The following is a 60,948-nucleotide window of genomic DNA, read 5'->3' as shown; positions in this document are numbered from 1 at the left end:
TTTTCCTATCTTGCCTGCCTGTCTCTGTGTGTGTCTGTGTGTCTCTATCACCCATTAGCAATATTTTCTCTGTGTTTTCGATGAATACGTAACATGCACACCAGGGATTTGATGAGGGGGGGAATCAATTTTCCCTGATTCATATCTGCTTTGAAGTTACACACAGTAACAGCCCTCCCTTCCACCTTTCCATATCCTCACATGATTAATGCCGGAGGCTGCCTAACCTAGCAGCGTTCCCTCTGTAAGGCGAGAGGTGAGGAGAGGTAGCCTCAGTGTTATAGGAAGTCTATTAATGAACAGTGAGGCCACTCTGGATGCTGGATTTAGAAGAGGATGATAAGGACTGGGGGCCGAGCAGAGCTGATAGAGCCTTGTAAATATTTTAGTGTCTATAATGTAATGTTTTCTCACTTTCTCCGTAGAGCTGCAGCTGAGAACAGACGGCCCGGCCTCTCATCTCTATCGCACTTTTACTCTCTCAGTGGATGAGGGATAGATTGTACTTCTTAAAGGAAGTGGAGAAAACACCAACCAAAGAGAACTCATGGATGACTTAAGCTCCAAAAGCAGCCTTTCACCCATCCAATGTGCCCTGTTTTTCTTTGCACTAGTCTTCCTAGATTCACAGGCGGTGGGACGCTGTTCCTCCTACAGAATGGAAACAACTTGGGGATAGAACTTCCCGAGCAACCTTTGAACAACAATGTGCTATCACTTTCATCCTAAGAAGTTTTTCCACCAACTTTACCATACTGCCATTTTTCCCCCCGCTTTTCTCTTATGTCTGAAAGGTGTTGCAGGTACATTTTTATTTACGCCTAATGATATAGGAATCACTGTGGTAAACTGCCTATGGCTTAGTATGAAACGTAGCCGTAATGCTAAAGGTGACATCGGCACGCACACTCTAACTATTGATGGTTGCTAGGCAGTGGTAGTTAACCATTCTCCAGCAAGTTCTGAACTTTGCAAGGCATGTCACTTCTCAAATCTCTTCGCAATGGCCACCACTAAGCATGCGCTGTTTTCTTAACCACAATTGGAAGGATCCATAAAGAATTACAGTGGGAATAAATATCACAAAATTATGAAAATATTGGAATCAAGTATGCTAATGGAATTGATGGCATGTATCAAATTGTTTGAAGCAATAGCCTACCCGTGTGTGGTCAACTAGATGATAATTTCAGCACTGGTTTGATTGGGATAGCACCATCGCTCTCGAGTGGCGCAGCGGGTGGCTCCCGAGTGGTGCAGCGGTCTAAGGCACTGCATCTCAGTGCAAGAGGCGTCACTACAGTCCTTGGTTCAAATCCAGGCTGTATCACATCCGGCCGTGATTGTGAGTCCCAAATGGCTGAGCACAATTGGCCCAGCATCGTCCGGGTTTGGCTGGGCTACTCCGTCATTGTAAATAAGAGTTTGTTCCTTACTGACTTGCCGAGTTAAATAAAGGTTACCTAAAAAAAGATGTAAATGGCGCTGCTTTGAGACAAGCGTGGGGAATTGTCTTAATCAATCAATGCCAGATTTTCGTTTTCACTGAATATTAGTTAGGCTCAGTGGCGGCGCATGGGTACAATTACTGGGGATTTCATCTTGCCTTGTTGGCTAATTTATTAGATCACTTTGACAGCATGTTAACAAGTGGATTATTTTGCTCTTCACTCGCAATCGTTTACTATCCTAGGTCTATTCCTGACCAAAAGCCTTTGACTTCAGTGACTTCAGTGACTTCAGTGACTTCAGTGACTTGTGGAGTGGTGAGTGTGCAACATCTGTAACATCAATGGGAAAGACAGTAAAAAAAAAAACATATTACTTACAACCTGTTGTGATATTTGCTCTATAACTCATTCGTTCATACGCCAGCATGATATACAACAATAAGGGGCGCAATAAATTCAAATACACATGCGTTTGTTTCATCACAAAACCGGAGAGCAACATCTGTCCATTGAAGTCCACGAAGCTATTGCATGTCCCAAACAGTTTTATGACCTGCAGCATGGTCAAGCAAGTCAATGTTTCCGACAGTTTACGAAACAACTACTGATTTAGAAGCATGGAGATATCGCAAGTCAGCACAAAGACAACAGGCACTGCCTCTGCTCTTCCTGCACCATTTCAACTTTAAACATTTACATATCATAAAATCAAGAAGGCTGTAGATCCTGAACAAAAATGTAAACACAACACGTGACAATTTCAGTGATTTTTAACGAGTTACAGTTCATATGAGGAAATCAGTCAATTGAAATAAATTCATTTGGCCCTAATCTATGGATTTGACATGACTGGGAATACAAATATGCATCTGTTGGTCACAGATGGGCCTCACAATGGGTCTCAGGGTCTCATTGCGGTATTTTTATTTTTAACTTTATTGGTCACATACAGTACACATGGTCAGCAGATGTTAATGCGAGTGTAGCGAAATGCTTGTGCTTCTGGTTACGACAGTGCAGTAATATCTAACAAGCAATCTAACGATTCCCCAACTACCTAAAACACACGAATCTAAAGGGGTAAATGAGAATAAGTACATATAAGTATATGGATGAGCGATGGCCGAGCGGCATAGGCAAGGTGCAATAGATGGTATAAAATACAGTATATACATATGATATGAGACATGTAAACATTATTCAAGTTGCATTATTTAAAGGTGGACAATTCTCGATACACAAAGAAAACTGTTAAGCGTCAAAAACCCAGCAGCATTACAGTTCTTGACACACTGAAACCGGTGCACCTGGCACCTACTACCATACCCCGTTCAAAGGGACTTAAATATTTTCACCATCTGAATGGCACACATACATTTTATTTTTATTTTTATTTTTATTTAACCTTTATTTAACCTTTATTTATTTAACCTTTATTTAACTAGGCAAGTGTAAATTCTTATTTACAATGACGGCCTTCCGGGGAACAGTGGGTTATAACTGCCTTGTTCAGGGGCAGAATGACCTTGTCAGCTCGGGGATCCAGTCAAACAATCCATGTCTCAATTGCACACCACTACTACCCCTTATATAAAAGGCGTATGCAGACAAGAACTTGGTACAAATGGGCCTCTGTAAGGGGGTCATATAAACACTGGCAATTCCTTTTTTTATTAGGCAAAATACCGTAAATCCTATGGGAAAGCATTGTAATGTAGCAGGGGCATGGTCTGACATATGCAACGCTATGCAGCACTAGGATTTGAGTCCCTGTGTGCATCCCAAATGGCAAACAGCATCCTATTTCCTACATTGACCAGACTCATAGTGCACTATATAGAGAATAGGATGCAATTTGAGACAATTTGAGTTCTCTTCGCGGGACTGACACAGAGTTGAAAGCTAAGAACAGGAAGCATCCTGTAATCAATATCCCCATTGTTGAGCACTCACCTCTCTCTCGCTCTTCCGCCGCAATCCAGACATGTTAAACTGCTAGTGAATAGATTTAGATTGGTTTTGCATCGTACAGCTACAACCCTGACAGACTGAAAGAGGCCTCTCTTGGATAACGTGCGGGTTACATTGACATGAAAGCGAAGCATCGGTTTATTCTTAGAGCTCTCTTTTTGACAGTGATCAGGAATGTCCAGGATACATATCCAAGCCCAGGATACATATCCAAGCCCGTCTTCGGTGAAGAAATGTTTATGTTCACATGAGGTCGAATCAGGGGATATTGAAATGGGGTTGATGTGAGTGCATATCTTCCAGGTGACACTATCAGATCATATCCAGCAAGAGACAGTAAGTGGGCTGGTCCATCTGTTACTCTAAGCAAGATTTTACTGATTTATATTTTCTGTGCTGGATGGATAATCCAAAAATCCTGATTGAATTTTATCTCAGGAAAAACGTTCGTAAGTGTTTTTCTGTTCAACCACTAAAATACCACCTGTTATTATATTAATAGCGGGGTCAAAAACATTGCTACAGTCAGTGTCATGGCAACCAACGGGCTCCCGAATAGAATGGACAAACAAACTCACTGCCGTGGCAGTAGACTCTAGGATCTATGCAGGCTGCACAACACAATCTCCCTGGGTATTGCTGTTCTGGTCACCATGAAACACTAGACTTTAGCCATTATTCCCCAATTCCTTCTACACCCTCCCTCCCACTTCCCCTCCTTGGCCTGGCCCTGGAGACTGGAAGTAACGCCTGTGTAGACTCCCCTCACTCCTTCCTCACCCTTCATATACAGTACCTCCCCCTTACCTCTCACCCTACTTTGTGCTGATGTTTACTAATGCCACTCTGCTTCCTGCTCCCTCCCCTCATGTCCACTGTCACCCCTGGAATACAGACGGCCCCTGCTAAATTGATCACCAAGTGCCCAGTCTATACACATCAAAACCAGTAGATAGTGATAGCGCTGACATCATCCACGTTTTCCTATGGAAAACTCCCAATGGCGCATGAAGTTGGTCGTATTTGAATTTGAAGCACGCCATATTGCTGAATTGGGTTGAATGGCACCAAAAAAAAATCGCTACGGTACGTGGTGAAAGATCATGGTGAAAGTGGCTGTAACTACCTTTAGGATCATGGTCAATGTAGTTTTCATCTTGTCTGAGAGGGTCAACCTAAATGTCTACGGAGCCTCTAGTCGTCACTAGTTAACATAGCCACAAAGACATAAAACCTGACTATAGTTTAGTTTAGTTTTCATGAATTTTTACGATATTGTCAATTATTGACTTTGTAGCTGTGCTATATAGTGGCCCTTCTGCCCGATCGCAATTTACATATGCTTTCTATGCCAGACCATGTCTTTTGGCACCGCTAGTTTGCTACACAGTAGCCGACCAGCAGAGCTTGTGACTTCACGCGTCAGATGCGACACTGTGTGCCTGGTCGTGTCATGACACCCGCTCGTCACCCCTTCCACCCTCTCACAATGCAGTGGTGTTAAATTACCTTGACCCTTCAATCAGCCCACCCCAAATTGACTCTGAGGAGTGAGCTGGATAGTGGCGACGGATAGAGTTCAGTTTCCATAGTTTTTTCTTGTGGGAGAGGTGAAATCGGGGCGTGGTTAGAGCGTTGGACTAGTAACCGGAAGGTTGCAAGTTCAAACCCCTGAGCTGACAATGTACAAATCTGTCGTTCTGCCCCTGAACAAGCAGTTAACCCACTGTTCCTACGCCGTCATTGAAAATAAGAATTTGTTCTTAACTGACTTGCCTAGTTAAATAAAGGTAAAATAAAATAGCCAATGTGTTAGCTTGCGGTTGCTGCTCTATGGTTGGCTGGCCTCAGAGGATCTAGCATTAGCCTAGTGTTAGCCTGCTGTTGCTTTATGGTGGTCTTTCACATTCAAACCTCCTTCCACCAAGAAGAGAGAACCAGACCTCAAGCTGAGCCTTGAAATTGAATTACTTTTAAGACATATTACAAATGTAATTTCCTCTCCTTTATTTATTTATTTTGCTCTCCCCACATTGGTTGTGCTCGTTTCGGTCACTGCGGGGGTCTGTCTCGCTGTGGGGTGCTATTCTCTCACTCCTGCGATTCATTAATGTGACCTTCACTGCACCGCTGTGACAATGGCCTTTTGGAAAAAATATTTATTAGAAACCAATGCCCCTGTTGTGATGTCTTAGAACTGCTACCACTATCCCGAAGAGCTATTACATTTACTTTAAAGAGTCTATTACATTCCTTAAGAGTCTATCGATGAACCCATGTGTCAATCTAAGTAACATAATAAAATAATCCCGATCAAAATATATATTTTTTGCATGGGCTGCGTCTCAATATAACGCATCCGCATATGTCGGCCTTTCACATCTGCAGTGGAAGGTGGCCGAGCTCCAACGGTGTTTGTCAGACCATGAAACATCCGGAAAATCGGTATTCTCACAAAAACATCTGTAGCGTACAAACGGTTTGGCCAACAAAGTATTTTGAAAAGGGGAGCCTCTCACGAACAAGATGGTGTTCTCCGTTTTGCTCTACAACCCCCCCAAGCCCCACAGAACTCGTCTGATTTTGGTAACGTTGATGTGCCATTGTTTGACTGTAGCGTCCAAACCTTTTTGTTCTACAAACTAACATGACGACACTGTAGAAAGGGGAGACTCTCACGAAAACAATGGTGTTCTATGCTTTCCTCTACAACCCCCACAAGTGCCACAGGACTTGTCTGATGGTAACCCATATACAAACGAATGAAGGTCGTTTTGTGGAAAGAAAAACAAGGGGTTAAATATGTATATAAAAATATATATGTATATTTCCTGAGCGTTCTTATATTGCTTTCTTATATATCCTAGATATAGGACTGACAATTCAAAACCTTTTTTTTTGCCATTTGTGAATGTGTTATTTAATGTGTTTCCATCGGCTATATTTGTAAATTCAACAGCTTACCTTTTTATCAGTTCTATGGTTTGGGTTTGTCATGCCTTTTTCATATGTATTTGGTCACTTCATCCGTAGGGTTTTACAAATTCATACGGAGAGAGAGAGAGAGAGAGAGAGAGAGAGAGAGAGAGATACAAAGTTAGGTAGGGATAGATATATAGGGAGGGATAGAAGCATTGACAACAACTACAGTATGTTAGGGATTCAACGAAGCCCCCTCTAAAAATATCCCCCTATACTTTCTCCTTCTTTCACTCCTCTCCCCTGCGTTTCTCTCCCACCATCCATCCCTCCCTCCCTTCAGGGCGGGTAACACTGAACTTTGAGGGACAGCTGCATTTTAATATCCCCTGGCGGGGGCAAGGGGTTGGATTGTACCGATGGAGAAAGGGGTGACGAAAGGAAGGAAGGAAGGAGAAGAAGATAAATTCTTTCCAAATGAGCAGAGGCCAGTTTGTGAGAGAGGTCAGCAGGTCAATACCCAGCCACGTCACAAGCCACAAGAACACACTGATGTGTTGGTGCTTGCTTGAGTAAAAACACTCAATGACTACTACTAGGGGCGACCTATAGTGAGTCAGTTTGGGATGGGAACTTGGGTTCCATGACCATGAGCATGTTGGGTAACAGGAAAGGAGCAACCTTTGAGTCAGAAGGTGGTTGTTTCACTCTCACTAACCCACCATCCGGCTATTGTGATGGTGCTGGAGGAGATGGCTGCTGTTTTACGGGCTCCTAACCAATTGTGCTATTGTGTGTTTTTTTTGCGTTATTTGTAATTTATTTACAACTTTATGTTTCTACCAACGTCTCTTATTACCAAAAATAACTTCTGGATATTAGGACAGCGATTACTCACCTCGTACAGGATAAATATTTTTTTTAACGAGTCGGAAGCTAAGGATTTACTTCAGACACCCCATAAGGCCCAAATCCCTGTTCTTCGCATAAAGAAGAGGCAGAGATATCGGGGACGTAGGTCGGGGAGCCTACCATCAGTCCTATTAGCCAATGCGCAATCATTGGATAACAAAATGGATGAGCTCCGATCAAGACTATCCTACCAACGGGACATTAAAAACTGTAATACACAACCGGTCAAAAGTTTTAGAACACCTACCTAGGGGTTTCCTTAATTTTTAAGAAGGCAAGTTGAGATACTGCAAAGGATGGCTATTTGTAAAAAATATATATATATATATATTTTTTATTTGTTTATCAATTGTTTGGTTACCACATGATTCCAAATGTGTTTTTTCATAGTTTTAGATGTCTTCACTATTATTCTACAATGTATACAATAGTAAATATAAAGAAAAACCTTTGATTGAGTAGGTGTTCTAAAACTTTTGACTGGTAGTGTGTCTTATGTTTCACCGTGTCGTGGCTGAACGACGACATGGATAACATACAGCTGGCTGGGTTTTCGGTCCATCGGCAAGATAGAACAGCTGCCTTCGGTAAGACAAGGGGTGACGGCCTGTGTTTATTTGTAAATAACAGCTGGTGCATGAAATCTAATATAAAGGAAGTGTTGAGGTTTTTCCTCGCCTGAGGTAGAGTATCTCATGTAAGCTGTAGACCACACTATTTATCAAGATATTTTTAATCTATATTTTTCATAGATGTCTATTTACCACCACAAACCGATGTTGGCACTAAGATGGCACTCAATGAGCTGCATAAGGCTATAAGCAAACAAGAAAATGCTCATCCAGAAGCGGAACTCCTAGTGGCCGGGAACGTTAATGCAGGGAAACTTAAATCCGTTTGATCAAATTTCGACCAGCATGCTAAATGTGCAACCAGAGGAAACAAAACTCTAGACCACCTTTACTCAACACACAGAGACACATACCAAGCTCTCCCACGCCCTCCATTTGGCAAATCTGACCATAACTCTATCCTCCTGCTTCCTGCTTGCAAGCAAAAACTAATGCAGGAAGTACCAGTGACTCGCTCACTCAATAAGGAAGTGGTCAGATGATGCAGATGCATCAGCTACAAGACAATTTTGCTAGCACAGACTGGAATGTGTTCCCGGATTCATCCTATGGCATTGAGGAGTACACCACATCAGTCACTGGCTTCATCAATAAGTGCATGGATGACGTCGTCCCCACAGTGACCGTACGTACATACCCCAACCAGAAGCCATGGATAACAGGAAAGATCCGCACTGAGCTAAAGGGTAGAGGTTTTTCTTTCAAGTAGCAGGACTCTAACCCAGACGCATATAAGAAATCCCGCTTTGCACCCCAACGAACCATCAAACAGGCAAAGCATCAATACAGGACTAAGATTGAATTGTACTACACCAGCTCTGATATTCGTCAGATGTGTCAGGGCTTGCAAACTATTATGGACTACCAAGGGAAGTACAGCCACAAGCTGCCCAGTGACACGAGCCTACCAGACGAGCTAAATAACTGCTATGCTCACTTCAAGGCAAGTAACACTGAAGCATGCGTGAGAGCATCAGCTGTTCCGGATGACTGTGTGATTACACTCTCCGTAGCCGATGTGAGTAATAGCTTTACACAGGTCAACATTCACAAGGCCGCAGTGCCAGACGGATTTCCAGGATGTGTACTCAGAGCATGCGCTGACCAACTGGCAAGTGTCACTGACATTTTCAACGTGTCCCTGACCGAGTCTATAATACCAACATGTTTCAAGCAAACCACCATAGTCCCTGTGCCCAAAAACACCAAGGTAACCTGCCTAAATGACCACTGACCCGTAGCACTCATGTCTGTAGCCATGAAGTGCTTTGAAAGGCTGGTCATAGCTCACATCAACACCATTATCCCAGAAGCCCAAGACCCACTCTAATTTGCATACCACCTCAACAGATCCAAAGATTTCCCTGTTCACCCCTGACTGCATGGCCAAGTGCAGAGGGTAGTGAGTACGGCCCAGCCATCCAGGACCTCTATACCAGGCGGTGTCAGAGGAAGGCCCAAATAATTGCCAAAGACTCCAGCCACCCTAGTCATAGACTTTTCTCTCTGCTACAGCATGGCCAGCGGTACATGAACGCCAAGGCTTCTTAACAGCTTCTACCCCATAGCCATAGGACTCCTGAACAGCTAATCAAATGGCTACCCGGACTATTTGCATTGCCCCCCCTCACTCCCATTTTTCGCTGCTGCTATTCTCTGTTTATTACCCATGCATAGTCATTTTACCTCTACCTACATGTACATATTGCCTCAATTAACTCGACTAACCCCGCACATTGACTCTGTACCGGCATCCCCTGTATATAACCTCGCTACTATTATTTTATTGTTGCTCTTTAATTATTTGTTCTTTTTCTATTTTTCCTATTTATTATTATTTACTTCAGTTTATTATAGTAAACACTATCTTAACAACTTTTTCTTCAAACTGCATTGTGTGGTTAAGACCTGTTGTATTCGGCACGTGACAAATATAATTTGATTTGATTTGATTTGCCGCTACTAGGTCTGTCTAAGCTCTAGCAGCAGGCCATCGATCTGCACAAAGGGTTTATGGGGCCCTGGGGCAGGGTGGACCCATGGAGAATGGAGAGAATTCATGAAAGGAGAAAGAAAGGAGTGAGGGGTAGTAACGGACGAGTACCCCCACCTCTTTTTCAGGGGAAGATTTCACGCTGTCTGAGAAGGGAAGGAGGGAAGAAGGGCGGGGGGTATTGAAAGGTCTTAAATATTTTTGTGAAGGGGTAATGGAGGAGGTGGACGGGGTGAGGCGGTGGTGGGAATAGTGGGGGACAATGTGGGGCAGTAGTCTTTTTTCCATCACCCCCATCTATCTCCTCTCCACCTCCAAGCCTGTTCCCTAGGGGGGGCGTTGCTTTCTCCTACCTATTTGTCCTTCTGTTTTTACGTGATTGTGTATGTTAGGGGGGTTGTAGATAATAGATAGAGGGCTAGAGAGCAGGACAAGGATAGTTAAGTTATGGGGTGATGTGTGTTTAAGCCCAGGAAAGTGGATGTACGGAGGGCTAAGTGGAGCAGAATATAGTGGGTATTAAATGTATTGTAGTGGCCCACCAGGGCTATCATGTCGGGTGCTCATGGGGAAAGTATGGGAGGAGGAGTTGCCCCTAGTTCATCTCTGATGGGCCAATACGTTTGGATTACAGTCGCTACGGTATTTAAGCCTGGTGTAGTGTTTGTTTTCAGAGTTTAGAATTATGTATTTAATTGTCACTCCACATTGACACAATAATACACAATACCAGATTATTTTAATTTGATAAACATTGTGGACCACTCAAATTGATTTATTGAGACACTAAAAAGAATCATGTTCAGACATGGAACAGGCGTCACCTATATTACATAATCTATACACGTATGCATAAACACAAAAAATGTAATACTGTAGGTGAAAGGACAGTTAGACACTTGTAAAGCAACGTCTCCTTAGGACTATAAAGCAACGTCTCCTTAGGACTATAAATTGACAGACTTTGGCCCAGGCATTTACATTATTGATACCTGGTAACATTTCACTCAATTTCTTATTTTCATCTCGACCGTTGATGAAAAAGATCCCGAATGTCGTTGTCTAATCTACAGTAAAGATTTTGCAATAGAGCACCAATGTTGCTTGGATAAAGCTGTACGTACATGGCGGTCTGTCCCAAAAGTGTGTTTAAAAAGGAATAGTTTGTTACTTCAGGGTTTGTTTATCAGTTGGTATAACTCCCTAAAAGTGCTGATGTAAAAGTATTTTGGTCATTTCTAGAATACACTTTTGTCTGTATCTGTGAGCTGATCCATATAGATGCAGTTAAAAATGGCTTTGACATGGCATGGCCATTCATTTGGCATGCTCCAAAAAAACATAGCCACTGGTGTTGCCATAGAATTTTCCAGCCCATATTGCCTTGAATAGCAGCATTTGGCATGCATTTATCCACATTGAGGTAAAATCTGCAGGCACGATATGTGTGTGCGAGCAAACTTGTCTGATTCTGTGTGATTGGGGAACGATGTGGTGGAAAAGTGGGCTGGGCAGCTGTGGAGTGGTCATAAAACGAGGTGGGGGGGTTAGGGGTCAGGGACTTCCTGCAGGATGTAAGGAGTGCGTTTCCTCTCGACCCCATTCACACTGTTGCTGGTGGAACAATGGGGTCACCACCCAGTCAGAGAGGTCACCTTTAATATGACAGACAGAGAGAGAGAGTGGGGGAGAGAGAGTGAGGAAGACAGCGAGAGATGGAGGGAGATGAAAAGAGAAATGTGTCCGGTCAAGTGCAGTATATGCCACAGAGGGGAAAAAGGCCACCTTTTGAAGCTTTTATCTAACCTTTCCTCAACACATGCAGATGCACGCCACACGACACCACGCCACACACAGGTCCAGCAGTCCTGCCCCGAACCCCCCAGGGGTGTTTACATGAACCATGCTCAACCTCAGTTCGCGGATCTACTTTATAACTACTCAGACGGGTATAGCCTCTTCCTCTGTCTGCATTCTTGTCTGGATCAGCTGGACAGGAGAAAGCATTCCCTTGTGTAACACACATGTTCTGGATTCTACACGTTCTACAGATTCGACATATTTTAGAGTCTAGCGTTAGATCGGTGCTACCGTAAAGGTGTCGAAGGAAAACAACAGCAAATAGTAAGGTTGTCCTTTGGACCGAACAAGCCTATCTGGCATGCTACATTCATCAATAATTGGCTCTATATTTCTACACAACTATTATGTACAATTATATTAATCAAATGAGGATGCTTCAATTGTGCATCAGGAAAGAGGCCCAGAAGAAAAGGTAGCTAGGTGAGGCATAGAAAATAATCCTAACTAGAACTACACGTAACAAAGAGCACATGCAATCACACCACCAGCCGTTGGGGTCAGACAGAGGTGGACTGGGACCAGAAATTGTCCCTGGCATTTCTAGCAAACCTGCCCGTTGATGCTCCCACACCGGCCTGTTTTTTCAATCGAAGACCCCCACACCGGTCAAGTATTTTCCATTAGGTCCCCATTATTAGCTGCGATGATCATTTTGTGATCATTTTGTGCAAACAAGAAAAAACAAGTTAGACAGCTTCACAGTAAATAAATCAGGAGGTCAGGGTGCTGCTGGCCTTTATGTCCATGGAGACTTTAGGTTCGTGAGGAGTTGTAATTTTTCAATTATACACTACATGACAAGTATGTGGACACCTGCTTGTCGAACATCTAATTTATTTATAAATATTTTTTTCTTCTTCTTTGTACACCAGTATCTCTATTTGCATATTCATCTTCTGCACATCTATCACTCCAGTGTTTAATTGCTAAATTGTAATTATTTCGCCACTATGGCCTATTTATTGCCATACCTCCTTTATCTTACCTCATTTGCACACACTGTATATATAATTTTTTTTCTATTGTGTTATTGACTGTATGTTTGTTTATTACATGTGTAACTCTGTGTTGTTGTTTGTGTCGCACTGCTTTGCTTTATCTTGGCCAGGTCACAGTTGTAAATGAGAACGTGTTCTCAACTAGCCTACCTTAAATAAAGGTGAAATAAAAATGTGAAAAAATCCAAAATCATGGCCAATAATATGGAGTAGGTCCTCCCTTGCCGCTATAATAGCCTGCACTCTTCTGGGAAGGCTTTCCACTAGATGTTGGAACATTGCTGCGGGGACTTGCTTCCATTCAACCACAAGAGCATTAGTTAGGTCGGTCACTGATGCTATGGCTCGCATTCGATGTTCCGATTAATCTCAAAGGTGTTCAATGGAGTTGAGTTCAGGGCTCTGTGCAGGCCAGTCAAGTTCTTCCACACCGATCTCGACAAACCATTTCTGCATGGACCTCACTTTAGAATCGTCTAGAATGTCATAGTATGCTGTAGCGTTAAGATTTCCCTTCACTGAGACTAAGGGGCCTAGCTCAAACCATGAAAAACCTCCCCAGAACAGTATTCCTCCTTCACAAACTTTACAGTTGGCACTATGCATTGGAGCAGGTAGCGTTTTCCTGGCGTCTGTCAGACTGCCATATGGTGAATTGTGATTCGTCACTTCAGAGAACAGGTTTCCACTGCTCCAGAGTCCAAGGGCGGCGAGCTTTACACCACTCCTGGAAACTCATGGAAACCCACTTCACAATAATAGCACTTTGGCAGGGCAGAAATTTGATGAAATTACTTGATGGAAAGGTGGCATCTTATGACAGTGCCACATTGAAAGTCACTGAGCTCTTCAGTAAGGCCATTCTACTGCCAATGTTGTCCATGAAGGTTGCATGGCTGTGTGATACACTACAGGTGTGGCTAAAATAGCCGAATCCACGAATTTGAAGGGGTGTCCACATACTTTGTATATATGTACTGTAAGTATTTTAGACTCTTAGCTAAGAGACTCAAAATTGAGCTCAGGTGCATCCTGTTTCCTTTTATCATTCTTGAGATGTTTCTTCAACTTTATTGGAGTCCACCTGTGGTAAATTCAATTGATTGGACATTTTTTAAATTTAACTAGGTAAGTCAGTTAAGAACAAATTCTTATTTACAATGACAGCCTACCCTGGCCAATCATGTACAACGCTGGGCCAATTGTGCGCCAGCCCTATGGGACTCCCAATCACGGCCGGATGTGTTACAGCCTGGATTTGAACCAGGGACTGTAGTGACACCTCTTGCACTGAGATGAAGTGCCTTTGACCGCTGCGCCACTCAGGATAGGCACACATCTACATGAAGTCCCACAGTTGAAAGTGCATGTCACAGCAAAAACCAAGTAATGAAGTCAAAATACTTGTCCGTAGAGCTCCGAGACAGGATTGTGTCGAGGCACAGATCTGGGGAAGGGTACCAAAAAAATGTCTGCAGCATTGAAGGTCCCCAAGAACACAGTGGCCTCCATCATTCTTAAATGGAAGAAGTTTGGAACCATCAAGATTCTTTCTAGAGCTGGCCGCCCAGCAGAACTGAGCAATTGGGGGAAAGGGCCTTGTTCAGGGAGGTGACCAAGAACCTGGTCACTCTAAAACAGCTCCAGAGTTGCTCTGTGGAAATGGGAGAACCTTCCAGAAGGACAACCATCTCTATGGTGGAGTGGTCTGACGGAAGCCACTCCTCAGTAAAAGGCACATGACAGCCCGCTTGGAGTTTGCACCTAAAGGAGTCTCCGACCATTAACAAAAAGATTCTCTGGTGGACATGATTGTGGAAAAGGTGGAAAAGGTGGACCGAGCACGCCCCCATTGTCAGTGAAGGGGTTGTAGTGGAGCAGGTTGAGAGCTTCAAGTTCCTTGGTGTCCACATTACCAACAAACTAACATGGTCCAAGCACACCAAGACAGTCGTGAAGAGGGCACGACAAAACCTTTAGGCCCCTCAGGAGGATGAAATTATTTGACATGGGTCCTCAGATCCTCAAAATGTTCTACAGCTGCAACATCGAGAGCATTCTGACTGGTTGCATCACTGCCTGGTATGGCAACTGCTCGGCCTCCGACCGCATGGCACTACAGAGGGTAGTGCGTACCGCCCAGTACATCACTGGGGCCAAGCTTCCTGCCATACAGGACCTCTATACCAGAGGAAGTCCCTAAATAAGGTAAAAGACTCCAGCCACCCAAGTCATAGACTGTTCTTTCTCCTACCACACGGCAAGCGATACCGGAGCACCAAGTCTAGATCTAAGAGGCTTCTAAAACAGCTTCTACCCCCAAGCCATAAGACTCCTGAATATCTAATCAAATGGCTACCCAGACTGCTTGCTTGCCCCCCGCTCTTTTACACTGCTGCTACTTTCTGTTTATGATCTATACATGGTCACTTTAATATCTATACCTACATTTACATATTTCCTCAATTACCTCGACTAACCGTTGCCCCCGCACATTGACTCTGTACCGGTGCCACTTGTGTATGGCCTTCTTATTTATATTTTATTGCTGATTTTTCATTATTTGTTCATTTTATTTCTTATTATCTTCAGATGTAAAAAAAAAACAGTATTGTTGGTTAAGTGTTGTAAGTAATAATTTCACCGTAAGGTCTACTACACCTGTTGTATAGCATGTAATTTATTTTATTTTATTGATGAAACCAATATTGAGCTCCAGGTTTGCTCACGTCTGGAGCAAACCTGGCACCATCCCTACAGTGAAGCATGGTGGTGGCAGCAAAGTACAGAGAGATCCTTGATGAACACCTTCAAAGCGCTCAGAACCTCAGACTGGGACCAAAGTTCTCCTTCCAACAGGACAACAACCCTAAGCCCACAGCCAAGCTAAAACAGGAGTGGCAGGAGTGGCTTCAAGTCTCTGAATGTCCTAAAATGGCCCAGCCAGAGCCCGGACTTGAACCAGATTGAACAGACCTGAAAATAGCTCTGTAGCGACGCATCCCATCCAACCTGACAGAGCTATATAGGATCTGCCAAGAAGAAATGGGAGAAAGTCCCCAAATACAGGTGTGCCAAGCTTGTAGCGTCATACTCAAGAAGACTCGAGGCTGTAATTGCTGCCAAAGGTGCTTCAACAAAGTACTGAGTAAAGGTTCTGAATACTTATGTAAATGTGATATTTCTGTCTAAACATTAATAGATTTGCAAACATTTATGAAAACCTGTTTTTGCAATGTCATTATGAGTTATTGACAAAAAACTATTTTAAATAAGAGAATCCACTGTATGGGTGTACCTAATAAACTGGCCACTGATTGTATAAAAATGTTTCTTGCTTTGAAAAACTTTTAAAGCGCTTTCAAAGTGTTTTGGACATCCTTGAATTGCGTTACAGTGGCTGTGTACCACCCTTCGAAAGAGGCATACATATTTCCTCTCACCCTGTTGCATACATAGCCCAAAAAGAAGACAGATCAGAAGTGATGTAGGCACTAGTGTCTACAGGGGCCCACCTGACCCCATCACGATCTGAAATCTGGAGTCTCAACAAACCGGAGGAATATATATATTTTTACAGACGTTCAGAGAGGAAGTAAGTGAATGAGAGATGGAGGGAGTGAGAGAGGAGGGGTAAAGTAGTGCTGCAGCTGAAGGTAACAACTAGCTGTATCTGTTTACAGCCTGTCACGGCTGATTTCTTCCTCTTCGTCTGAAGAAAAATGCAGCGTGGTAAGTGTCCATAGTAGATTTTAATGAAACAAACGAAACAGTACAAAACAATAAACGAACCGTGAACAAACCGAAACAGTACCGTGTGGTGAAACAAACACAGACACGGAAACAATCACCCACAAAGTACCCACAGAATATGGCTGCCTAAATATGGTTCCCAATCAGAGACAACGATAGACAGCTGCCTCTAATTGAGAACCAATCTAGGCAACCATAGACATACAATATACCTAGAAAGTGGACAGCCCCATAAACATACAAAACCTCTAGACAAGACAATAACACATACATCACCCATGTCACACCCTGACCTAACCAAAATAAAAAGGAAAACAAAGAATACTAAGGTCAGGGTGTGACACAGCCCCTCGTGTAAAAATGAAAGTGGAAGAAGAAGAAGGGCATCTGGGGGGCTAATTGGTTTGGTTAGTGTGTGTGTGTGTTTGGAGGTGCTGTCTCACACGCCTGCCGAGAGGTCAATAAAAGCCAACAGCTAATCAAGGGAAAGGGGAACCAGGAAATCAGGAAGTTTCGCGGCGAGGAAAGCTACGCTGGTGTGCCTCCCGCCTCCCATCACAGCAACACACAGACACACACACCAGACTGCTCACTAGACATAGATTGCGATTTTGGATGTTTGAAAAGGTCCTGAGAACGTTGATATATGCCTTCCTTGGCACTCAAAAAAAAAAAAAAAAGAGTACTGCATGAGCTCTTACTTATGATGCTTGGAGTCAGAACGCACTGCTTAGACCACTGCACTACAGCAGTTCACAATGTTCGGTAGTTCACAATGCTCACAATGAGAATACTGCGAATGCTGATGATACCATAGCGCATTGTTTTTAAATATTTTGTTTTAAGCTTTCCCCAAACAATTGCCATAACCTTAATACTTTACACTCTTGGGAATTGGACAATATGTAGGGCTAAATAGAAATGCTTCGAACAGAAGAAATATTAAAATGCATAAGCAAGGTAGCAATTGATAGGTAACAGATTGGAGATCAATACAACATTTTTAGACCAAAGTTGAGCACGCCTCACACAAGACTGAATCCAAACTTTACACTGTTGAGTTTATGTGCACTTTGCATTTAATGTGCTTTCACACATTTGTTGATAATGAAACCTGAAAACACTCTGGATTCATTAAGTGAGATGATAAGCATATTCCTGGAAAATACAGGATAGGTGCAACATAAGGCTGGTGTCTCCAAATAGCCACACATCTCTCCAAAGTGTGCAGTCATTTCAATGCACGTTTACACTGTAAAAACCAAGTGTTTATGTTCTGAACACATACAGTGCATTCTGAAAGTATTCACACCCCTTGACTTTTTCCACACTTTGTTGTGTTACAGCCTGCATTTAAACCGGCCTACACACATTACCCCATAATGTCAAAGTGGAATTATATGTGTTAAAATGTTTACCAATGTCTTGAGTCAGTATGTATTCAACCCCTTTGTTATGGCAAGCCTAAACAAGTTAAGGACTAAATATTTGCTTAACAAGTCACATAATAGGTTGCATGGACTCACTCTGTGTGCAATAATAGTGTTTAACGTGATTTTTGAATGACTACTTCATCTCTGTATCCCACACATTCAATTATCTGTAAGGTCTCTCAGTCGAGGAGTGAGTTTTAAACACAGATTCAACCACAAAGACCAGGGAGATACAGCAAGTTACCAGCGTCCTTTCTAACTCAGTTGCCTGAGAGGAAAGAAATCGCTCAGGGATTTCACCATGAGGCCAGTGGTGATTTTAAAACAATTACAGAGTTGAATGACTGTGATAGGAGACATGGATCAACAACACTCCACAATACTAACCTAATTGACAGAGTGAAAAGAAGGACACCCTGTACAGAATAAAAATATGACCAAATATGCATCCTGTTCGCAACAAGGCAATAAATTAACACTGCTAAGAAAGTGGCAAAGCAATCAACTTTTTGTCCTGAATACAAAGTGTTTATGTTTCAGGCAAATAAAATACAACACATACTGAGTACCACTCCATAACCTGCTTCAGTCTTCTTTCCCCCAGACACTGGGAGATTAATTCACCTTTCATCAGGACAATAACCGAAAGCATAAGGCCAAATCTACACTGGAGTTGCTTACCAAGAAGACAGTATATGTTACTTAATGGCCGAGTTACAGAATTGACTTGAATTTTTTTTTTTTTTGAAAATGGTTCACTAGCAATGATCAATAACCAATTTGACGGAGCTTGAAGAATTTTGAAAAGAATAATGGGCAAATGTTGCACAATCCAAGTGGGGAAAGATCTTAGAGACTTTCCAAGAAACACTCACAGCTGTAATCACTGCCGAAGGTGTCTAATATATATTGACTCAGGGGGTTGAATACTTAGCGAATCAAGGTTAGTGTTTTATTTTTCAGGATTTTTTTTTTTACCAATTTGAGTTTTTCTTCCACGTTGACATGACAGAGTATTTTTCGCAGATCATTGACAAAATTATTTTTTTTGATCCCACTTTGTAAGTTTTAATCCCACTTTGTAACACAACAAAATATTGAAAGTCATGGGGTGTAAATAATTTCTGAAGGCACTTTTGGTGTTCTCCTGGTTGGAAATTGACTGGAAAAAGCTGACTATCATCTTTAATCTCGCATTCTAAATGCCTGTGTTCAAGATGAGAACACTTATTGCCAAATCTAAATGACTATGTTTAAGTTTTTATCAAATTAAATCAAATTTTATTTGTCACCTGCGCCAAATACAGCAGGTGTAGACTTGACCGTGAAACTCTTACTTTACAAGCCCTTTCCCAAAAATGAGTTAGAAAGTAAGAAATATTAGCAAAAAAGTCAACAGTAACACAATAAATAAATAACAATAGCAAGGCTATTTCCAAGGAGTACCGGTACCAAGTTAATGTGCAGGGATACGAGGTAGTTCAGGTAATTGAGGTAATATGTACATGTACTATGTAGGGGTAAAAGGTCATCTAGATAAATAATAAAACAGAGTAGCAGCAGTGTATGTGAAGAGTGTGAAAGTGTGTCTGTGTATGTATGGCGTCAATATCCATGTGTGTGTCTGTTTTTGTGTGTGTAGTGAGCAGGAATGTGGCGTCATGAAATTTTGTCAGCTGGTGATTGCTAGGCAAATTAACTGCCAGACTGTTAATTAACATAAACACATTTAGCATCTCCTGGCTTCCACGTCTGCAAGCCACTGATGCAGACCTCTATAACCATCTACATTTTAAAAAGTCAAATAAATCCATGTAATATATAGCCTATAACACCACTGTCACGCCCTGGTCTTAGTATTCTGTGTTGTCTTTATTTTTTTGGTTAGGCCAGGGTGTGACATGGGTGATTTATGTGGTTTGTTTTGTCTAGGGGTTTTGTAGTTTATGGGATTGTGTTTAGTTAAGTAGTCTAGGAAAGTCTATGGTTGCCTAGAGTGGTTCTCAATCAGAGGCAGGTGTTTATCGTTGTCTCTGATTGGGAACCATATTTAGGCAGCCATATTCTTTGGGTATTTCTTGGGTGATTGTTCCTGTCTCTGTGTTTGTTGCACCAGACAGGGCTTTTTTGGTTTTTCATGGGTCTTGTTTTGTATATTGTTAATTTTTCATCTTTCATTAACGATGTATAAAGATAACCATGCTACATTTTGGTCCTCCTCTCTTTCACCAGAAGAAAACCGTAATAACCACAATATATACATTATTTATTTTAGACTGGTCTAAAGAAACATGATATGAAGAATATATATATTTCAGAAGAACAGAGTAGCATTCTCTGAGTTGTCCTGATCTGGCTATGCCATATGGCTGTGGGCCACATTAGTTCATATAGCAGACACGATTTATTAAGAATTCCATGGCATTATTTTATATTATAAAGACTTCAATTGAACATAGCTCAATAATATTTCTGAAGGAGTTCGCACATGCGGATATTCTGTGTTGAACGATTAACAAAGAAACACTTGTGCTTAATTTAGAGTGAACTATGCAACACTATTTGTAATACAAACCTTGGGCAATATGTTTAGATTTGTAATACATTTTAAGGCTGCATGATGCGACTCTGAGGCATGACCTCTGCTTTGTTTCGTGCACAGGCTGCACAAACTTCATCAGTCTCTCTTTCACAATTTGAGAAGCACTTGATAATGCCTCGAATATCCCAGCGGCATCCCCCTTGTGTGGTCATAATGGCCCTTAAGAAATCCATGCCTTTTGCAGTCACTGGCCGTCGTGCCCTTGAGCTGAATATAAGAATTATAATTCCCTTCTCCCGGCTGCCAATCACAGTGCTCCGAAGCACCTCTCATTCACATGGCTCTCTCAGATATTATGGGCATTGGCTAATAAGAACTGAGATATCCGAGAGAGAGCCATGTGAATGAGAGGTGCTTCGGAGCACAGTGACCTCAGGCATCTCAGCTCCGAAATATGCTACAAGTGAAGACAAACACATCTGGGACGCAACTGCGTGTGACCTTATCGAATTTCGAGGTGCCTATTGAAAATTTTAGAAATCTATCCACATTTACTTTTCGCCAGCCAACAAGATGAATAGGCTTAGAAACAGAAACAGCACTAGCCTATGTCAATCTACTATCCACGTAGTACAAAAAGTTTAACTATTCTATTGGTCAACTTGTCCTTCTGTGCGAGAAAGAAGAATTCCAAACATAGTCTGGGACAGTTGTGAGATGAAATAGATCCCAAAATAATACAACCACTTGCATTAAAAAAACTAATGTAAACAATGAGGCTGAAGCAACAGATCAGAAAGTTTAGCTTAAAATGTTGATACACTATTAGGCTATTTCTTTACATTATAAGCTCAGTGATGCTATAAGAATGAATCTTCCAAAATGCAATCAATTAGTGGGACAACACCATTCGCAAAAGTGAATGTAAATGCGATTACACATGTAATACTTTATTATAAAGGTGCATTTCTATGGTTAAATTTATCTTTCCCCAAACTTGAAACTGACACACCGCCTATGTATGCCAATTAGGATCTACACCGGTTGTAAAGCAGATTAATGTGCTTCATTTTAAGAAGTTACTTGGCCATTTTAGTTGTGATTACAAACCTTATCAAAACATATAGGTCTATGGGCTAGGCTACATGAGGTGTGCAACTATGATTTTAAAAAGTTGCAAAAAAAGGCATGTGCTGTTTCTTTGCCTTACTGCACACAAGCTGGGAATCATTCACAAGTGATAACACATCATTCACAAGTGATTCATTCATATTCTTCTTTAATCTTCTTGTCTTTACATATAAAAAAATATATATGTGTGTGAAATTAGTTTTGATTTAGAATGGACCATTATCACGCACCTGTCTTAGAACAGGGGCAGGGGAAAAGAATTACACGCCATCTATGCACTTAAATAGCGAAGAGGACACCTTCCCATGGTTAATTTTCATTCCAGACAGTTTGGTTATACTCCTGTTGTATAGCGAAGCAGTGTGCTTAATACCAGGAAAGCTGAGAAATAAATATAGTAGGCCTAGCATATATAAAGTTGATCAGATCCTCCTCTTTTTAACAGAGCCCATGGAAATGTTGTTAAACATGAGCTCATGGGCTCTCATGAAGTGTTCAATTTGATTTCCGATTACATTTGCATTGATGTCAGTGAGAAGAGGGACAATAGAGTGCTGAGTACCAGGCAGTTAGCAAGTTTGGTAGGCTACTAATGACCATCAGCAGCATCAGAGCTTGGAGAAGCTTAGTTACCGTGACTAAACGGTCACATGGAATTTGACTGTGGTCATAACTCGTTGACCGCCGGTGTGGTGGTAATATGGTCACTGTACCTACTGTACCAGCCCTACCTATGTAGTGTGTGTGTGTGTGTGTGTGTGTGTGTGTGTGTGTGTGTGTGTGTGTGTGTGTGTGTGTGTGTAGTATGTGCAAAGAGCCAGTGCAAGATAGTCAGTGTAATAAAAGGGGGTCAATGCAAATAGACAGGGTAGCCATTTGATTGACTGTTCAGCAGTCTTATGGCTTGGGGATAAAAGCTGTTCAGGAGCCTTTTGGCCCAAGACTTGGCGTTCCGGGTACCTCTTGCAGTGCGTTAGCAGAGAGAACAGTCTATGACTTGGGTGGCTGAAGTTTTTAGGGCCTCTGACACCACCACCTGGTATAGAGGTCCTGGATGGGCGGGAGATCGGCCCCAGTGATGTACGTACTGCAATGTATGCACTACCCTTACGCAGACCCGGCGCAAGAATGAATCAGTTTGACGGGAATTTGATTTCCATAGGTGGGCCCATTTCTTCGTGACACCTCCTATGCGTGCATGCGCTTGCACACATGTTTTTACGAGTGTAATAGCAAAAACCATAGGCAGCTAATGAGTTTCAAATTTGGGGAAGTTTACAATTTATCCTACCCTTTCAACCAATCTGTGTACCAGTTATGACTATTTTAATATTTTCTTGGAACAGTTTCATTTCAATAATAAAATTTCAGTTTCTCAAATTCATTGTCACGTGGTTAATCATCAAATTCTGAATTAAAATGACAAAAATCTAAAATGTCAAATTCACCTATGGCGAGAGCACTAGCCTCTGTCATACGGACACATTGATATACTGTGATCCATTGGCGGCTAAAGAAATGAGAGCATAGAACTCAGAGATAGCCTATAGGCCAATGCAGCAGTTGGCCTATAACTTTCATCATCAACTAAGTAAAATACAACAGCTTAAAACCGACAAATTAAAAACAGTAGAAAATATCCTGATGAAAATTAATTCATTTATATTCTTCACCTGTCTGCCATCCTTTGTATCTGTCTTGTCTTGAGCTTAGTGAAATTCAACATTGTATCATATTATCGCAGGGTCCGGCCGAAGCTGTCGCTAACCAACTTGCAACTTGCATTGTATCAACTAGCTTATTCCGGGCCCTCAATGTTTCCTGCACCATTTAGTGACGTTTCCACTGCATATACGGGATCATCAGATCATGATATTTTGTTCTTTCACACCGGGGCTTGGTGATTATTGAGGCCGGAAGTGTTGGAAAGATTTTTCAAATACTGAGGAACAATCATTCGCAGTGGATGTAAAGAAAAACAGACTTTATTGACTTGTGTGAGGTGAAGAAAAAATGTGTGGTGTACGTGGTGAGTTATTAACTGAGTGTTCTATCGCCAACATGACTAAGTTATAATTTGAAAAATAAAAAAAATAAAAATCTAGGCAAGTCAGTCAAGAACAAATTCTTATTCATAGTGACGGCCTAGGAACAGTGCCTTGTCCAGGGGCAGAGCGACAGATTTTTAACCTTGTCAACTCGGGGATTCGATCGAACAACCTTTCGGTTACTGGCCCAACACTCCAACCACTAAGCAACCTGCCGCCCCATATGATCTTACAGTGTTAGGCGTTTACAGGCCAATTGAGAGAAGCAGATATACATTTTGGGACACGTGGAAAGGATTCGTGTGTGCATCCCGCGTATGACGCCACGTCATCTTGTAACTGCACATCAAACATAGTGATCATAAACGTCGACACTGTATATGACATGAGTTTTATAATATAGAAATGTGAAGTGCACATTTGGACTCGTGGGTGTTTGACTGCCTTGTATGACATCAATGTGGTATTTATTATCATTTCCAATGTCTCATCTTTCAAAATACATTTCATTTACAGCATTTTCTTCACTCAGACAATTTTTTGTTGTTGCAAAAGTTGCCCAATTAGCAGGAGGGGTGGGGGCTTGATATGTGCGGTTCTCATGTGCGGTTCCCAGAACGTCTTTCAGTCAAAACCATACAGTGCTGTGAAGCGCAGAGCCTGAGCGCTGACGTAATGCATAGCATGTTACTGTACAGCCACTGCTTTCCAATTTATAAGCTTATCAGTGCCCAAATCGGAAATGTTTAACCCTGTAAAGGGTTAACCACTAGGAATAAATGCCTAAACGGTTAACCGTAGAGTTGTTTCAGTTTTAACCCTGTAACCAAGCTAAATTCAAACATGCAGAATTATTGCGTGAAACATTTGACGATAATCCACAATACCTCAAATTTCGAAGGGAAACTGAGATCTTGTGGCAGGACACACACATAGACTCTTTCCACCCTCAGATAGGGCGGCCGTGGCGTGCAGTGGTGATAATGAAGTGGCGGGGCTTGGCAGGACCAGATGTGTGTGTGTGTGAGGTTGGGTAATGGTTGAGCGTTGCGGGGGGAAGAGGACATCAAAGAGAAGCTGTTTAATGTGTAGAGAGGCTGCACTGCAAGTGGTCCCAAACAACTTCTTTTTCCTTTCCTTTTTGTGCTTTTTCTTTTCAGCTTAATGGCTAAACTGGAATGTCGGAGGTGTTGTCTACAGTTTAATGAGGGTTTTTTTAGTGCTTGCAAGTCCTACAAAACTAACTAGAATGGCCTGGTGTGGCAGGGATGCATTTATGGTCATGGCAAAAAAGGCCCTACATGTTCACATAGCAGACATTGGGCCTAGGGCCTTCGTCTATTACAGGCAGATGCTGAGGTAATGGCCCAGAGAAAGGGAGGAAGAGAGAGAGCGGAGAGAGAGAACAAGAGGTGAGACAGACACACACAGAGAGCAAGAGAGTCACAGAGAGGGCGAGAGTGAGAGAAAGAGAGGGAGAGAGACAAAGAAAAATAGAGAGAGGGGAGCAATTGAGACAGAGATAGAAAGTGAAAAGGGGTGAGTCAGAGAGAGAGAGAGAGAGAGAGAGAGAGAGAGAAAGAGAGAGAAGCGTTAGTCCCTCCTGTGTTATTAAAAGGCAGGTTCATTCATGTCAACAGGAACTTCCTGCCTGGCTCGGTTTGATTCATCACAAGGGATACGCCAGGCAAGGCCCCTGCTACCTTAGTAGACTGAGTAACCAGAGAATGCCAGGCTGGGCCAAGGGAGTCTAACCACTCATCCACACCACACAGGATGGAACACACAGAATGTGTAGGGGTTACATAATTTAGCAAAGTAGTCTTGGGGCTCTATTTTAACAACCTAATGCAATGGTAAATCTAAGCGCAGGCGGTAGTGTTATAGGTTCCGGGGGGTGACAGAAATATTGTTGCTATTTTCACTATCACAATTATCCGCACACTTGCTGGCATTGGCCCTAGACGGCTGAGTTTTGATGAATAAAAAAGTTGTAGGTGTGTTGAGGCTTGGCCCCTCACTGGCCAATCAGAATGTGCTCTATGACAAAATAGTGTATTTGGTTGCTTCAAGTTGTGTATTCATGGTCTTTTATGTATTGCCTTGGAAACAACTCAAATTCCAATGTTAGTCCGCTATAGTTTGTTAAGTGGCTTACAGAAACGAAATAACAAAATGTAGACCTATCTTTGCTAAACACATTAACTTGGACCTATTTGAGGTCCACATTGTGGCTTCAATAGCATTCACACTGATATAGGGGCTAGGCCTACTGTAAATTGCATTATGGCTGAGCATGGACATGCATTGTCAACAGGCAAGATTCAATTCATTATTGATAAGCCCTAAAAAGAGAATGACTCATTCTAATAATATTCTAAAGAAAACGAAACAGCAACTTTTTTTAAATAAGGTGAGTGTAGCTGATGCATGAAGTCAGGCGCAGGAGAGCAAAATGAGTGAGCAACGTACTTTACTCCAAAAATAAAGGCACAAGGTAAACAAAAACACTTGACCAAAAAAACAACAGTAAATATTACGCACGGGTGAACACAGCACCCGTCGAAAAACCAGCCATCATGAACCGAACTGAACATAGAAATAATCAAGCACAACTAACATGGGGGAAACAGAGGGTTAAATACATGAACATGTAATTGGATAATGTAAACCAGGTGTGTAGAAAATAAATACAAAAACCAAAGAAAAATGGCTAGAAGACCGGTGACGTCGACCGCCGAACGCCGCCCCGTACAAGGAGAGGGACCGACCTCGGCGGAAGTCGTGACACTATGTCACACTTCCAGGCACCATCATTTCTCCCCGTGGGCATATAATATTAAATGAACACAGACTATGGATGGTGTTATGCACATCCAAACATTTCACAGTAGCTGGACAATGATCCAATATAAAGATAAATGGAGAATGTCCACTCTTCGTTAACTGCTCCCAAATAGGCCTATGTTTTATGAACATAATCGGAACCATTTTACAGATACAATCACATTCACACATCTCCAGAAGTTGCATTGCAAGCGCGCCACGGACATTGTCACCATAATATCAGTAAGGTGAATCATTCTAATACGTTTTGTTGTAATAATATTGAACAAAATACAAGCAATTCAGTTGTATATATTTTTTGGGGAGGGGATTTTATTTACGTCCAAATTGGGACCTGCATGCAGCTAAAATAATGTGGGCCTGCCTACAATGTAGATAAAAAGGGAATTTTTTACTCCGCTCAAACTTGATATTTTGGTGATTAAGATTTATTTTCAAGTGGTATCAGGAGCCAAACCCTTAATCGACAGTCTTGACTACTTCGCAATTGTATTGGGCAGACAAAAAAAAGCCTTAATTTAGAGGAGAGGAGGCTATAGTATGCTTGATTTTTTAAAATCAAATTCAACGAAATGGGGTTCAAAAAATAGTTTGTTTCTAAACACGAAGTATACAGGCATCGAAAGCACTGCCTGAAAGTAGCACTTTGGATCATGTTTTTAAGGACACATGTGCACCACCCATATGAGCACAAGCGAACTGATATAAGACATGTCAATTGCCAAACCTGGGGTTAGGGCTGGAAAATGCCAGTGTAACGTGCGTTTGACACTAACCCAGCCTTAACGCCAGCCTGAAAATAGAGCCCTTGGTGTCAAAAACAACGGTTGGTCATGTTAGATTGAAATGTCCCTATTAGTCAAGCTGCTCCAAATCTGAATCTCGTCATATAATTGGCCTCTTTCATTTGTCCAATAGTGAGAGACAATTATTTGAGTCATAAGGAACCAATAAATATGTAGACGGCACTGAATAACACTGCAATATCACTACTAACATCATTGTATTAACACGTTGTTTAATGCATATCAATGATGTTGAGCATTTATAAAACATATTATAACCACCACTGGGAGATATGTTTTATTTTATATATTTTTTATTTCACCTTTATTTAACCAGGTAGGCCAGTTGAGAACAAGATCTCATTTACAACTTACAACGCCAAGCTGTTTTCCAAATTAGCTCCATAATATCGACAGAAACATGGCAAACGTTGTTTAGAATCAATCCTTAAGGTGTTTTTAACATATCTATTTGATAATATATCCGTCGAGACAATTGGTTTCTCATAAGAAGCGATTGGAAAAATGGCTACCTCAGTACTTTACGCAAGATTTTATGCGGGAGACACCATGTGACCACTTGCTAAATGTTGTCCCTTACGGCTATTCTTCAACATAAATGCGTAAAAAGACCTCCCAATACTGTAGACACCTTGGGGAATACGTAGAAAAAGTAAGCTCATTCGTAGCTCATTCACAGCCATATAAGGAGTCATTGGCATGAGGCGGATTAAAAAAATGCGGGACTTCCTGATTGGATTTTTATCTGGGTTTCGCCAGTAACATCAGTTCTGTTACACTCACAGACAATATCTTTGCAGTTTTGGAAACGTCAGAGTGTTTTCTATCCATAGTCGAGCATCTTTTCGTGACAAAATATCTTGTTTAAAACGGGAACGTTTTTTATCCAAAAATTGAAGTAGTCGTAAAAGGTTAAACTACTCCATTTATACCAAGTTCGATTATCCTGCACCTGACTTCCCTGCCACCTACACACACGTTGTTACAATGTATTTCAAGGCCCACCTTCAAACTCAGTGCCTTTTTGCTTGACATTATGGGAAAATCAAAAGAAATCAGCCAAGACCTCTGGTTCAACCTTGGGAGCAATTTCCAAACACCTGAAGGTACCACGTTCATCTGTACAAACAATAGTACGCAAGTATAAACACCATGGGACCGCGCAGCCGTCGTACTTTGGTGCGAAAAGTGTAAATCAATCCCAGAACAGCAAAGGACCTTGTGAAGATGCTGGAGGAAACAGGTACAAAAGTATCTATATCCACAGTAAAACGAGTCCTATATCAACATAACCTGAAAGGCCGCTTAGCAAGGAAGAAGCCACTGCTCCAAAGCCACCCTAAAAAAGCCAGACTACGGTTTGTAACTGCACATGGGGATGAAGATCGTACTTTTTGGAGAAATGTCCTCTGGTCTGATAAAACAAAAAAATAACTGTTTGGCCATAAAGACCATCGTTATTTGGAGGAAAAAGGGGGAGGCTTGCAAGCCAAAAAACACCATCCCAACCATGAGGCACGGGTGTGGCAGCATCATGTTGTGGGGGTGCTTTGCTGCAGGACGGACTGGTGCACTTCACAAAATAGATGGCATCATGAAGTAGGAAAAATGCTGTGGATATATTGAAGCTACATCTCAAGACATCAGTCAGGAAGTTAAAGCTTGGTCGCAAATGGGTCTTCCAAATGGACAATGACCCCAAGCATACTTCCAAAGTTGTGGCAAAATGGATTAAGGACAACAAAGTCAGAGTATTGGAGTAGCCATCACAAAGAAAAAAAATGTATTATGCATCTTGTATACAGTTACTTTCTGTATAAAAACCCTTGACATCTTCCTCATCAAACCTCAAACATCTGCTGTTTTAGATTAAACGGTCATATCTCAGTTATTGTTTTCATATCTACAAAAAAATAATCTATTTTCTTTTCAGAGTGCAAGCTGATCAAGGGGTCGAAAATGTAGATATTGCCAGATGTATGTTCACTGTCCGAGAAACAGACCGTGGAAGCTTTATTACCGGCAAAAGTGTCCATAACCAGAGGTAATTAAACTGTTCCCGTTTTCTTTTTCTCCCTTCCTCTCTGCCTGTCTTGTTGTACATGGAACCTGTCTCACATGCATTAAATAAAATAAATAAACCACATAACCACTCAGCCATTTTCACTGGACTATCAAGCCCCTGTTGCTGTCGTGATTTCCCTGGGGGTTTGCCTTGCAATAACCAAGTGGTGAGACACATAGCCCTCTATATTTAAATGTTTCAGGTACACTCTGATAGGTGTCTGCGTCACTTCAGTCAGTAACCACTCACAATAGGCACATACAACTTGCATTTCTATAACCTCGGACCAACTTCACTGTTCATGGAGGGAGACCACAAGACCACAGAGATTATCCCCCCCCCCAAAAAAACTTTTCTTTCTCTCTGTTAGAATGGAACACTTATGGAGAGATGTTTGGAGTGCTGTGACATGTCAGTACTACAGCGAGCTGCACAGTTTGGAGGAAGAAGGCTACCTTGACCTGTCGAATTATATCCACATATTCTGTGTGGGATATGTGTTCCTACCTTGTCTGCGGGCAGATCTGCAGCATTTCACAGAGAGTTGGAATAATCACCCTTTAAGTACAGTTACGAACCTGACACCTCACCAGCTGTGGCATATCGGAATGCTCCAAATACCTGTGTCTGAGCCAAACTATGCAGAGGTATGTGTCTGTGTGATATGTGAATGGCTTGACAGATCTTCCTTTAAGTTTATCATCACTAACACAGATTTGTTTGTTTTGAGCATTCCAGATTCAATAGGTGGAAGGTAGGTGTACCTTCTTCATCAGGAGGATAATCTGGAAACTGGAAACACTGACAATGGTGTCATTGTTCCTGACATCTACTGAGGGTCTGCTGTGCTGCAACGTCAAGTGAACCCTACCGCTGACTCCTCATCTTTTGGTCAGGACATATACATGCATGCTCTTCGATTATTTATGAGTCTCCAGCCTTTTTAGGTGCAGTGCTCCCACACTATGTAGGATATTGTTTTAGCCCCGGTGCCACTCTTGATAATGGCAAAAGAAAATAAAACATTTGGAGGAGGGTGAAAGGATAGCAGGCCCAGCTGTCAAAGTGAGAGAGTAGGCTATTCTGAATAGAGCAGGTACTTTTGTGTATTGTCTATTTCTTGTGAGGTTTTCTGTCCTCAGATACAGAGAGATGTGAAAGCCTGTCTGCAGATTAAGAGGTCCCAATGAAGAGCAGCAGTTCTCAGTCCTGGTCCTGGGGACTCAAAAGGGTGCACATGGTTGTTTTTGCCCCAGAACTACACAGCTGATTCAAATGATCAAGTCATCATCAAGCTTCAAGTAGTATTTATGTATTCATTTGCGACACTATCCTTGATATGATCCTGCTAGTGTCACATGCTACACATGCACATGCATCAATCTATCCAATGTTATCATTATTTGTTATGAGGGTTATTATTCTTATATTATACAATAAGTATTATTAAAGAGATGCTTTACATTGAAATACAGATAGAGATGTAGTAGTCCCAGAGTTAATGATCCAAGATCAGTTTTGCATTTCACCTCCTGATGATTATGATGACCGACCGCGTTAGAATAAAAAAAGCAAAGCTTAATCATGCTCTCTCTCTATCCATCTGTCTCTCGTCTGCAGGTATGTTTTGATGTGAGAGAGGAAGCCAGTCCCGTCATCGTCAGATTGAACTTGTATTTATAATATAATATTACAATTATAATATTTATAAAGCATAACACCTGGATAAGGAACATATACACCTGGATGTATAACACCTTGGATAAGAAACTTTCAATAAAGCATTTAACATTCTCCACTGGTTGAAATTTAGTATCTCATTGGAATACCACACCTATCCTGTGTCCTCAGATTAATGCAGATGAAGGGAATTAGAGATGCATAGGAAGTGTACTGTACAGTTTTCTTTTCTGTATATATGAATTACAAATCAGCCTTCATTTAAATCATGTTTCTAGTCTATTGCGTAGTTTCAATGTGTAATCATTGATGTCCCAGGAGCAGGAGTGGTAAACACTGTTGAAGTGTATAATTGTAATACACACATGCAGACACAGCATCATTCAAAGAATGGAGTTTGACACACCTAGTATTGGATATGACTGAAAAAGAATGTCTCACAGAGATTCATACATGTACATTAAATTTGCAGGAAATGCTTTAGCAAACTAGATTCTTTACATCCACTGTTTCACAAGACGACAGCCTGGTTTGCTGTTATTTTCATGAGTCCCTAAAACATTAAACAACACAAATTACAAATTCATAATGTCATAACACTAGCTAGCTAACTTGCTCAAAAGAGATTTTTGTAAATTAACTTAATGACAAATGTATATGCACAATCGTTTCTCTCTACATTAACTAACATATTCCTCTCAATTGTAAATGTTTTGCCTGACTCGTTATGACGTTATATTTGCTTCCACTGTAATATTTTGTCAGCCATCTTTGCTGAAGAAAGTTACCAGGCACGGGTGGCTCGCGTCAAATTTGTCATTAGAACCACTCTATATGATTGGTCATATAAAAACCTTGGGACCCAAATGCATAATGAGTGCTCTAACTCCCCCTTACGGTGGCCTGGAGCAATGAAGCCGTGACGCTGAGTACCTCTAAGTCTTGCGCTGTAAGCTCACGACTTTTAAAAACTTCTTCAGGATAGGGTCCTTTTATTCTCAAAATGAGGAAGAATTATGAGTTTTAGTACTGGGACTCAGAGGTGGAAATCAGTCTGTGCATGCGCGATGAAGAGGACGCACACCTGCCAATATCGCTTTCCTATTGAACATACTCCATACTCCGTATGAAATATTTTAGTTTAATTACATCTTAGATTACCTGAGGATTAGATAGAAACATATTTTGACTTGTTTTAACAAAGTTTAGCGGTAGCTTTTTGGATTCCTTTGTCTGCATGTTGAACGAGTGGATTACTCAAATCGATGGCACCAACTGAACTGACTTTTTGGGATATAAAGAAGGATTTTATCTAACAAAACAACACTACATGTTGTAGGTGGGACCCTTTGGATTGCAAATCAGAGAAAGATTTTCAAAAAGTATGTGAAAATGTAATCTGTGAAATTATGAAACCTGTGCTGGTTGATATCCCTGGCAAAGTGGGTGGGGTTATATCCTGCCTGGTTGGCCCTATCCTGGGGTAACTTTGGACGAGAGCTACAGTGTCCCCCAACCACGCCTTTCTCAATCCCCAGCATCTATGTTGCAGTAGTCTATGTTCCGGGAGGCTGTCTTATCTGGTGTACTGTGTGATCTTAGGTATGTTCCCTCTAATTCTCCCATCTCTCTCTCTAACCCACATTTACTTCTGAGGTGCTGACCTGTTGCACCATCTATAACCACTGATATTATTATTTGACCCTTCTGGTCATCTATGAACGTTTGAACATCTTGAAGAACGATATGGCCTTACTGGCCATGTACTTGCTGTGTCTAACACAGCCAGAAGAGGACTGGCCTTCAGAGTTTGGTTCCGCTGTAGGTTTTTTCCTAGCCACTGTTTCTTTACATCTGCATTGATTGCTCTTTTGGGTTTTAGGCTGGGTTTCTGTATAAGCACTTTGTGACAACTGCTAATTTATATTTGATTGACACACATTCACAATCCCACATTCACACACACACACACACACACACACACACACTCTCTCTTTTACTGCCTGCTGCTGCGCTGGCTGGGCCGGGCGGGCCGTCACGTTGCACAGAGAGCTTCATTATAGGTAACAAACCTGTGACCTCAGTCCCATGACACTGACACATCGCTGTGTACAAAACACAGGAAGTCAGAGTGCGAGAGAGATAGAGGGAGAGTGACAGATAAAAGGTGTGGGATGATCCTTTTGTCAGTGCAAATATGTTCAAGTTGTCAGTTTACTTTAATCATTTGTGTGTGTATCAGTGTGTTTGGGGATGTATCCGTGTGTTTGGGGATCCCCAACAGGAAATCGGAACTCCAGTCAACTCCTACACTCTCTGGATGCAGGTAGCAGCAATTGGCACTCAACAAGATGTACCTCCCTTTCTGTTATCATCCGGCCTTCAGTTTTCCATTACCTATCCTTCTGCCTCCCTCCCTCACTTCCTCCCTTCCTCCCCTTACTGCCCTCAGAGGATGTCATGGGATGCTGAAAGGAAGCCAAATATAACCACAACAGTTCACATGACCGCTAAACAAATGCTGCCATTCATTCATGCACTCCCAAACAGAAGGCAATAACGGATCATATCATGTAATGTATGTGTGTGTGGCCAATGTATTGTCTCATCTTACCTTGAAGAACAGGGGTGTCAAATGTACAGCCTGCGAACTCATGATACATTCAAATGAATAAAACCAAATGGAAACTGTAAAATGATAATGGACCTAAATTCATACAGTTAATTGCCTGTGTCCTTCTCGCTCATAATCACCGGAATGAAAGCTAGACAGTCAGGGAGCATCGAAAATTCCCAAAACTATGAATAGAGAACAATTTTTTGCTCATTTTGACCTCATTGAAGACAGAATGCAGCCCCCGGGACAAAATTAGTTTGACATCCCTGTTGTAGAATCTTCTTATTGAAATGACAGGTTTTTGACAGAAGCTGAAGCATTGGGAAACAGATTTGAATCTGTCCAGTTGACCTCCGATACAGTACATAACTGGTGTATTTTTAGTCACTAGTGAGAGCAACCCATCTGACCAGTTGCCCGTATATGGCATTGTTCTGTGACTCAGTGCATGCGCCACTGAATCTGGAGGTCAAATGGTTAATGAACGAGCAGAATGATAAATTCTTTCCTCATCATACAAGCAATACATTTATTTTTATTTGAACCCTATTTTTTATATATTTTTTCAACTCAAGATACGAACGTACACATACTGTAAGAACAAAAATGACATCTCATCTGCCCAGACCCGCATGCTTACACCCCCATCCATAGTGCCTGCATTATTGTTTGCCACTTGGCCTTAAATTGTATCAATTAGTTTTTCTCGGCCGCCCATGCTATTTCAATAATAAATAATTTGATTTTTCCATTGTGTTAGTTGATTTCCACGTTTTTAGTATGCGTTTTTTCATTGATGGTCTGACCAATCGGAATCCACGCTTCAAGATTGTTTTGATCACAGGATATGTTCTGGGATCTGGGATATATGTTCCGTGTAGCCTCCGAGAATAACATTGACGAATACACTGATGCTGTGACTGAGTTTATCAGGAAGTGTATAGGAGATGTTGTACCCACTGTGACTATTAATACCTACCCTAACCAGAAGGCGTGGATAGATGGCAGCATTCAAGCAAAACTGAAAGCGCAAATCGTTGCGTTTCAACATGGCAAGGTGACTTGGAATATGGCCAAATACAAGCAGTGTAGTTATTTCTTCCATAAGGCAATCAAACAGGCAACACGTCAGTATAGAGACAAAGTGGAGTCACAATTCAATGGCTCTGACACAAGACGTACAGTATGTGGCAGGGACTACAGACAATCACGGACTACAAAGGGAAAAACCAGCCAAGTCGTGGACATCGACGTCTTGCATAAGGACAAGCTAAACACCTTCTTCGCCCACTTTGAGGATAACACAGTGCCACCGACGTCTGTGGCCGACGTCAATAAGATATTTTAAACGTATTAACTTCTCTAGGTTAGGGGGCAGCATTCGGAATTTTGGATGAAAAGCATGCCCAAATTAAACGGCCTGCTACGCGGGCCCAGAAGATATGATATGCATATAACTGGTAGATTTGGATAGAAAACATTCTAACGTTTCCAGAACTGTTAAAATAGTGTCTGTGAGTATAACAGAACGGATTTGGCAGGCGAAAACCTGAGAAAAATCCATTCAGGAAGTAGTTATTTTTTTTGTTTTGTAGTTTTCTTTTCAATGCCATTACAGTATCCATTGACTTAGGACTCAAATTGCCATTCCTATGCCTTACACTAGATGTCAACAGTCTTTAGAAATTGTTTCAGGCTTGTATTCTGATAAATGAGGGATTTATTAAGCCATTCGCAGTTTCACTGTACCGGCCGTGTGTACTTAGACTTGCATCGCTTAATCTTTGAGACAAGCATATGCTACTGGCAGGATCAACCAGGTAGCCACTCACAACGTAGATGTTGTACCAGTCTGAATGAGTGGACCCTTGTCGTGTCACAGAGGTTTTTTATGCGCGCGACCGAGAGAGTGCATTTCTTGTATACCTTTTATATTGACGACATTATTGTCCGGTTGAAATATTATTGATCATTTGTGTTGTCTGTTCACACTGCTATGCTTTATCTTGGCCAGGTCGCAGTTGCAAATTAGAACTTGTTCTCAACTAGCCTACCTGGTTAAATAAAGGTGAAATAAAAAAAAATAAAAAATAAATTTAGGCTAAAAACAACCTAAGGCTTGAATATAAACATCGTTTGACATGTTTCTATGAACTTTACGGATACAGTTTGGATTTTTTTGTCTGCCTGTTTTGACTGCGTTTGAGCCTGTGGATTACTGAAGAAAACGCGCAAACAAAACAGAGATTTTTGGATATAAAGAGACTTTATCGAACAAAATGAACATTTATTGAGTAAATGAATGTGTTCTGAGTGCAGCCATATGATGATCATCAAAGGTAAAGTATTCATTTTATCTCTTTCTGACTTGTGTAACTCTTCTACTTGGCTGGTTACTGTTTGTAATGATTTGTCTGCTTAGCTATGTTCTCAAATAATCGTAAAGTATGATTTCGCCGTAAAGCGTTTTTTAAATATGACAGCGTGGTTGGATTCACAAGAAGTTCATCTTTAAACCTATGTAAAATATATTTTGTTTTCGGAATTTTTATAATGAGTATTTCTGTATTTGAATTTGGCGTTCTGCAATCTCACTGGATGTTGGCCAGGTGGGACGTCCCACATACCCTAGAGAGGTTAACACTCGCAAGGCTGCCGGCCCAGATGGAACCCCTAGCCGCGTCCTCAGAGCATGTGCAGACCAGCTGGCTGGAGTGTTTATGGACATATTCTCTCCCTATCCCAGTCTGCTGTCCCCACATGCTTCAAGATGTCCACCATTGTTCCTGTACCCAAGAAAGCAAAGGTAACTGAACTAAATTACTATTGCCCCGTTAGCACTCACTTCTATCATCATGAAGTGCTTTGAGAGTCTAGTCAAGGATCATATCACCTCTACCTTACCTGACACCCTAGGCCCACTTCAATTTACCGCACCAACAGATCCACAGATGATGCAATCGCCATCGTACTGCACACTGCCCTATTCCATCTGGACGAAAGGAATACCAATGTAAGAAAAATGTTCATTAACTATAGCTCAGCATTCAACACCATAGTACCCGCCAAGCTCATCATTAAGCTCGAGAACCTGGGTCTGAACCCCGCCCTGTTCAACTGGGTCCTGAATTTCCTGATGGGCCGGAAAGGTAGGAAACAACTCCTCCACTTTACTGATCCTCAACACTGGGGCCCTACAAGGATGCATGCTCAGCCCCCTCCTGTATTCCCTGTTCACCCATGACTGCATGGCCACGCACACCTCCAACTCAATTGTCAACTTTTCACACGACACAACAGTAGTAGGCCTGACTACCAACAATGACGAGACAGCCTACAGGGAGGAGGTGAAGGCCCTGGGAGTGTGGTGCCAGGAAAATAACCTCGTACTCAATGTCAACAAAGCAAAGGAGCTGATCATGGACATCAGTAAACAGCAGAGGAAGCACCCCCTATCCATATGGAGAAGGTGGAAAGCTTCAAGTTCCTCGGTATACACGTCACTGACTAACTGAAATGGTTCATCACACAGACAGGGTGGTGAAGAAGGGGCAACAGCGCCTCATCAACTTCAGGAGGCTGAAGAAATTTGGCTTGGCACCTAAAACCCTCAAACTTTTACAGATGCAACATCGGGCTTTATCACTGTCTGGTACGGCATCTGCACCACTTACAACCGCAGGGCTCTCCAGAGGGGGGTGTAGTCTGCGGACAAACTACCTTCTCTCCAGGACTCCTACAGCACCAGATGTCCAGGAAGGCCAAAAAGATCATCACGGCCTTCAACCACCCGAGCCACTGCCTGTTCATCCCGCTATCATCCAGAAGGCGAGGTCAATGCAGGTGCGTCAAAGCTGGGACCGAGAGACTGAAAAACAACTTCTATCTCAAGGCCATCAGACTGTTAAACAGCCATCACTAGCACATTAGCGGCTGCTACCCTGTATACATAGACTTGAAATCATCACCGGCCACTTTAATAATGGTACACTAGTCAATATAACCCTGGTGCTTGCTGGGGAAAAAGTTGCATCTATTGTGGTATGGGTCAGATTGACCCGCAGAGTTTAAACACATTCAAGACAGTCAAAGAATCAAGTAAAATCAGCCAAAACATTGTTTTTCTTGTCAGACCTTTCAGAAAGAAGAAATAAAGAACTTTTGATTTGATTTCAGAAACATATAAAACATATTTCCTTTCCCACATACAAGCATTTTATGTTTCTCCAAGTAGCCACTTCGGTGTGATTTGACCCTACTGGTCAAAATGATCCCTTCTGTCTTTCCCTCTACATGTTGAACGCAATGTACATGTGTGCTTCCTGCAGATGTATTTATTGCATTCGACACAAGTGGTGCTGGTTCTACTGTCTTGTTGAGGGGGGGGGCATCTTTTCCGTTTTTTGCCAGCACCTGTATCCACTGGATCCATCAGAGATCTTGCTGCTCTCGCACTGAGAAGGAGAAGCTTGGGAAACGTCATTATAAAAGTGCAACCAGAACCAGTCCACAGCATCATGTTTGTATACAACATCTACACAGACATTCCGCAACAACAATCAGTGTGTCCATATTTTGAAGTCAATTTCATGACTCCAAAAGAGGAAAATACATTTCATTTCATGGAGAAAAAGAGAGATTAACTAGTATTTTAGACAACTCAAAAGTAGAAATGGGTCAAATTGACCGGAAAACGAAATAGGTTTTTAATCATTTTTACATATTTTGCCTTACTCATCTCATATGTACAGTATATACTGTATTCTATCCTATTCTACTATATCTTAGTCTATGCTGCTCTGACATTGATCACCCAAAAATGTATATATTCTTAATGATCTATTCTTTTACTTTAGATTTGTGTGTATTGTTGTGAAATTGTTAGATATTACTTGTTAGATATTACTGCATTGTTGGAGCTAGAAACAAAAGTATTTCGCTACTCCAGCAATAACATCTGCTAAACACGTGTATGTGACAAATAACTTTTGATTTGAGAACAGAATCATCCAGCCCATTGGGCATCTCACTACATACACCCTCATATGCCATGTCTTGAAATATTTTGTTTGTTTTTTGAGTGGCGCAGCAGTCTAAGGCACTACATCTCAGTGCTAGAGGCATCACTACAGACCCTGGTTCAATTCCAGGCTGTATCACAACTGGCTGTGATTGGGAGTCCCATAGGGCAGCGCACAATATGCCCAGCATTGTCTGGGTTAGGGTTTGTCTGGGGTAGGCCATCATTGTTCTTAACTGACTTGCCTAGTTAAATAAAACATATTAGGTTTGTTTGTCCTGTTCTACTAATTCCTTCATTCATTCAAAATCAAGTTGATAATAGTCCTGATTTAAGCAATATTTAAACACACCTCACGTGACCACACTAAATAATCTTTAGGTTGATCTCAATCACTACAAATTCGATAGAACCAAGTCTGGTATATACAATCAATTAAAGCATTGCCTTGTTGGATTTCCCAGATTAGGAAAATAAGAGATGAAAGACTTCATTATTTTGACCCTAAATGCACTTTGAAAAGGAGTCGAAGGCCTAAATCATCATTGGTCATCACTTTAGTTTGATCACAGGGCTCTGTTGTTCTGTCTGTCTGTCAAGCTTTATTTACTTGAACTCTGGGGAAGGGGTCATAAGCCTATTTGGAGCTTTAGGGCAGAATAGCCCCCTATTTAAAGAGGACCACTTGTGGAACTCCCAATAGACCATACCTGTTATGTTGTTAAGATTCCAGGGCATCCTGTAAACACTGGACTGTGTGTGTGTGTGTGTTTGTTTGTTTATTTTTTTGTGTGTGTGTGTGTGTGTGTGTGTGTGTGTGAGAGAGAGCGTACGTGCATTTGTCTGTGTGTAGAGGCACTTCAAACCAACTCTCCCCCTCCTCACACAGGAAGCTCAAAAGGTCACCATGGATAGGGAGCACTCAGCTCTCGCACACCTGATAAGCAGCAGATTACCCCTTTGCCCTTATCACCAGGGGTATTGTAGGTTATAATGCAATGCCCTTTGAACCTTTCTAAAAGCCTGGCAGCCACACAGTGTGAAGCAGAAGGCGACAACATTGCTGCCACTCCATCTGGTAATATTAACATTCGTCCCTGTGGACTTTGATAAGGGCTGTAGGCTGAAATATATAACCCGGTGATGACAGGATCCCATAAATCTTATCACTCTTTATATCTGGAGGGAGGATGAATCTGTTCTCCTTTTTTTAACCATGCAGTCCATCACTTATGTGTCATCAAACATAATTTCCTGGATCTCATATGAGCTCATTTGTTTGGTGTTGGGTTGAGCATGACTTAACATTACAGCTAGATAATTCATTGTTTTCCCCATGAAGAATAAATGAGCGAGGACTTTATTAAAGTTAACCAACCTACTGCATGCTAACATCACCTCCTGAAGATAGAACGTGCAGTACTAGAACAGTCAGGAGGAAGCAGAGGGAGTGAAATATTGATACTGTGAAAATAGGCATGAGCTCTTTAACAGTACAGTACATGTGTAGGGGGAGAGAGAGAGAGAGAGAGAGAGAGAGAGAGAGAGAGAGAGAGAGAGAGAGAGAGAGTGTGTGCTTTATTCACTCATCGGCTCTCGGACCAACAGGCTCCGAGATAGATTCTACCCCAAAGCCATAAGACTGCTAAATAGTCAAATAATGCTACCCAAACGATCTGCACTGACTCTGCTGCTACTATGTTCGTTATTTTACTCTCATTATTTTCTATCCTAATACCTAGTCACTTTACCCTGCCTCCATTTAAATATCTAACTCAAATACTTTGTACCTCTGCATATTGATCTGGTACTGGTACTCCATGTACTTGTAAATAGCTCCGTTCTTATGTATTTTATTTGATTATTTTTAAATCTGCATTGTCAGGAAGGGCTCATAAGCAAGCATGTCACTGCAAAGTCTACACCAGTTGTATTTGGCGCACGTGACAAATGAAATTAGATTGGACTCCAATTCGATTAATTCACATCAACTAAATGGGATTCATTGACCAGACACCCAATTCACTAAAAACACAAAAATCTAAGAGATAAATGTGTGGAGCCACAGAAACTTGCCTTTTTAAATGGATTTGCTTGAGAGTACAGAGCTGCCCTGTCTCTTGATACCTTCATTGATATATGTAGTAGGAGACAGTGATAGTGAGGAGGTTATGTTGGAGTGGGGGTCAGACTGAGGGTGATGGTGTGACAGAGGGATGACACCCAGAGGGAGGGAGAAACTCTCAATTTAAGACACCATGGGGCAGCATCATAATATTGTTTGTCAGGAAGCATTAGTCCCCCATTCATTCAACTCAAACACCCCATTTACGCAACACAATCTCACACTCAATTCATGCCAATATGTGTAAAAAGTATTTCAGTTGATTTTGTGCTTTTTGTGTGACTCAATTCGTGTGAAAATACACACATTTTTGTTTGACCTAATTCGTAGGAAAATACACACATTTTTTGTAAAACTTAATTTATCGAAAAATATTTTTTGGGGGGGGTAAAACTTCTGAACAATCTTTTGAAAGTTATTGGAGCAAAGCATTTTGGGCAATGCTGTTCGACACTGCCTTTAATAGTGTCCCACGTTTATTTACATAAAAAACAAACGCGTTAACAACCCAATATTGTTAATCAACCAGGTTATTACCAAAATACGTATTATACAATAGTAGCCTTATGTTTTTATTTTATTAATGCTAATGCTGTTTTTCCTGTGCTTGTTTTCACTTCATATTTTGGGATACTGGTGCTGCTGTTGTTAGAAAATAAAAAGTATTTGTATTTTTGGTGTGGAATTGATTAATTAAGGCATTTGATCGGGGAACGGGGAAACATTTTTGTGATGGGAAATTAATTCATCAATAAATGTGGGGAAACCTGTTTGGTTTAAATTCCCCTGGTGCAACTGCATGGTATTTGCAACAATACTGAGTCTGAACTATGATTAATTAAGCCATACCAATGCAGATAAACAGCTTAATGTAAAATAATTAATTATGTTGGCTTACACTTATGGGACTTCCAAGGTCTTTCATGATGATGATTACGGTCATGCCAATCATGTTATATTCTTAGGCTATTGTAACAAGGCATATGCCAGCATTGTAAATCTACTGCCTCTGCCCAGAAGCCTACTAGGCTTTCATGGCAACGGCCGTTAGAATTCACTTTGTCATGTATGAGCCCCGTTTTAAGCTGATATAATTTGTATCATTATTATATGGCTATGAAACCCTTGGTTTCAGACTGATCATTTCTCACTGGAAATTGCTGCTGACATTGAACATAGCTTAGGGTTAGGCTGTTTAATTATTTTCAGACTCTCCTATACCACTATTCCCAATATCTTATGCCCCAGAGGTCGAAAATAAACACTTTTTAAGATGATATAACTTGTATCATTATTACAGTGCCTGTAGCTTTATTTATGGGGAACAATTTCCGTTTCATAACAGGTAGTGTCCATTTTTTTAGAGTCGTGTTGATTAATTATAGCTTTCTTCAGTGGAAATACAGAATGTGTATAAAAGTGCCAAATATACCAACAGCTAAATCAAGCAGAGATGTACTATTTAACCATGTTAATCATTACTGGAACATGCGAACTACAAACATCTAACCTGTTAAAGAGAATGAATACATGACAACTAGATTCTTGCAAAAGTCAAAAGTTATCTATAACATGAGTAGAAACAAAGTGAGTGTGTGTGGGTATATGTGTGTAAGTGTTTGTGTGCGTGTATTATGGTGTGTATTATAATTTCCCATAATATAAATGTATCCCTATTCCCCAATCAAATACCTTCATCGATACAACATTTGTTTAAAATAAGAGTCTGCCTTTTTTCTCCAATCTGGCAACCCTAAAACAATTGACATAGCCTTGTATAAAATGGTTTAATACAGGTAATGAGTGGAGTACAGGAGGTCTTCTTAAAGAAAAACTAGCAGGTTTGTGAGAGCCGGAATTCTTACTGGTTGGTAGGTGATCAAATACTTATGTCATCCAATAAAATGCAAATTAATTACATAAAAATCATACAATGTGATTTTCTGTATTTTGTTTTAGATTCCGTCTCTCACAGTTGAAGTGTACCTATGATAAAAATTACAGACCTCTACATGCTTTGTAAATAGGAAAACCTGCGAAATCATCAGTGTTCATATACTTGTTCGCCCCACTGTATATCACTCGCTAATGTCCAGTCTCTAGATAACAAGGTAGATACGCTCGGGATATGCTGTCGGAGTTGGTACAGCCACCGGGATTCTTTGTACGTCCCGCCGACAGAAATACAGTAACTTGCAAAATTATTCATCCCCGTTGGCGTTTTACCTATTTTGTTGCATTACAACCTGTACTTTAAATGGATTTTATTTGGATTTTATGTCATGGACATACACAAAATAAGCCAAATTGGTGAAGTGAAATGAAAATAATTACTTCATGCAAACAAATGTAAAACGGAAAAGTGGTGCGTGCATATGTATTCACCCCCTTTGCTATGAAGCCCCTAAATAAGATCTGGTGCAACCAATAAACTTCAGAAGTCACATAAATGGTTAAACAAGTCCACCTGTGTGCATGATCTGTCACATGTGTCAAATGATCTCAGTATACATAAACCTGTTCTGAAAGGCCCCAGAGTCTGCAACACCACTAATCAACGGGCTCCACCAAGCAAGAGGCACCATGCAGACCAAGCAGGTGAGGGACAAATTTGTGGAGAAGTACAGATCAGGGTTGGATTATAAAAACATATCTGAAACTTTGAGCATCCCACGGAGCACCATTAAATCCATTATTACAAAATTTGAAATAATATGGCACCACAACAAACCTGCCAAGAGAGAGCCGCTCACCAAAGCTCACAGACCAGGCAAGGAGGGCATTAATCAGAGAGGCAAGAAAATACTATATTTTAATTCCAGGTTGTAAGGCAACGAAATAGGAAAAATGCCAAGTGGGGTGAATACTTTCGCAAGCTCCTGTAAACATCTCTCTGGAAAGAAGAAGGGCAGAGGTGTATGTTTCATGATTAATGACTCATGGTGTAATTGTTACATCATAAAGGAACTTAAGCCCTTTTGTTCACCTGACCAAGATTCCTCACAATCAAATGCCGAACGTATTATCTCCCAAGAGAATTCTTGTCGGTTATTGGTACAGCCATGTATATCCCACCTCAAGCCAATACCAGGATGGCCCTCAAGGAAACTGGAAACAATCAAACTGGAAACCATATATCCTGAGCCTGCATTTATTGTAGCAGTCGAGCTGGCAAGACACTGGACCACTGCTTCTCTAACTTCCGCAATGCATACAAGGCCTTCCCCCGCCCTCCATTTGGTAAATCTGACCACGACTCCATTTTGCTCCTCCCTTCCTAAACACAGAAACTCAAACAGGGATTATTCAATGCTGGTCTGACCAATCGGAATCCACGCTGCAAGATTGTTTTGATCACGCGGACTGGGACATGTTCCGTGTAGCCTCAGAGAATACTATTGATTAATACGCTGATTCGGTGAGTAAGTTTATAAGGAAGTGCATAGGAGATGTTGTACACACTGTGACTACTAAAATCTACAGTATCCAGAAACCGTGGATAGATGGTGGCATTCGTGCAAAACTGAAAGTGCAAACCACCACATTTAACCATGTCAGTATAGGGACAAAGTGGAGTCACAATTCAATGGCTCAGACACAAGAGGTATGTGGCAGGGTCTACAGATAATCAGGCACTACAAAAAGAAAACCAGCCATGTCACGGACTCCTACGTCTTGCTTCCAGACAAACTAAACACCTTCTTTGCCTGCTTTGAGGATAATACAGTGCCTCCGATGCGACCCGCTTCCAAGGACTGTAGGCTCTCCTCAGTCCTTGGTAGTAAGACATTTAAATGGGTTGACACACAAGGCTGCTGGCCCAGACGGCATCCCTAGCCATGTCCTCAGAGCATGCGCAGACCAGCTGGCTGGTGTGTTTACGGAAATATTGAATCTCTCCCTATCCCAGTCTGCTGTCCCCACATGCTTCAAGATGGCCACCATTGTTCCTGTACCCAAGAAGCCAAAGGTAACTGAGCTAAATGACTATTGCCCCGTGGCACTCTCATCATGAAGTGCTTTGAGAGACTAGTCAAGGATCTAGACCCACTTCAATTTGCACACCGCCCCAATAGGTCCACAGATGATGCAATCGCCATTTCGCTGCACAATGCCCTATCCCATCTGGACAAGAAGAATACCTATGTTAGAATGCTGTTAATTGACTACAGCTCAGCATTCAACACCATAGTACCCTCCAAGCTGGTGGTGAAGTTAGGAAACAACATCTCTACTTCACTGATACTTAACACTGGGGCCCCACAAGAGTGCGTGCCCAGCCCCCTCCTGTACTCAATGTTCACCCATGGCTGCATGGCCATGCACGCCTTTAACTCAATCATCAAGTTTGCAGACGACACAACAGTAGTGATCAAGCCACCAACAACCAGACAGCCTATAGCGAGGAGGTGAGGGCACTTGGAGTGTGGTGTCAGGAAAACAACCTCTCACTCAATGTCAACAAAACAAAGGAGATGATCGTGGACTTCAGGAAACAGTAGAGGAAGCACCCTCCTACCTACATCGACAGGACAGCAGTGGAGAAGGTGGAAAGCTGTAAGTTCCTCGGCGTACACATCACAGAAAAACTGAAATGGTCCACCCACACAAACAGTGTGGTGAAGAAGGCACAACAGCGCCGCTTCAAACTCAGGGGGCTGTCACCTAAAACACTCAAAAACTTTTACAGATGCACAATTGACAGCAACCTGTCAGGCTGTATCACCACCTGGTAAGGCAACTGCACCGCCCACAACCGCAGGGCTCTCCAGAGGGTGGTGCGGTCCGCACAACGCATCACCGGGAGCAAACTATCTGCCCTCCATGACACCTAAAGGATGTCATAGGAAGGCCAAAAAAAGAATCAAGGACTTCAACCACCCGATCCCCACTGCCTGTTCACCTCGCTATCATCCAGAAGGCGAGGTCAGTACAGATGCATGAAAGCTGGGAACGAGAGACTGGAAAACATCTTCTATCTCAAGACCATCAGACTGTAAAACAGCCATCACGAGCAGATTAGAGGCTGCTGCACCATCCACATAGACTTGAAAACATCACCGGCCACTTTAATTATCGTTTTGAAAGCATTTCCCGACGTCCTCAGGAGATGGATAGACATCCAATTTCTGCCTGCTTTTTACAATGATACTCTCACTGTTAGTTGTCTATGTATTTTGCATATTCACATGGTATGCTCTGTGTTATATACTAATACTAGGCATTTCCGCTTGCAGTTTGTTTTGCATGTTCCTACTGTGGTTCTGCAAGGACCAACAGCCAGTGAAAGCTCAGGTCAATTGAAAGGATACATTTCATGGCTTTTCCAACATAGCCACTTTGGCAGTGTTAGTTGGCAATGTGAGAAAGTGTGTGTTTTTCCGTCATAGTGAATGGAAAGATTAGTCCATGGATGGAAAAAGGCTTAGAGGGGTGTGGTGTCCCTGTAATGCTGCTGTGTTTTGTTCTTCCCTTACACTATGGGGACAAAGTGCAGCACAGGATGGTTGGTGGCGCCTTAATTGAGTGGGATGGGCTTGTGGTAATGGCTGGAGCAGAATGGGTGGAATGGTATCAAATACATCAAACACATGGTTTCCATGTGTTTGATGCCATTCCATTCGCTCCGTTCCAACCATTTTTATATGAGCCATCCTACCATCAGCAACTTCCACTGGAGTGTAGTCACAAACATGGAAAGTGCAGGCTTACAACTAATGCATGCCCTACCGCGTACTCTCTGGGATGACTTGTGGAGTAGCAAGTCCTTTCGGTCTTTCTGTCTACTCAAAAGTTTCTCAACTGGAGTGAGGAGATTGTGGACCCTACTCCACCGGACATTTTAGTAGATTTCTGAGTTAACTGCAAATGTGAATTAATCTTCAAATAAACCAAACCTTTAAAATTAGACAAAAACTCAAACGTGCCGAACACATGGTGCACAATGGGTGCAACGTGATTGCACTGATAAAGTAAGTGGGACAAGAGTTTGATTGTGGGTGCAAAACAGGTTTGGAAACACTCATAAAATTGTATGTATGATGCTCACTCAGCTGGATAAGGGTTAAGTGAATACTCTTAAAAACAGAACAGGATCTAGTCTAGTCAATACCAATACTGGGAATAAAACATGTATTTTTATGGAAACAGAAATGTTTTCTTATATACTAACAGCTAAAGAAAACATAGGAAAATGTCATTTTTGTTCAAAACCATTTGAAAGTAATTTCCCTCTAAGTGCTCAAGCAGAAACCTTTGAGAGGGTGCGAGAGAGAGTAGACTGTTGTGTGTAGTGTCTTAACGCCACATTAATGGCCTTATTTGTATTGTCTCTTTGCAGCTAGTAGCTAAAGCCCCATTCGCACGGGACTAGTATTACTATAGAACGTCGGTTATGTAATTAACAAGTCCCAACAAGTCTGTTTTTTTTCATTGGACGATTCGGACCTGATTCATTTTAACAAACTGCCTCTGTAATTTGTTTTTCTCCCTGGGAGTTTGACAAAAAACAGTAGGTTTTTAGGGCTGGGATAATAACTTTCCAGCCAAGTAACAATTACTGACATGGCAGATTCGGAAGGGACAAAAATGATGGATGTGGTGATTGATGCTCCTACACAGAATTACATTACCTGAGCTCCACCAGTTAAACTTATCCTGTCCGAATATGACTTTAAGATATAAAAAAGATGGTATATAAAGGATGTACTGTACAGTTTGTTTTAAAGAAGATAAAATATGTGGAAAGGATGTAAAAAAAAATCAGGACACAAAACGTTGAGATTGGGATAGACGGGAGGTTGTAGGTCAAACAAACATTGAATGCTATTGTCAGTAATTGAGGAGTGTTGTTAAAACTAATTATATACAAATGGTAGAAGACCATTGTTGCACAGACAGGACTTTTCCAGTATGGAAGATGAACACGTCAGCAGCGTGTCAATGGGCTTCTTCCCGAGGAATCCCTTGAATGATATCATCTTCAGGTGCCCATGGCAGGATGCATTATTGCAGTTTTTCTCGATTGCTTAAACACAAAAAGTGTTCCTGTAGCACAACAAACCCATACCCTTACGTCATTAACAAAAACAAACACACATTTCCCAAAACCGTAAACAATATTCACCTGTTTCCACACGTTTCAATATTCAAAACTCTTTCTGCAAAACCTTACACAAAAGTGGCCGAATATATATCATTAATTGCACTATATTTTCATTCAGCAAACACACGCTCTCAATATAATTAACTCAAGTCAATCACAACCTAAACTCAAAGAGCACACCTTTCTCCAAGTGCAAACACTAAGCCTCAAAATTGTTAACACACCAATCAGAATTGCAGGATCAATAAATAGGGCCTGGAGGCATGTCCATGTGCTTTGGACCAATGGATTCTAACAATGCCATTGTTGCAAGACAACAGAGAGGAAGAGGACGAGGATGAGAACAACAACAAAGACAAGTAATCTCAGATGAAATCCGTGCCACATTAGTTCATCATGTGCCCAAACATAGGAGGACTATGAGAGAAGTTGGACAGCTAGTGCAACCCAACCTAAGCCGTTACACGGTTGCATCCATTGTCCATACCTTCGGCAGGAAAAACAGGTAATTTTCCTTGTTGTTACTGTGATACATGTAATGTTGTAGTGCTTATAGACTAAATCTCCACTTTGTTCTCAGTGTAGTTTTACCACAGTAATGAATGACCATAGGTCAGTATTGATCTAATTTCATTTTTGCAGAACTGAGAGGCAGCCATCCATCTATTTACCAAGTTCCAAATGATTTATCTGGAAACCTATTCTAAACATTTTGGTAGCAGTGTTTTGAATTAATCCCTCCAGTGTGTAAAAAACAGTCATGTAGTCTGTGTTTTTTACATCTTGTGTGTGTTGTCTGAGGGCAAAGTTTGAATTGGGACCCAGAAGTTAGATGGTTGTACCGTTGGGTGTGAGTTTTTAAAATTGTGTATGAAGATTTGAGAAAACAGGGATTTGTTCCAGGAATTGTGCCTAAGCAATTGTGAAAAACTGTAACCCTGGTTGCCAACATAATGAACTGAAAGGTCAGGCCTGCCAGTTATTCTCTAACTACCATTATAAAAATCATGGATCTTTTATGATCCGGTGCTTTGGTTGAGTGCGGAGGTGCTGAGGCTACATGCTGTGCTGAGCTGGTCCTTGATGAGCTTGATGTTTTATTGAGTAGTGTGTGTGCATGTATACGTGTGTGTGATTGTGTGAGAGTCTGTGTATTATGTGTGTGTGTGTGCAGTGTGTGTGTTCAGAGTGTGTGTGTGTGTGTGTTTGTGTGTCATCTCCAGAGTGCTTAGATGGAGCACAGAGAGCACAAAGAACAAGAGTTGACGTTATTCTGTTGCATCTCTTGTTGTTTTGTTGCTTCAACAATCAGCAGCAAGACTTACAGATTAGCTTACGTACTGTGTGTGTGTCTGTTGACTCACGTCTCCTATTGTTCTGCAGTTGTAAGACTTGGCAATGAGTACACTCTGTGTGTGTGTGTTGTTGTTGTTGTGTGTTTGTGCATATGTGTGTGTGTGTGTGCTGTTGTTGTTGTCGTGTGTCTGTGCATATGTGTGTGTGTGTGTGCATATGTCTCTCTGTGTGTGTGTGTGTGTGTGTGTGTGTGTGTGTGTGTGTGTGTGTGTGTGTGTGTGTGTGTGTGTGTGTGTGTGTGTGTGTGTGTGTGTGTGTGTGTGTGTGTGTGTGTGTGTGTGTGTGTGTGTGTGTGTGTGTGTGTGTCCTCTGTTGTTGTTTTGCTACTGCTTTTGACTTTAACATGAATTCTCAGACTTAGGTATTTCCCTCTATCATTGTTTCAGCAGCCATTCGAAAGCTCAACTTAGGTTGCCTCTTTTATTGTCAGCTCAGAAAGGTAACACTACACTAACCAAATCAATTGAATGGTTGCTTAGCAGCACAGAGTAATGTTTTTTAAAATATATTTCAAAGGACCTAATGTCACGCCCTGATCTGTTTCACCTGTCTTGGTGATTGTCTCCTCCCACCTCCAGGTGTCTCCTGTTTTCCCCATTAGTCCCCGGTGTATTTATCCCTGTTTCCTGTCTCTCTGTACCAGTTTGTCTTGTTTTGCCAAGTCAACCAGTGTTTCGCCTAGCTCCAGTGTTCCTCCTAGTCTCTGGTTTTGACTAGGCATCCTGGTTTTGACTAGGCCTCCTGGTTTTGACTAGCCCTCCTGGTTTTGACCCTTGCCTATCCTGACGCCGACTCAGCCTGCCTGATCACTCTACCTGTTCTGAGCCTGCCTATCCCGTTACAGTTTGGACTCTGACCTGGTTTATGAACTCTGTCCCCGTCCTGCCTTTTGCCTACCCCTTTTGGTGTAATAAATATCGGAGCTCAACCATCTGCCTCCTGTGTCTGCATTTGGGTCTCGCCTTGTGCCCTTATACCTGATTTACCAAACAACCGGTAAGTCTTGACATTCCTATGTCCGGACTATACACCAATACCTCCTATTAATATTGACAACAAAATCATTATCCCATTTATGAGGCACCTAATCAATGCAAAATCTGATTAATGTATTTTGAGAGGTTATAGTTGAAGGGTCATTGGTCTGTCATTTATCGTAAATTCGATAGCTGTTGTAGCATTGAAGTGTTGGCTCTGAACATCCCTGCAATATACCAAATACATTAATTGCAAAACCTCTTGCAATGGAAAATAAATCTTTGTTTTGATTGGACAAGTTCAGCGAGTTCAAAAACCTTCCCGTTGTGACACACTTCCTCCCTAATGAACATGACCCTTTGATTATCTGGGTCACCATCTTCACAACCCACCTTTCTTTAATATAATCCAATCAAGATTAACCAGTTGACAGTTACATTTCAAATTTGTCAAAGGATTCACCCAGGTCAGTTCTTATTCATGTACCATCGAGTCTAACCGGATATCATTGGTTTGACTGATATAACAGCTAGGCTTGGGCCAGCGTTTCCCAAACTCTGTCCTCAGGTTCCCAAGAGGTGCACATTTTGGTTTTTGACCAAACACTACACAGCTGATTCAAAGTATCAAAGCTTGGTGATGTTGTTTATTATTTGAATCAGCTGTTTAGTGCTAGGGCTAAAAACTAAATGTACACCCCTTGGTGTTCTGAGGACCGAGTTTGGAAAACTCTGGCTTAGGCTGTGAACAGCTATCGTGTGCTTCCTATGCTGTTATGTATACTGGGTGCAAACAGAAGTGATTCCTGGGGGATAGCTAGGCGCCACTGGACCTGACAGGAGGACACTGTGTATAAATCTTCATAATAAATCCTTTCCCTAATGTAAATCTGTCTGTATGAATATTTGTATTTGCCTAGATATCATATGAGACAGAAATAATTTCCCAATGGATACAAAGAAGTCATATTTCTTTCTGTATAGAAAACTGTCATAATGTCAGTTATATTTGAAATAAACATGTTATAACCTTAAACATCACAAGTTGGTATAAAATGATCTACCTTGACTTCATGCTTATGAGTGTAAAGTAAGTTATATGGTGGGAGTAATGGTGTGTTGGGGGATGGATAAGTGATACGTGGATAAGTAATGGTAAACGTATTACCATGTTGGGTAAAGTGGTGTAATATGTTCTCTGACGCAACGGCAAGCTGCCAATACTTCACACCGGCCCAACATCAGAGACACCGCCGATGTTGTCAGACCTTTGGTTTCGCGTGGTGTGAGTTGGGCATTGTGCTGTGGGTGGAGGCTTGATGGAGATGAAGACCATCCACACTAGCCCACATAAAGGACTCCCGCAGACAGGCATGGCAACACACCTAAAAAAGGATTTCCCGCGTCTCATATTATTGACTGTCAGAAAAAAGATTTATGTTGATGGATGGTTGGTTGTCCCCTTCCTTCGCCCCAAAGATACGTGGATATAGGATGTGGTTCCAGTTCACATGAGAAACAATCCTCTTCCTTTGACAGAACAGCGGTGAGAGAAGTGTTTTTTTTTTGTTGCAGGAAATAAAGATGTTGTCATTATCTCATTTAGGTTGACATAAGCCTTTAGAATGAGCAAACTGTTGTAAATAAGTCATGTTCTGGGTTTGGTCGGCTGTACTTTCGCTATGACTCAGGTTGCATATCAATATTTACTCATCTTCTCATGAATAGTTTACCAGTACTGTGAGGTGATTAATATGTGAGTGTGTGTGTGGTGTGTGTGTGTACAGCCCTCCCTAAATAGAGAAAAAAAAATATGGGTATTGTTGAGGAACTTGTGTGAGGTGGCTTCCACAGTCTGTGCTCATTGGTATTGGTGACAAAGGTGTGTCCCTGATAATGTGGTCAATATAACCCAACCACAACTGAAACGCTGTACCAATGATTTATGTACTAGTTTAAACTATTGGTCACATTTTGGGGAAACGTGTCAAGTACAAGCCGTTAAGCAACGTAGCAAATGTTCAAAAATAAAAGTATGGTGACAATTTTCCTCTCCAAAAATGAGCATAGCATATCGGTCCACATTATTAAGCTGGTATGTTAATTAGCAATAACTAAGCATTACATCACCTCTAGCACAACTGCTGCAGCATAGTGGCTATACAGAAATAGGCTGAAGCATGGGGTTGCCCATCTGTTTTTTTGCTAGTCAGTGCTCCCCAACATTTTTCAGCCATGGCCCCCTTTTATCATGAGGGAACATCTTATGATCCCCACCTCCCACTCTGTCTGCCAAATTATAACTTTGCTCTTGTTTTCCTTAGTAGGAGGTTGGTGGGTGGAGCCGGAAGCATCGTCAGCGAAATGGGACACACCTGGGCTCGTGTGTGTCCCGGGGATAAATACACCCTTCCCCCATACATTGAGGAGACTCTCCACGCAGAGAGCTTGTTTGTTTGTTTTGGCACCTCTCAACACTCTCATTATTACCATCTATGCACACATCCACTCACACTACTGAATACACACACAATTGTTACTTGGATATAGTTTACTTGATTTAATAAATATGTTTTATCTTTGCGTTGTCTCCCTCTTTGTTACAGGCTACGAGCCGGTTTGTATCAACTGCCTGAGGTTCAGAGAAACAGCAGCCTCTGGGGTAAGTTCAATCGCCTTGGGGGGTACGAACAAAGGATCCAATTCAGGAAAGTCTTATTTCTGGTTGAATGGTTTCAAGTAGGCTACAGAATTAGTAGCCTACTAGAAACCACCCAGCAAACCAGGAACATTCCCAGAACATTAGCTAAGATTCCTAGTTCTTCTTCGGCGGAGAAGAGGTATTCGGAGTGGACTGTTAGTCAGACTCGAGACGTGCACACCATCCACCGCTTCCGAGTATATATAATGTTCAGTCCCTGGACAATAAAGTCGACGAGCTCAGGGCGAGGATCTCCTTCCAAAGAGACATCAGGGACTGTAACATTCTGTTTCATGGAATCATGGCTCTCTACAGATGTACTATCCTTGTCCATACAGCCAGCTGGGTTTTTAGTACATCGTACAGATAGGAATAAAGAACTCTCCAGGAAGAAAAATGGAGTATGTTTCATGTTAACTAACTACTCATGGTGTGATTGTGGTAACGTACCGGAACTCAAACCCTTTTGTTCACCCGACCTAGAATAGCTCACAATGAAATGCTAACCACATTACCTCCCGAGAAAATTATCTTTGGTCATCATTACAACCGTGTATATTCCCCCTCAAGCCGATACCACTATGGCACTCAAGGAACTACACTGGACTTTGTGAAAACTGGAAAGGCCACATTTATTGTGGCTGGGGACTTTAACAAAACACATCTGAGGAAAACACTACTGAAGTTCTGTCAGCACATTTCCTGTAGTACTCACGCTTCAAAATCTCTCAACCATCATTACTCTCCCTTCTGGGATGGCTACAAGGCCCTCTCCTGCTCTTCCTTTGGCAAAACAGATCACGACTCCATTCTTCTCCCTTCCCATAGGCAGAAACCCAAACAGGAAGTGCCAGTGGTAAGGACCACGCAATGCTGATCTGACCAATCAGAATCCATGGATCAAGATTGTTTTGATCACGCAGACTAGAATATGTTCCTGGTTGCCTCTGAGAATAACATTGACGTATACACTGATATGAACTCTGAGTTCATCAAGAATTGTACAGGGAATGTTGTTCCCACTGTGACGATTAAAACCTATCCAAACCAAAAACCGAGAGATGGCAGCATTTCTGAAAAACTGAAAGGGCGAACAAACACATTTAACCATGGAAAGGTGACTGGAAATATGGTCACACAGTTCAGTTGTGCCCTCCATAAGGCGATCAAACATGCTAACGTCAGTGGAGTCGCAATTCAATGACTCAGACACGAGACGTATGTGGCAGGGACTCCAGAAAATCATGGATTAGAAAAGGGAAACCAGCCAAGTCTGGCTCACGGACAAGCTAAACACCTTCACTTGCTTTGAGGATACCACAGTTCCACCAACGCGGGCTGCTCCCGAGGACTGTGCGCTCTCATTCTCCGTGGCTGATGTAAGATATTCATGTCATCATGAAGTGCTTTGAGAAGCTAGTTAAGGTTCATATCACCTCCACCTTAACCCGACACCCACTGCAATTTGCATACCGCCCAAATAGATACATGGATGATGAAATTCGCCATCACACTACACATTGTCAGATCCCATCTGGACAAGAGGAATACCTACTGTATGTAAGAATGCTGTTCATTGACTACAGCTCAGCCTTCAACCATAGTATACTTCAAGCTCATCATTAAGGTCGGGGCCCTGGGTCTGAAGCCTGCCCTGTGCAATTGGTCCTGGACTTCCTGATGGGCGCCCCCAGGTGGTGAAGGTAGGCAACAACACATTCTGTTTAAGTTAGGTTAGTGTTGTAAGAATGAAATAAGTACGTTTTTATGACATTCATAGCATATTTGTTTTAGGTTTAACATAATATTCCATTGATTCCAATATACATTTGACCTTGTCTTGGAGGTCCTTTTTGAAAACATTTTGAAAATGTTACTTTCAATTTTTATCACCATCTTTACCACGGAATTCAGAATACATCCCATTGTTTCTCTCCAGATTTACTGGCAATTTTCACTTGAGGATTGTAGGAAATATAGCGATATGTTAATAATCTACACATGTGGGGTTTGAACGTGCAATGTTTGGGTCCCAAGGCAGGTCTTTTATCATCTGTGCCCCCAGGGAAGCTCTCTCGCATTGTGTTTTTACGGTATATAGCCATGGCAGTATCGTCAATCAGGAATTCCATGCTTCCTTTTTAAACATAACTAACCCAGGGAAATACTGGTAACTGGGCTATTCACCATCACTTCACCCATCCTTTTCATATGCTGCGTAAGTCTGGCCCATATTTACAAGGTATCCAAGACTATGGAGTGCTGATTAGAGGCTGTGAGCAGAGGGGAGCTGGAGTGGAGTGAGGAGCCGAGTATGCATCATTTGTCTGGAGCATGGAGTGGATGTAAATGTTGGAGCATTGCTCTCGTGTTCCAATTTTGCTCCGGTACTGCTCAGCCACAACCTCTGGCCATGCTCTACCCAGCATTTTTTATTTCCTTCATCTATTTTATTTGAATTATTTTAATCTATTCTGTTGCATTTATTTAGGCTGCACCACCACTAATGCTCAGAGATGTTGATATGAGTCGACCAAGAAATAGGTCATACAGCCTGTGTAATTGATGGCAAGAAAACCAAAGAGCCCATGCAGCAGCATCGGAGACGTTTTGGTTTCTATATAGGCTACTGAGAGGAGGAGTCTAAGTTTGTAACAGTGCTTAATTTGTCTATCAACTGTAAAATTGGAGCACAAGGGATGAGGGGAAAGGATGTTGAGTGGAGGAGCAGTGCGCAAGACCACTCCATGAGCAATGAGTGGGATATCCAACAGCTCAACACCGCTCACATACTCTGGTGCTGATCTAGGATCACTTGCTTTTCAGATCATGAAAAATAAGGCAGGAGGACCATATCAAGCGTCTCAAAGTAGGAATAACACCCAGTTAATTAGGTACACCCATCTATTACCGGGTCGGACTCCCCTTTGGTTCCAGAACAGCCTGAATTCTTTGGGCATGGAAACACTGCTCAATTGGTGTCAAGGGACCCAAGGAAAACATTCCATACACCATTACACCAGCGATTCCAGCCTGTACTGCTGACACCAGGCAGGATTGGGCCATGGACTCATGCTGCTTACGCCAAATCCTGACTCTGCCATCAGCATGATGCAACAGGAACCGGGATTCATCAGACCATGCAGTGTTTTTCTACTCCTCAGTTGTCCAATGTTGGTGATCGCGTCCCCACTATCGTGCTTGAAAAGCCCAGGAGGCCGGCCGTTTCTGAGATACTGGAACTGGCGCCCCTGGCACCGACGATCATACCATGCTCAATGTCGCTTAGGTGACTTGTTTTTATATAGCAAGCCATGGCCACATGACACAATATCAGTAGTTACGAACCATTTTCTTGAACGCCGTGTACCTAATAAACTGTCCACAGCACATTTTTAACAACGTTACATTTTAGATTTTGTTGTAGAATTAAAAAATCTATGTTTAAAACATACAATATACTTGCAGTGAAGCCGCTCAATAACTACATCACATTAGTCATCTGACACCCATCCAGAGTGACACACAGAAGCAACCAGGGTCAACGCCCTACTCAAGAGCACGTTGTCAAATCTCCCACAGGGTCAAAAACGGGGACCCGAACCAGCAATCCATCAGCCCAAGCTCCCAACTGCCAGCCCTCCAAGACCCTCCCCCCACACACACAGTTCCCTAAGAGCTGCACTCTGATACAAACATTATCAGCACATCTGACGTTTTTGTTTCGGGAGCCAATCTCTTGTCATATCCCCACAATGTTTCAATAACCTAAATACATGTTTTTAAGAACTTTTAAAGAATATATTAAAATGTATTCTGAGAATGTCCTTGTAACAGCAGGTGAATGTTTTTTTGCATACACATTTGTTGGGGGGGTAGAATCATCCACACAACTGGACAGTTTTTGTGTTATGAGAACATGTCTTTTGTGATGTCCCCACAATTTTCTCAACAGACTGTTCCCACAACCTAATGACACATGCTGGGAACCTTTAAGAACAGATAAAAATGTTCTGGGTGTAACGGCGTCCTTCGTTTGTAGAAAGAGAGTCGGACCGAAATGCAGCGTGGTGGTTACTCATGTCTTTAATGAAAGAATAGCGATACATGAAATAACTTAATAAATACAAAAACAACAAATGGAACGTGAAACCTAATTACAGCCTATCTGGTGAACACTACACAGAGACAGGAACAATTACCCACGGAATACACAGTGAAACCCCGGCTACCTAAATACGGTTCCCAATCAGAGACAACGAGAATCACCTGACTCTGATTGAGAACCGCCTCAGGCAGCCAACCTATGCTGCACCCCTACTCAGCCGCAATCCCAATACCTACAAAACCCCCAATACGAAACACAACATTAAACCCATGTCAAACCCTGGCCTGAACAAATATATAACGAAAACACAAAATACAATGACCAAGGCGAGACACTGGGAACATGAGGTGAATGTTTTTTTCACCTTAAAATAAACATTTGTAGAATCCTCCGTTTTTGTGTCTTGGGAACACATCTTTTGTGATGTGTCCACACATCGTTCTCATCAGACTCTACCCACAACCTAATGAAACATTCTGGAAACCTTGAAAGAACAGATTAAATGTGTTCTAGTAATGTTCTTGCAACAACAGGCAAAATGTTTTATACAAACATTACCTAGGTGTCTGGTTAGACTGTAAACTCTCCTTCCAGACTCACATTAAGCATATCCAATCCCAAATTAAATCTGGAATTGGCTTCCTATATCGCAACAAAGCATCCTTCACTCATGCCGCCAAACATACACTCGTAAAACTGACCATCCTACCGATCCTCGACTTCGGTGACGTCATCTATAAAATTGGAGTGTTTTAATTGCTATATTGTAATTACTTCACCACCATGGCCTATTTATTGCCTTATCTCCCTTATCTTACCTCATTTGCACTCACTGTATATAGACTTTTTGTTTTCTTTTGTTCTACTGTATTATTGACCATGTTTTGTTTATTCCATGTGTAACTCTGTGTTGTTGTATGTGTCGAATTGCTCTTTCTTGAACAGGTCGCAGTTGCAAATGAGAACTTGTTCTCAACTAGCCGACCTGGTTAAATAAATAAATACAATTAATTATATCATCACCACGACTGGACAGTTTTTGTGTCATGAAAACATTTTCTGCGACCTTACAAATGTTTTGTGAACCTTCACCGAACCAATTTTGGTTTGCTGGGCAGTTGCTTCAAAGACCAAAATAATACTAACAAAGTTGTCTTTGAACTCACAAAATTAAGCCCAACCAGGTCCAATCATAAAATTAGTACTGTATAGTGTAAAGGCACAGAATGCCAGTAGCTATGACCTGCCTGTCCCCCTGCAAGTCACATGCCTCCATATAGTGCACTACCTTGACCAGGGGCCATAGGGCACCATATGGGATGTAGCTCTAGTCTCCTACTCTGAACGGCATACTTCTCCCAGCAGCTCCAGGGTTAGGTGTGAGATGACGCCGGAGGTGCAATGAGTTATTCTTAGTCCCCCTGTCAGCGTTCCTGTCATTCTTCTGGCAGGGTCTCTGAGTGGAGTCTCAGCCCGCCTGCCTGTCACTTCGCCAATATGCCTGATTTCTGGTATTGGGGTATGAAAAGCGGGATCGGGGGTGAGAATTCTGCCACTTTACTGTGTGTGGCCAACATAGACCCCAAACACTCATATTTACAGCTATCACAAGCTATGGAAATGTACTGATGGTTGGGAAACTTTTAATCATTAATATGATTGTGCTGAAAATGCAAATGCATTTGAGGCATGTGGCAAGTTTTGTTGATGTTAAAGGTAGGCTAACTTAGTCAAATATAAAATGTTGGTGTGCAATTGTTTACTCTTATGGGGTTGCTAATACTAAACTCCCTTAGTGCATTCGGAAAGTATTCAGACCCCTTGACTTTTTCCAAATTGTGTTAAGTTACAGCCTTATTCTAAAACGTAGTTTTTCCCTCATCAATCTACCCAAAATACCCCATAATGACAAAGTGGAAACAGGTCTTTTGAAAATTTTGCAAATGTATTAAAAGTAAAAACAGATACCTTATTTACATACACTACCATTCAAACGCTTGGGGTCACTTAGAAATGTTTTTGAAAGAATTTTGAGAAGCAGACATCTCACAAGTCATCAACTGGCAGCTTCATAAAATAGTACCCGCAAAACACCAGTCTCCATGTCAACAGTGAAGAGGCGACTCTGTGATGCTGGCCTTCTAGGCAGAGTTGCAAAGAAAAATGTATATCTCAGACTAGCCAATAAAAAGAAAAGATTAAGATGGGCAAAAGAACACAGACAGAGGAATCCCGGAGTGGCCTCTTCACTGTTGATGTTGAGACTGGTGTTTTGCAAGTACTATTTAATGAAGCTGCCAGTTGAGGACGTGACGCGTCTGTTTCTCAAACTAGACACTCTAATGTACTTGTCCTCTTGCTCAGTTGTGCGCCGGGGCTTCCCACTCCTCTTTCTATTCTGGTTAGAGCCAGTTTGCACTGTTCTGTGAAGGGAGTAGTACACAGCGTTGTACGATATCTTCAGTTTCTTGGCAATTTGTCACATAGAATAGCTTTCATTTCTCAGAACAAGAATAGGCTGACGAGTTTCACAAGAAAGGTCTTTGTTTCTAGCCATTTTCAGCCAGTAATCGAATCCACAAATGCTGATGCTCCAGATATTCAACTAGTCTAAAGAAGGCCAGTTTTATTGCTTCTTTAATTAGGACACCAGTTTTCAGCTGTGCTAACATAATTTCAAAATAGTTTTCTAATGATAAATTAGTCTTTTAAAATGATAAACTTGTATTAGCTAACACAACGTGTCATTGGAACACATGAGTGATGGTTGCCTATACTGGGCCTCTGTACGCCTATGTAGATATTCTATAAAACAATCTGCCATTTCCAGCTACAATAGTCATTTACAACATTAACAATGTATACACTGTACTTCTGATCAATCTTATGTTATTTTAATGGACAAAAAAAATGACATTTCTAAGTGACCCCAAACTTTTGAATGGTAGTGTAAGTCTTCAGGTCCTTTGGTATGAGACTTGAAATTTAGCTCAGGTGCATCCTGTTTCCATTGAACATCCTTGAGAAGTCTCTACAACTTGGAGTCCACCTGTTGTAAATTAAATTGATTGGACATGATTTGAAAAGGCACACACCTGTGCCACATAAGGTCCCACAGTTGACAGAGCATGTCGGAACAAAAACCAAGCCATGATGTCGAAGGAATTGTCTGTAGAGCTCTGAGACAGGATTGTGTTGAGGCACAGATCTTGGGAAGGGTACCAAAAGATGTCTGCAGCATTGAAGGTCCTCAAGAACAAAGTGGCCTCCATCATTCTTAAATGGAAGAAATTTGGAACTACCAAGACTCTTCCAAGAGATAGCTGCACGGACAAACTGAGCAATTGGGGGAGAATGACCTTGGTCAGGGAGGTGACCACCTGGTAACTTTGACAGAGGTCATCATATTTGTTGATGTTAAAAATATATTTCAAAGATGGTGAAGTTATCCTTGACAGATGCTTGTTTTGTCACATGAACTGAAATTTGGGGGAACGATTTCTTCATTTTGCAAATTAAGCTCCTCAAAGGGAAAAAATATTGAACAGAAACAATCTCAAACAGGAGCACAGGAGAGAGAACGAGGAGAAGCCATGGGCGGAGGAAGGAATGCCTTAAATGAAAGAAGAGTGGAGAAACACTAGGAGGCACCTTATGAAAGACGTTGCGTGGGGAGGAATACAGGGGGATGAGATGGAGGGGAGTTCTGATTCATCCGCTCCCATAGGCAATGTACAGTATTTCGGTCGGATGGAGGATGGAAACAACAAAACCCATCAGCAGGGAAGTTTGGAACACGAGCAGACCTTCTTCTGATGATGTAGAAAGAGAGTGGGGGGCTCAGAAAAGGAATCACAAAAAACAAGTAGGACACCGGCTCGAAATAGGACAGCCC

General features: G+C 41.7%; 1 long non-coding RNA gene across 1 annotated transcript; it reads left to right on the top strand.

Annotated features, from left to right (window-relative positions):
• The first annotated feature begins 430 nt into the window (after nt 1–430).
• On the top strand, nt 431–31,088 carry LOC127910579 (uncharacterized). The gene is made up of 4 exons (XR_008075295.1): nt 431–803; nt 1,694–1,766; nt 29,233–29,343; nt 29,735–31,088. It is a non-coding gene; the product is annotated as an uncharacterized LOC127910579 (long non-coding RNA).
• Nucleotides 31,089–60,948: the final 29,860 nt, after the last annotated feature.

The sequence above is a fragment of the Oncorhynchus keta genome, chromosome 22, assembly GCF_023373465.1.
Source record: "Oncorhynchus keta strain PuntledgeMale-10-30-2019 chromosome 22, Oket_V2, whole genome shotgun sequence".
NCBI lineage: Eukaryota > Metazoa > Chordata > Actinopteri > Salmoniformes > Salmonidae > Oncorhynchus > Oncorhynchus keta.
This window is presented reverse-complemented; position numbering and strand designations above follow the sequence as displayed.